The sequence below is a fragment of the Rutilus rutilus genome (assembly GCF_951802725.1).
Source record: "Rutilus rutilus genome assembly, chromosome: 17".
Classification (NCBI taxonomy): domain Eukaryota; kingdom Metazoa; phylum Chordata; class Actinopteri; order Cypriniformes; family Leuciscidae; genus Rutilus; species Rutilus rutilus.
In genome coordinates, this window is record NC_140230.1 from 2,242,191 (window position 1) to 2,314,279 (window position 72,089).

General features: G+C 40.1%; 4 protein-coding genes and 1 long non-coding RNA gene across 7 annotated transcripts in view; 3 read left to right on the top strand and 2 right to left on the bottom strand.

The window, feature by feature from the left end:
* Nucleotides 1–5,196, top strand: part of stx12l (syntaxin 12, like) — an 11,329-nt gene extending 6,133 nt beyond the window's left edge. The window contains exons 8-10 of the mRNA XM_084435687.1: nt 4,003–4,075; nt 4,169–4,251; nt 4,341–5,196. Of these exons, the coding sequence (XP_084291813.1) occupies nt 4,003–4,075; nt 4,169–4,251; nt 4,341–4,433 (249 nt within the window). The 3' untranslated portion in view covers nt 4,434–5,196. The remainder of the gene's footprint in view (nt 1–4,002; nt 4,076–4,168; nt 4,252–4,340) is intronic.
* A 13,032-nt stretch (nt 5,197–18,228) lies between these two features.
* Nucleotides 18,229–21,539, bottom strand: LOC311275550. Its single transcript, XR_014624951.1, has 6 exons — nt 21,247–21,539; nt 20,386–20,438; nt 19,888–19,966; nt 19,595–19,750; nt 18,947–19,039; nt 18,229–18,833 (listed from the first exon to the last, which is right to left on the bottom strand). It is a non-coding gene; the product is annotated as an uncharacterized lncRNA (long non-coding RNA).
* Nucleotides 21,540–23,442: 1,903 nt separating this feature from the next.
* Nucleotides 23,443–29,963, top strand: popdc3 (popeye domain cAMP effector 3). The gene is made up of 3 exons (XM_084435265.1): nt 23,443–24,024; nt 28,817–28,925; nt 29,001–29,963. Exons 1-3 carry the CDS (start codon nt 23,525–23,527, stop codon nt 29,244–29,246), a joined length of 855 nt encoding a protein of 284 aa, XP_084291391.1. The 5' UTR covers nt 23,443–23,524; the 3' UTR covers nt 29,247–29,963.
* Nucleotides 29,964–30,057: 94 nt separating this feature from the next.
* On the top strand, nt 30,058–47,586 carry popdc1 (popeye domain cAMP effector 1). Of its 2 annotated transcripts, XM_084435263.1 has the most exons (9): nt 30,058–30,170; nt 31,056–31,272; nt 36,630–36,754; nt 37,278–37,465; nt 37,555–37,663; nt 38,819–38,986; nt 40,189–40,330; nt 42,642–42,670; nt 46,120–47,586. In XM_084435263.1, exons 2-8 carry the CDS (start codon nt 31,065–31,067, stop codon nt 42,662–42,664), a joined length of 963 nt encoding a protein of 320 aa, XP_084291389.1. In that variant the 5' UTR covers nt 30,058–30,170; nt 31,056–31,064; the 3' UTR covers nt 42,665–42,670; nt 46,120–47,586. The 2 variants fall into 2 exon arrangements, with proteins under 2 accessions (XP_084291389.1, XP_084291390.1); XM_084435264.1 differs by lacking the exon at nt 42,642–42,670 and having other exon boundaries at nt 30,066–30,170; nt 46,120–47,583.
* A 14,584-nt stretch (nt 47,587–62,170) lies between these two features.
* The window catches only part of yrdc (yrdC N(6)-threonylcarbamoyltransferase domain containing), a 30,802-nt gene continuing 20,883 nt past the window's right edge, over nt 62,171–72,089 (bottom strand). The window contains exons 3-7 of one of the 2 annotated variants that reach the window (XR_014624967.1): nt 69,189–69,303; nt 64,467–64,586; nt 64,254–64,384; nt 62,547–62,715; nt 62,171–62,391 (exon numbers count right to left, since the gene is read on the bottom strand). Coding sequence is in view for 1 of the 2 variants with exons in the window: in XM_084385002.1 (XP_084241128.1) it covers nt 62,646–62,715; nt 64,254–64,384; nt 64,467–64,586; nt 69,189–69,303 (436 nt within the window). In the remaining variant the exon portion in view is untranslated. Of the gene's footprint in view, nt 62,716–64,253; nt 64,385–64,466; nt 64,587–69,188; nt 69,304–72,089 lie in introns of both variants that reach the window. The other variant, XM_084385002.1, reaches the window with a different exon arrangement.

The following is a 72,089-nucleotide window of genomic DNA, read 5'->3' on the forward strand; positions in this document are numbered from 1 at the left end:
TGCCAGGCCAGAGTCTTCAGCCATCATGGATGCCAGACTAGAGTTCTCAACTGTCATAGATGCCAGGCCAGAGTCTTCAGCCGTCATGGATGCCAGGCTAGAGTTCTCAACCGTCATGGATGCCAGACCAGAGTTCTCAACTGTCATGGATGCCAGGCCAGAGTCTTCAGCCGTCATGGATGCCAGACTAGAGTTCTCAGCTGTCATGGATGCCAGGCCAGAGTCTTCAGCCATCATGGATGCCAGACTAGAGTTCTCAACTGTCATGGATGCCAGGCCAGAGTCTTCAGCCATCATGGATGCCAGGCCAGAGTTCTCAACTGTCATGGATGCCAGGCCAGAGTCTTCAGCCGTCATGGATGCCAGGCTAGAGTTCTCAACCGTTATGGATGCCAGGCCAGAGTTCTCAGCCATCATGGATGCCAGGCCAGAGTCTTCAGCCATCATGGATTTCAGACTAGAGTTCTCAACCTTCATGGATGCCAGACTAGAGTTCTCAACCTTCATGGACACCAGGCCAGAGTCCTCAGCCATCATGGATGCCAGGCCAGAGTTCTCAACTGTCATGGATGCCACGCCAGAGTCTTCAGCCATCATGGATGCCAGACTAGAGTTCTCAACTGTCATAGATGCCAGGCCAGAGTCTTCAGCCATCATGGATGTCAGACTAGAGTTCTCAACCGTCATGGGTGCCAGGCCAGAGTCTTCAGCCGTCATGGATGCCAGGCTAGAGTTCTCAACCGTCATGGATGCCAGGCCAAAGTTCTCAACTGTCATGGATGCCAGGCCAGAGTCTTCAGCCATCATGGATGCCAGACTAAAGTTCTCAACCTTCATGGATGCCAGGCGAGAGTCTTCAGCCGTCATGGATGCCAGGCCAGAGTTCTCAACTGTCATGGATGCCAGGCCAGAGTCTTCAGCCGTCATGGATGCCAGACTAGAGTTCTCAGCTGTCATGGATGCCAGGCCAGAGTCTTCAGCCATCATGGATGCCAGACTAGAGTTCTCAACTGTCATGGATGCCAGGCCAGAGTTCTCAACTGTCATGGATGCCAGGCCAGAGTCTTCAGCCATCATGGATGCCAGGCCAGAGTTCTCAACTGTCATGGATGCCAGGCCAGAGTCTTCAGCCATCATGGATGCCAGACTAGAGTTCTCAACTGTCATGGATGCCAGGCCAGAGTTCTCAACTGTCATGGATGCCAGGCCAGAGTCTTCAGCCATCATGGATGCCAGGCCAGAGTTCTCAACTGTCATGGATGCAAGGCTAGAGTTCTCAACCGTTATGGATGCCAGGCCAGAGTTCTCAGCCATCATGGATGCCAGGCCAGAGTCTTCAGCCGTCATGAATTCCAGACTAGAGTTCTCAACCTTCATGGATGCCAGACTAGAGTTCTCAACCTTCATGGACACCAGGCCAGAGTCTTCAGCCATCATGGATGCCAGGCCAGAGTCCTCTACTGTCATGGATGCCAGGCCAGAGTCTTCAGCCATCATGGATGCCAGACTAGAGTTCTCAACTGTCATGGATGCCAGGCCAGAGTCTTCAGCCATCATGGATGCCAGGCCAGAGTTCTCAACTGTCATGGATGCCAGGCTAGAGTCTTCAGCCATCATGGATGCCAGGCCAGAGTTCTCAACTGTCATGGATGCCAGGCCAGAGTCTTCAGCCGTCATGGATGCCAGGCCAGATTTCTCAACCGTTATGGATGCCAGGCCAGAGTTCTCAGACATCATGGATGCCAGGCCAGAGTCTTCAGCCGTCATGAATTCCAGACTAGAGTTCTCAACCTTCATGGATGCCAGACTAGAGTTCTCAACCTTCATGGACACCAGGCCAGAGTCTTCAGCCATCATGGATGCCAGGCCAGAGTTCTCAACTGTCATGGATGCCAGGCCAGAGTCTTCAGCCATCATGGATGCCAGACTAGAGTTCTCAACTGTCATGGATGCCAGGCCAGAGTCTTCAGCCATCATGGATGCCAGGCCAGAGTTCTCAACTGTCATGGATGCCAGGCTAGAGTCTTCAGCCATCATGGATGCCAGGCCAGAGTTCTCAACTGTCATGGATGCCAGGCCAGAGTCTTCAGCCGTCATGGATGCCAGGCCAGATTTCTCAACCGTTATGGATGCCAGGCCAGAGTTCTCAGACATCATGGATGCCAGGCCAGAGTCTTCAGCCGTCATGGATTCCAGACTAGAGTTCTCAACCTTCATGGATGCCAGACTAGAGTTCTCAACCTTCATGGACACCAGGCCAGAGTCTTCAGCCATCATGGACACCAGGCCAGAGTTCTCAACTGTCATGGATGCCAGACTAGAGTTCTCAACCTTCATGGATGCCAGGCCAGAGTTCTCAACCATCATGGATGCCAGGCCAGAGCTCTCAACTGTCATGGATACCAGGCCAGAGTCTTCAGCCGTCATGGATGCCAGGCTAGAGTTCTGAACCATCATGGATTCCAGGCCAGAGTCTTCAGCCATCATGGACACCAGGCCAGTGTTCTCAACTGTCATGGATGCCAGGCCAGAGTCTTCAGCCATCATGGATACCAGGCTAGAGTTCTCAACCGCCAGCTCTGCTGTAGTGGTCGCCACCTCCACCTGCTCCGCCATGGTGGTCGTCTACTCTGCTGTGCTGGTGTCCTGCTCTGCTGTTGGAATCTGCAGTCCCATCTACTCTGCTATGGTGGTCATCTGCTCCACCTTGGTAGTCACCAGTCCCATGAACCTGGCCCTCCGCTCCACCTCCCTCTTGGATTTCTGTCAATGTTTGAGGAGCGTCTGGAATACTCTCATTAAGGTGTGGCTATGTCTCATCCACCGGTTGGAGTGTCCATAATATCCACCATAGGGCACTCCTCTCAACTCCTGGGCTATCTCATCATGAACTTCAATTCCCATTACCCATTGCTTGGACTTATGTTGTGATTAAGTTCAGCTGTGTCTCATTATATTGTTCAGCTCTGCCTATGTATCCTCATGTTTTCTCTCACATCTTGTTAGGGTCACTGCATTTCTGGTTTCCCGTGTCATAGTTTTTGATCTTCTGTCTGGTTTTCTGGATTTTCCTGTTTGCCTGTGTTTTCTACCCTGTTGTTATCTGGATTGTTTTCCTTATGGTTTTGAAAATGTGCCTGTGTTTTGGATTATGATTCTGGATTGCCCCAATAAACAGCGGCATTTGGATCCTCAACCTGTGTGTCTCTGAGCAGTTTGTGACAGGTATATAAACCACCAACTTAACAACTTTTCAGACCCTTTTAATGAATTAAAAAAATATAGTTTTTTAAAATGACTACCCAGACAGCAACATAGTGTCGGCCCAGATCCGGTACATGTGGATTCCACGCGTGCCGGATGTGGGCCGGATGTGGGCCGACACTGTTCTGGTTAACATGTAGTCAGTCACTATATCATATTTGTTCCATTGTCTGACAGAAAATATGCAAATGAGAACAGCTTTATTGTAGATTCGGCTATAATGTTAAAATACAGTATGTGAGCACGGATTAGCAGAGAAAACAGTTGCTGCACTGGATCATCTAGAGACATTTAACGACTTTTTGAGCAGGCTTTAGCTACTCTCCATTGAAAATAGTTGGCAACACTGATAAGCCAATCAGCATAGAGACGTTATTTACGTGATAATAGATTGAACTGCTCTCGCTGATAATCTAGAAACTACCGTACAACTACTGTAAAAAAAAAAAAAGTCAATTAGTCAATTTACCAAGCAGCAGCTACAAATTAAAAATAAGTGAAGACCCCACCCAGACAGCAACATAGCAACACATCTGGTACGCGTGGAATCCACATGTTCCAGATGTGGCCCGGATCTGGGCCGTCACTATGTATGTTGCTGTCTGGGCAAGCTTAAGTTAGATATAACCTGGTGTTATTTTAACGCACACTTTATTACATTGTCATCACTTATTGATAATGGTAATTGGGTGATGAGTTATTGTACAGTGTCTCAACCGCCTTCTGCTCTTGATTCAGTCAGACATCATGGATGTGAACCAGATCTTCAAGGATCTCGCAGTCATGATCCATGACCAAGGTGACATGATAGGTGGGTCAGACTAGTTCTCTCTCTTCATTTTTCTGCACAGGTTCAGTCATTCACACATGTTAAAGCCTGCTTTCCTTATGTCATCATGCACAGATAGCATTGAAGCTAACGTGGAGAGCGCAGAGGTGCATGTGGAGCGAGGGACCGAGCAGATCCAACACGCCGCTTACTATCAGGTATGACCATCACACCTGCACACCTGTGACAGATGCTAACGTCTCAGTGCTGGTCTGTTCATGATTGTGTGTTTTTTGTTTTTTTTAAGAGAAAATCCCGCAAGAGGATGTGTATTCTGGCTCTTGTCATGTCGCTAGTGGCAACCATCTTTGCTATAATCATTTGGCAAGCAATCAGATAAGATGAGAGCTGAAGCTGACAGAAGTACTGGATCCTGCTCCGGTGTTGTGTGTGTGTGTGTGTGTGTGTGTGTGTGTGTGTGTGTGTGTCAGTGAGTGTGTGTGTGTGTGTGTGTGTGTGTGTGTGTGTGTGTGTATCTGTGTGTGTGAGAGTATGTGTATCTGTGAGTGTGTGTCTCTGTGTATGTGTGTGTGTGTGTGTGTGTGTGTGTGTGTGTGTGTGTGTGTGAGTGAGTGTGTGTGTGTGTGTGTGTGTGTGTGTGTGTGTGTGTGTGTGTCAGTGAGTGTGTGTCAGTGAATGTGAGTGTGTGTGTGTGTGTGTGTGTGTGTGTGTGTGTGTGTGTGTGTGTGTGTGTGTGTGTGTGTGTGTGTGTGTGTGTGTGTGTGAAATGTAAATTGTGTGTAAATCTGCACTTACGTGTTAAACACTGATAGTAAGAGAATAGTTTCTATATAATATGTTTGTCTGAATTATCTGGAGCAAATACAGTACAGCATTAATACAAGAATTCAGTTTGCATGAATGTAATTCCTTTTACAACTTGTATTTTGTTGCAGGTCTTGGTACATTTTTCTCTGAAATTATGCAAAATACATACTCTTAAGAAATATTTATTTCTTTAAATTAACTAAAAGAAACTGTTGTAATGTTGTGTATGATTTGATGCACAGTGCTTTGATTCTCACAAGTAAATGTATTTCTTGGTAGTATAATAAAGATCAAATAAGTTATAATACATTGTTCTTCAGCTCTTCTTATCTACTTATTTGTATTTCAGTAGATCAGAGAAAGAAATGTTGATGAAAGTAGAAACGAAATAAATAAAATGTTAATTATACAAAAGACCATTCATAAGTTTGGGGTTAGAAATATATATATATATATATATATAATATTCACCAAGATTCTGTTCTTTTGAACTTTCTGTTCATCAAAGCATCCTGAAAAATAAAATGTATGACGTTTTCCACAAAAAATCTGAAGCAGCACAACTGTTTTCAACACTGATAATAATCATAAATGTTTCTTGATCATCAAATCATCATATTAGAGTGATTCCTGAAGGATCATGTGACACTGAAGACTGGAGTAATGATGCTGAACATTCAGCTTTGATCACAGGAATAAATTACACTTTACTGTATATTCACATAGAAAACTGCTGATTTACACTTGAATAATATTTCATTATTTTTACAGTATTTGTGATTAAATAAATGCAGCGTTGGTGAGCAGAAGAGACTCTTTCAAACATCTCACTTCTGAAAAGTAGTGCAGGTTATATCCTTCAAATATAGGTTTTACTTGTGATGGTTTTATTTCCAAGGCCTCCATCAGCTTTACAAATCATTAAAAAAAAAAATATATATTTACATGATATATAATAATAAATCATGTCTTGGTCCTATATTCTTAGGAGTAACCTGATTTAAGTAGGACAGCAAAGCACCATATAACTGTTCGGCCACCAGGTGGCGCACAATAAGCATCAGTGAGCGGCTCCTCAGGGGTCAAAGGTCACGATGCGGAATACTCAAGGTTGTGCTCTGTGTCTCAGGTCTGTCTCAGCATCACACATTATAATAATGACTGGAGGTAATGCTGAGTTGAAGAGCCTGTTGAAGAATGTTCGAGTGGTTCTTGCGCGTCATTAATAATATGCATGATCAGAAGTCCGAACACCCCCGCTGATTAACACCACTGACCCTCACACACCTCACACTGCATTCTGGGACAGTCTTGATGATGATTGCAGCGGCTGAAGTGTGTGTAGAGCGAGTGTGTAGGAGTTGGAGACTCTGCGTTGTTTCTTAGCTCAAGCCTCAGTTTGATGCATCACAAGTGCACAAATGTCCTTCATTTTATGTAAAATTATTTTCATTTGATCACTGACCGTAGTTTCACCGAGAAGGATCCTTGCTGGTCCTGGAGCAACATTTATATCAGCCATCAGATTCCAGGAATAGGGAGTTGGTTTGGCTTAGGCTCTTCTGTGTCTCATTTTACACAGTTATAAAATAACATCATTGTGTCAAAGATATTCTGCTGTTTTGTTTGTCATATTCCTTTTCATATGAGACTATACTGTTCCCTTCAATCTTTTTCATTTCCTGCTCCAGAGATTATTTTTGCAGAAAACATGAGAACAAAGGGTGTGTGTGTAGGTGTGTGTGTGTGTGTGTGTGTGTGTGTGTGTGTGTGTGTGTGTGTTTAATTAGGTTATTGAGATTTTTAAATCGATGTTACATTAAATGAGACAAATAAAAATGAATACGCAGTATTTATTCTAGGCTTATCATACTATTCCCCCCTCAATTTCATGCTAGTAAAAAAACATTAATTTGTTACTATATTGTTAGCCATTTTATAATGTGTATCACTGTATGAATACGCAGGATTCACTCATTAGTAACGGCCGTCTGAAGTGTGTTTCTCATCAGCCTGAGATCATGTGTCATGAAGAGCCGTAGCGTGGGTTTCACACACACACACACACACACACACACACACACACACACACACACAGATGGTGTTGTGGTGTATTTTAATCACACACTCGAGTCTAAACTCAACACATGTGTCTCCGACTCTGACACAAAACTTCGCGACTGGAAATATGACAGAGCAAACATTACAATATTATAAATAAATATATAATATATATAATATATTATAAAAATAAATAAAGCTAAATTACGCTATTATGTATTACCAGTGTGCATGATCACAGTATATCTCTAATTGAATGTCATTATGTGTGTATATCAGGGTTATTATCGTTAGGCATAAGTAAAAAGATAAAAATAACTTTCATTATTTTCGTCTTTAATTGAAATAAAACACGAAAAAAACGTAAATATTTCTCATTTTCAGTTCTTTAACTTGATGTACTAAAATACCTAAAAGTAAAACTGAAACAAAAATAATAATAAAACTATAGACATATTTTAAAAAAGACATAAAAAAATATCTAAATATGAATAATATATACAGAAACTAATAGTATCTCAATGACACTGAAATAACACTGTTGTAAACACATATACCATACACACATATACCATTTTCATTTAGACACATCCAGGCGTGTGTTAAAGCATTATCTGAGACTCCACTCGCGCTGTCACACACTCTGAGGATCACACAGGTTTCAGCGTGTTTGTTTCTCTCTCAGCGAAGGTGTGCTCGGTCCCGAGACTCAGAGCTGTTCTGGAGATTAATGACCAAACAGGTGCCTCATCTGTCACTGAAACACACACACACACACACACACACACACACACACACACACACACACACACACACACACACACTCATGCTGTCATAGTGTTTCATTAAAATGGAAGTTCTGGATACATTTTGCAGACCTCACACCACAATCGCTATGCTCTAATTCCCTGTTTCTCTCTCTCTCTTTCCCACACACACACACACACACACACTTCTTCTTCTTCTGGGTAGTCCATCGTCGTCCAATGATGACTTCTCCTATAATTTGATGACTGTATAGTCTGATGACACACACTGTCTTTCACAGACAGGGCATACACACACTTGCACACAAGCATGGCACACACACACTCGCACACAAGCATGGCACACACACACTCGCACACAAGCATGGCACACACACACACTTGCACACAAGCATGGCACACACACACTCGCACACAAGCATGGCACACACACACTCGCACACAAGCATGGCACACACACACACTCACACACAAGCATGGCACACACACACCCGCACACAAGCATGGCACACACACTCTCGCACACAAGCATGGCACACACACACACACACACACACACACACACTCGCACACAAGCATGGCACACACACACAAACACGCACACAAGCATGGCACACACACACACACACACACATGCACACAAGCATGGCACACACACTCTCGCACACAAGCATGGCACACACACACTTGCACACAAGCATGGCACACACACACACACACACACACACGCACACAAACATGGCACACACACACACACACGCACACAAGCATGGCGCACACACACCCGCACACAAGCATGGCACACACACACACACACACACACACACACACACACACACGCACACAAGCATGGCACACACACACTCGCACACAAGCATGGCACACACACACTCGCACACAAGCATGGCACACACACACTCGCACACACACACACACACACACACACTCGCACACAAGCATGGCACACACACACTCGCACACAAGCATGGCACACACACACTCGCACACAAGCATGGCACACACACACTCGCACACACACACACACACACACACACACACACACTCGCACACAAGCATGGCACACACACACACACACACTCGCACACAAGCATGGCACACACACACTCGCACACACACACACACACACACACACTCGCACACAAGCATGGCACACACACACACACACACTCGCACACAAGCATGGCACACACACACTCGCACACAAGCATGGCACACACACACTCGCACACACACACACACACACTCGCACACAAGCATGGCACACACACACTCGCACACAAGCATGGCACACACACACTCGCACACAAGCATGGCACACACACACACACACACACACACACACTTGCACACAAGCATGGCACACACACACACACACACACTCGCACACAAGCATGGCACACACACACTCGCACACACACACACACACACACACACACACACACACTCGCACACAAGCATGGCACACACACACACACACACTCGCACACAAGCATGGCACACACACACTCGCACACAAGCATGGCACACACACACTCGCACACAAGCATGGCACACACACACTCGCACACAAGCATGGCACACACACACACACACACACACACACACACACTTGCACACAAGCATGGCACACACACACACACACACACTCGCACACAAGCATGGCACACACACACTCGCACACACACACACACACACACACACACACACACACACACACACACACACTCGCACACAAGCATGGCACACACACACACACACACACTCGCACACAAGCATGGCACACACACACACACACACTCGCACACAAGCATGGCACACACACACACACACGCACACAAGCATGGCCTGCGTTCTCTGATGTCTTTTAGTCAGGTGATGTTCAGTAACGCTGTACTGCATTCTGCCAGAGTTGCTGCAGGAGTGTGTGATTGGCTGCACTGGTTTCCAGGGATGTGGGCTTCATCACACACTTCTTAAGGAAGCCTTTTAGTTGATCTTTCAGCCTCTTTTTTTGGCCTCTTGCAAATCGGAGATGTACATTGGAGATCACATCCAAGACGTAATTGCCCATAGAGTATCTTACGTGGCATTCTCACACATGACCAAGCTGAGCTGGTGGAGCGTCAGGGCTGCTTCTGCACTCCAGCAGCTGTTGTTTTCAGGATCTCAATATGTGGCTCTCGATCTTGTCGTGTCACTTTGAGGATGCGCTGCGTGATCTAATGTGGAAAGATTCCAATATTTTCTGATGTCTAGCGTAGATGGTCCATGTTTCACAGCCATAGAGTGGTGAGGCAGATTGCATTGATCACACAGCAATCTTTGTGTGTAGATGTAAATCAGGATTGCTGAACACTGTTTTCCTCAGTCTCCCGGATGAAGATGCAGCCTGCTTGATCCTGTGTTCACTAGATCACTCTCTAGATACACACAATCACTAGATAAATAACTGCCAAGATATCTGAAGTGTGGCACTGTGGCGAGTGGGGAATCATGAATAGTAAATACTGGAGGTTTTTGTAGGGGATCCAATGACCATTGGCAGAGGACTTCTGCTCTCTTGATATTCACATCTGAGCCCATCCTGCTGTATCAGCGGCTTTAAGAGTGGACTGTAGATCTGCTGGAGTATGCGACACTAGGGCACAATCATCCGCACACTGCAATTCCACACACACACATTCTTGTACATCTATCTTTATGAGGACATTCATTGACACAATGCAATCTCTAGTCGCTTACCCTAACCTTCCCCATCATACAAGTGCCTAACCCGACCCCTGACCCTAAACCGACCCTTAACCTCATTATAACCTTATCCCTAAAACCAAGTCTTGACCCTCAAACAGGCCTTTAAAGGCTCTCAGAGAGTGAGGCCCGGCCAACATGTCCTCACTTTACTCTCTTTGTCCTCACTCCAATGCTCTAAAACTCAAACTGGTCCTCACAAAGATAGTTGTACAAGTACACACACACACGCACACACACACACACACACACACACACACACACACACACACACACTCTCTCTCTCTCTCTCTCTCTCTCTCACACACACACACACAAACACACACACAGGGATCCGGGGTCTGGGGTGTGGATCTATATATAGATGTGCTGGTGTCTGATAGCCAGTTCATGTCTGACCCTCCAACACACTCTCTCAACAACACACTCAGCTCTGAACAACACACTCTACTACGATCTCCATGTTTATACAGAGGAAAAACACAGAGATTCAAAGGATGACATATTTATTAGCACTTCCACTGATCCCTGAGTCCGTAGAGACGGTTTGTCCTCAATTTCCTCCTCGGGTGAAGTGTGTTTTACCCCAGAATGTGAAAGGCACCTTCAGCTGCCTGACTGTGGAGTGTGGGGTGTGTGCGTGCGCGCGTGTGTGTGTGTGTGTGTGCGCGCGCGTGTGTGTGTGTGTGTCAGTTTGGCTGTTAACCAGGAGTTATTTTCAACCAGAACAAAACTGAAACACCCTGATTTCCATCCCAAGGAGAAACGTAGCGTCCCGGTGTCCTGATCTCAAGCCTCATTACTGAGATGTTTCAGCCAAAAACACTGCCTGACATTCTCCTTTACACCTGAAGCAAAGTCCTTGAAAAACGTTGGATTGTACATGCAACCTTTATTAACATAACAAATATGTTTATATGTTTTGTATGTAATTTTGGAGGTATAAAGCACTCGATTTACTTCATTACTATTCTCAAGTATAGCCTATTTGGGGAATGTGATGTAAATTCCATTCCAAATCGATGAATTGTTGAATACTTTTTTAGTCAGTTGAGAAGGTTTTAAATGAAGTTTTATGTAACAAAGTTCGAGAGGAGCACGTTCAGGTAATCAACCAATCAGCACGAGGAAGCCGGTATAAATATAGCCTTCCCTCACCTCTGTCCCTCGACAGTTTCACAGCACCTCTCCACCACCCCGTCACCTCACTCTCGGCTGGTTTTCTATCCCAGTCAAAAGGGTTCGGGCCAGATTCCGAGCTCGGAGCCTTCTCCCGGACAGCACGCCAATACGCATAAATTACTACATTCGATTTCATGTACGTGTGAACTCATGAAATTGAATATGGGGTTTTAAGCACTACAACTTTAAGCAGTTTTTGTTGTATTCTCAGAATATCTCATGGATCTTTCTTATATAGACACCAAAAGAAATGTAAATAACCACGGGCATGAAATATTCCATTATTTTTAATAGAGTAAGGAATTTATTAAAGTCACATAAATTAAAGTCCCCCTATAGTCAATCATTTTAAATCGCTTGAATGTAACTCGACACCCTTGCCTCATTTAGTATGCGCGGTTCTATGAATATGCAAATGAGCCCCGCCTCCACTCACTCACTCAGCTCAGAGATCCACTGGTTGACGATCACACGTTGATCTGATTGGTTACAAGGTAGTTTGTGACGTCAGAAACACCAGCGATTTCAAAGCGTGTTTCTGAGACTGTCTTTGGTTCACTGCAGTTTTAAGGAGAAAATACTCAGCAATGCTGTCGACTTATGAACTTACACATGCTTTGTCTTAAAGCAGATTAAAAACACCACATAGAAACAATATTAAAAGCTGGATTTTCACCACAAGGGGACTTTAAGAATGAATAAACCCATGCTGTTGGCTATCAATAAGTCATTTTGTTTATTTTAAATTAGATTAACCATAAGCATGACTTTTTGATGCACTTTGTTAAACAACAACAAACAAAGTGTCCAAGGGTTTCGCATGTCTGATTGACGCTATGCGAACGCCTCTCCGCGAGCCGGTGTCTGAAGCATGTGTGCAACACACCAATGAAACTGGCCTTTAAAGTGGTCATGTGATGACAGGTCAGCGAGTTTGCGAGACTAGAAACAGACACACGAACAGACACAATCAGATTCTAATTGTCTGAAGGAAGACACACAGGTGTGTGTGTGGTATGGCAAAGCAATGCAGCGTTGAGTTCCCTTCTCAGGGAACCGGGGTTACATACAGTCAAACCAAAATGTATTCAGACACCTTCAACATTTCTCACATTATCAGTTTATTCGCTATAGTTCAGAAAATATGACAAGAACAGAAAGGAAAGGATATCCGAGAAGGGCCTTCCCTTGTTCCTTCACTGTAGGGAATTTAAAGAGAATAGGGTCCGTTGTGACTAGGGCTGCCATTTTAGCCAGGACGTCCCGTATTTTGGGCCTAATTGATTTGTCCTGTACGTGACCTCCCTTGTCCCGTTTTTTTACTTCTGCGCTTATATAACCACTGACTGATACAACAGCAGCAGTGCTGATCTTGACACTTGACACCTGTCATCATCCAATCCGGTGAGCCTGTGTTTTACTCGGTTGCCACCGATGCCTCAAACAAGGGATATAGAAAACTGTTTCCAGTGTGCGTGAGATATTTTTCTGGTCTGATGGAGTGCGGTGCAAGTTACTTGACTTTAAGAAGATAATGATGAAACTGCAAATGGTATTTATCGAGCTCTGATGAACTGCCTGAAAATGTACGAACTGGATATAAAACACATCACAGCCTAAGCGGCAGATAATGGCAATGTTAACTTTGAAAAAAACACCACTCTGTTTGCCAGTTATTGAGCAGTGCCAACAGTCGTATTTTGAAAGCTAATTGCCCGGCTCACATAGCTCATAACACCTGCAAGCACGCCTGTGATCAGCTCTCAGTGGATATTGAGTCTCTGGCTTTAAAGATCTACAGTCACTTCTCAGTTTCTGCTTCCAGAAGAGAAGAACTGCGTGCATTTTTTGCCTTTGTTGAAATTCTGCGTCATGTTTGCACGCGATGGTTGTCTCTTCATCCAGCTGTTGATCTCTCACCTCATACTTCAGGTCCCTTGGGGAGACCTGTCCTGTGGCACTGAGGATTTTTGAGGACGAAGAAAAAACTGCAGCTGCTGAGATTTATCTGTGCTTTTTCCACAACGTGGGGTGTGTTTTTGACACGAGATGTTTACGGGGAGGTGGGAAAATTCAAAGTGAAGATGCTTCAGCGGAAAGAAGACAGCTTTTTTGGATACCAGACCAAGCAGCTGATGGACAAACAAGTGTCAGCACAGAGATCAAATCAGAAAAAGGACTTTCTGAAGTTCTATGACTGTCATTGCATACATTGACAAATGGTTTGATTTCTCATCAGAAAATGTGACGATGAAGCTGAAGCCAGTGGGCCTACATGAGGAGCTCTCCTTCACTGACCTGGAGCAGGTGGTGATTCCCTCAAAATGACAGAGACAGTGAGTATGGACCAACTCTATGAAGAGTTTTGTGCTAGCAAGGAAGAAATTAAGAAATCCACACAGGATCCCACAAAATCCACCAGTGAGAAGTGGGTCGCAGTTTTCCAAAATGTAGGGAAAGCCATCTTGATCAACATGTTCAGGATTGTCTCATCTGTCCTCAGTGTGCCAGGCTCAAATGCCTTTGTAGAGAGAATTTTCTCTCTGATGACCATTAAATGGTTAGACTCAGAAACAGATGCAGCACAGAGCTTATCAAAAATGAACCTCAAATACCTGTGAACTGTGACCTGTCATGTAAGGACTTTTCTCTGGTTGCACAAAAGGACAAAGGACTTCTTGAATCGGTCAAGAGCAGCCAAAAATATCCATGGAAAAAGTAGACTTGGTGAGCAGAGTCACGCCTCTATTTTCTTCTTTTGCATTTAAATGTTTTATTTTGTCAAGTTTTGTTTTCCAACTTATATATAGTTTGAGTGAATAAGAATGTGAAGCATGTATTCCCCACCACTGTTTGTGTGCACAGAGGCTGCACGTTCTGAGTCTGCTATTTGATTCCTCTGCAAAACTACAGCATACAGAAGCTGTGTTATTTTTAGTTTGTCACATGTGAGATTAACATGAAGGGGATAACTTTTTCTAACCTACAGTGCAGGAGTCACACGTGTTTTGTCTTAGTCAAATAGTAAAGGTAATAGGTAATGGTTCAATTAAAGGACTGTGTTAAAGCTGCTGTAAATTATAAAAACTATTATTAAACCTACTGTACATTGCCAAGGCATGAGAGTTATGTATTCATATTTTATTAAGTTAGCTATCATTATGACAAATGGCTTAAAACAATACACTGTATATTCACACAAAACCAGGCCACCTTTTGTCCCTTGTTTCATAGTGACAAAGTTGGCAACCCTAGTCGCGACCATCCTCAGACTAAGCTTAGTTATCAACACCTGCAGCAGAGAGAAAGATAAATCTCGGCCCATTAAAGGATTAATTTTACCTTAAATTGACCTATCGGTTAGCCCCGCCTCCCTTAGTTACTGTAGTAACTCGGACAAACAAACGGAGTTGCTAACTGTCTTACAATGACAGCCGTCAGTGTGAAAACCTCGTCCCAAGATGTTTTTGATACATTTTGGACAGAGAAGGACCAGCTCTCGTCGAGGAGCATCAAGTGGGACATAAATATGCCATGGAGGGATATATAAAAGATTTTAAAATAAATATGGTGGGTAAAACAAGATTTATTTGGAAGTGAGGGTTTACAGATCAAGTGGGAGAAGCTCATGTTATACTCGTCACAATCTCAGATGAACAGCATCCAGGATCAACACTGTTCATGTACCGCAGGGTTAGATTAAATTAATTTACATTTAACCAGTTTATATGAAGAGGCACTGAAATGTAGACCTTCGTTTATGTGTTTTTGCCCTACACTGTACATGACGTGAGAACAGTTAGCTATTTAGGTTTGTACGTTAGCATGGACTCACTAACTTAAATTGTAACTTAATGAGAGTGTGACAACCAGAAAATTAAGGTTTTCGTCTTCATTGGGATTGGGGTTGAATCCTTAGGGAACCAGGTTACTGCGCCCACATCAGTGATATTATAAATAAACCGGGCTTCAGTCGTAATGCGCAGATAATTGGTCCGTTCGCTCAAATCTTATCACAATTTTGAAACGCGCTGGTGAACGCACGAACAGTACGGTGATTCAATACATGCATACCCTCTCAGGATCCTGGAATCAGTGTTACAAGAACCCAACGCACACCGTTTTACCATTTTTGTAGCATAAACACCATCAAACCGACGAGAGCGTCAGATCTTCCAATGTTTCTCTATGGCACTGAAACCTAAAGATGTCCAAGTTCCCGTGCAACTGATACTCAGCTGCCATTGGCTGATCTGCGTTCGAGGGGAGGGGCTTACCGCACTGTAAAAAGTGAACAGTTGGATCAACTTAAAAAAATTACTTCAATTGGTAACACCTAAAGAAATTAAGTTTTCTCAACTTAAATTATCACGTTTTATCAACTTCATTTCACTAGGTTAATCACACTTATATTATTTGAGTTCAATCAATCCTATTATTTACATTAGTCTAACTTAATTTCTAATACAGTTGGATCAACTTAAAAAAATTACTTCAATTGGTAACACCTAAAAAAATTATGTTTCCTCAACTTAAATAATTATATTTTCTCAACTTAATTTCACTAGGTCAATCACACAAGACTCAAATTGCTTTAGAGATATTTATTACCATTACAGGGTGTCTACAGATATGAACAAGTTAAATTTAAGACTTTTTAAGACCTTTTTAATGCCACTTTGAATGAAATTTAAGACCAAACCTGTGATGGAAATACAAATTATATTACATGCGTATATATTAGGGGTGTAACGGTTCACAAAATTCACGGTTCAGTTCGATACGATACACTTGTGTCATGGTTCGGTTCGGTACGTTTTTGATACAGCATAAAGAAATAAATGCCAGAGAAATTTCCTTGATTTAAATTTTTTATTCTTTTTTATATTAAAACTAACATCATAAAGTATGATATTTTTTTTACTTTGAGCAATTCTATAGCTATAATTGACTCTTCTTAGGAGCATATAAAACAAAACAGCTCCTTGGAAAAAATGAAATGTCATATTGTAGTAGTTATAAACAAAGGTTTATTTTAGTTCAGATTAACATTTGAGGGCAGCAATTATATTCATAATGTCAAAATAAAACCGACGTAATGTTACTTGAAGGCATTATAGCCTACTATTCCTGCCAAACTTCTATGGTTGCAGTTAGTGTTACTACAGTAAATCCATGGTGAATGTTGCTGATCTGTGGACACTGATAGTTCATTCATGGCACAATGTTTCTTCCTGGTTTCCACGCGCTGTTTGATCCGTTAATAACGGAGAAATATGAATGCTACTCACTAGATCTCGCAGCGATGATATTACTTCTGTCAGTTCTGTGGCGAATTCAAATGCTTTCTTTACTGTATCTCTTATTAGCGCTGTGTAGTAACAGTGTCGCATGATCACGATCGGCTCGCGCTGCACTGGTCCAAACTGATAAACGGTCCTTCAACCACACAATAACGAGCAGTTTCGTTCCGCTTGCATTTTACGTTTGCCATTTGATGTCGGACAATGTTGTGGTCGCGCCGGCGTCTCTCTTACATTATGAGCGCGCTTGCCACGCGCCTACATTTGAAATAACAAAACAGCGTTACAAGAAAAAGCCTACATTATCATTATCAATAGCTGTTTATGTAATAAAATCTGAATCATACTCGCGATTCGATGCTTCACTGGTTATTTGACGGACATTAGGTCCGTCAGACTGGAGAAATTTTAGCGGTAACGTGACCAGAAATATTTAAGACCTATCGAATCTGAATTTAAGACATTTTAATACTTTTTAAGGCCTTTTATTAGGAAAACTTTATTTAAGACATTTTAAGACTTTTTAAGGACCCGCGGCCACCCTGCATTAATTCATTTATACGCTAACAGTGTTTTCCATATTACAAATTTTGGCACAACAAATATGAACAGTTTGTAATGATTTCTCAATGAAATTTCATTTACTGACACACTTTACATCCATAACAGTCTTTTTGCAAAGTTGTCTTTGCAATGCATATATTTATAAAAAGATATATAATATAAAATAAAAATATAAAAAGTGGTTATGCCCTTTATAATAGGATTAGTTCACCCCAAAATGAAAATTTCCTAATAATTTACTCACCCCAATGCCATCCAAGATATCCATGTCTTTCTTTCCTCAGTGGGAGAGAAATTATGTTTTTTGAGGAAAACATTTCTGGATTTTTCTTCTAACAACGGACTTCATTGGTGACCATCGTATTTAAGTCCAAATCAATGCAGTTTCAAAAGTCTTTGAAGTGTTTAAACGGGCTGTACGCGATCACAGCTGAAGAAGAGTTTGTTATCTAGGAAATTTTCATTTTGGGGTGAACCAATCCTTTAAATGAGCCACCTAAAAACAATTAAAGGGATAGTTCACTCAAAAATGGTTCAAGTTGTTCCAAACCTGTATGAGTTTCTTTCTTCTGCTGAACACAAAAGAAGATGTGTTGAAAAATGTTGGTAACCAGACAGTTGACCATACCCATTGACTTCCAGCAGGAAAAAAAACAGACTGAAAGTCAATGGGTACGGTCAACTGTCTGGTTACCAACATTTTTCAACACATCTTCTTTTGTGTTCAGCAGAAGAAAGAAACTCATACAGGTTTGGAACAACTTGAACCATTAAGTGTATTTAGAAGTGCTTTAGAACAGCTTACAGGTAATGCACTAAACTGAGCCATGTTTTTATACCCTTTCACCAATGTAAAGGGAACCAATCACCTACAGATTCGAACAACTACACATTCATACTAGACATATGACTGAACAAATGGATAGTCTCACAAACATAAGAACACATGAAACAAACTAAAACAGAGACATTCTTTCAAACACATATGCACATTCAAACATTACTGCGAGTTCACTGTAGTCTCCTGAAAAGACTTTGAACTTTGGGTGACATCTTGTGCTGATCGAGCTGCAAGAGAACTTTCTGGAATACCTCGAATGTAAAGCGAAGTGGTTTTGGATAAGCCAGATTGATGATGTATATCATCCCGAGAAGCAAGGCACAAGCTGATGTGAACGAAGGCAGTTCATTCAAAACTTTAACACCCTCGATGACGACACCTATGTCAGCCGGTGGTTAGTGATGTTCTCCACCCTCCTTCCGAATAACATACACCGCCATGGTGAGCTGCTCCATCTCACCCTCGCAATCATCTTGTTGGTTCTCCTAAAGTAGTGTACATAATTTTTTTTTTACATTTTTCGTTCATAACTACAAAACACAAATTTGTACTTTCTGAAAAATTAAATAAAAATAGAATATGCGGACTTTCAACTCACAAGGCACTCCTTGATAAGATCTTGCGGATTTTCCCCCAGGAAAACGATTAGGGCCTTCAGGACACACTCTCTTTTCACGTGAATGTTTTCAGTCTGTGAAAAAGCAATTGATAAAAAAATTATTTTTCTTATTTTAAAAATTCAGAGTAATCTGTAATAGAGAATAGAGAAAAGTCCTCTGTGATTCATATTATGCAAGTCAATGGCTACAGTCACTTTGAGAGTCAAAAATAATAATTCTTGCATAGACCGATCGTTTCGCTTCATAAAACCTCAATGAATTGTCAGGACCCACAGGTATTAATTTTGTTTTGCCTCTGTTTTACTTTTTTTTATTTTTTTTACTCTTTTTGACTTACATTAAATGAATCACAATGGACCACAGTTTCAGGTAAAAAAAAAAAAAAACTTCTTTACGGTTCTACTGAAGAAAAAAAAGTCACCTACATCTTGGATAGTAAATTAACAGCATTTGTTTATTTTATGAGTGAACTATCACTTTTAAATTGTCCATTTTGATTGGGTGGTGATGACAATTTCAAATTTCTATGCTATAAAACAAGTATTTAACAATTAAATGTTACTGTTAAACATACTGTGACTAAAATAAGATTGTGTAGTTGATATTAATTTAAAACACAGACGTACCCGATCCAAAATGTGAAAAATTGCAACAGTCTTCTCACGGGTTGCTCCTCCTTTGGAACGTATTACTCCGATTAGTTGACTCATGTATACATCTAACTGTGCAAAGAACGTGTCTTCCAGTGGAACCGCCGTAAGTCTATGGAACTCTGCACTGATCTGAAATCAGAAAAAAACAACAACAAAAAAACACTGTCAACAACAGTCTCAAACTGCACATGCAAAATTGTATTATATCAACTCAAATAATGTATTTAGCCAGTAAAACTAGAACTTTAACTTATTTTTTCAATTACCTCGTAATGTCTGAAAAGCGCAGGCCACCTCGCCCTGAAATCCCTGACACTGAGCTCCTGGTTCACTACCTCCTGCCATCTGTAAGCAAACGTAAATATTTTATAACACAAACTCCTTTCAATGCAAGTCTGACACAAGAAAAACTGACACAAACACTGTTTAAATTTGGTATTGTTCATATTAAATCAGCTAGTACTTGTGCACCTTTTACATGCACAATACTGTATGTCACGTCATGTACCGTAATCATTTTGAGCTTCAAAATTGGTTTACACTGTATGTACTAACAAAAGAGATATTTTTCTGAAAACCAAATAAGGCACATGCATTCAGAATGTCATAAGGGTGAGTTAATGCAAATTTTAGTTGGAAAATTCTTAATGAGGATAAAATGCAAGTCAATAACATTAGATGTAATTTACTCAAACATATCCAACATTAGTAATTAATATTATCTATTATAGAATAAATTACTTAAAATAATAGAAATTACTTACCATGTAACGTTATAGCAAAGTGTCCTCCTTAAATATTAAAAAAGCTTTCGGTTCTAAGGGGAGTAAAATTTTGTAAGTTAGTATTTAAGTGGTAGAAAATGGTTTGCTACAAGTCAAGTAATTAATTAATTAATTGTGAAAATACTAACGTTACTATTTCTACAAATAGAAATCATAATTTTCTACTAAAGAAAACCCTGACATTTTTTCCTGGATGAAGCTAGCACAGAAGCACAATGAGTGCGTCTCAATCCGCTCCCTAGTTCAGTAACTTAGTCAGGGCACTGATCAGGGAATCAGGCAATGGGCTGACTCCCTGATCAGTGCCCTGATTGCTTAACTAGGGAGCTGATTGAGACGCACTCAATGACTTTAATCATCATCATATTTCTGGGCGAAAAAATTTATCGATGAATAAATCAGAGCTAGCAAACGTTTTCAAAGACAAATAAAAGAACAGACAAACATTACTTTAAAAGCATACTCAATATTTTACTGCAGGAAATCAAATTCAAGCATTTTATCCCACTCCCCGAGCACTTCCCGCCCAAAGCATTTCCAATATCTCGCGCGGCACAGACGGTTAAGGAGGCATCAATTTAAAAAAATAATTTTATACACACACTACCAAGATCCAAACTGAACACATTTTTATAAAACAAACGAGTAAATGCAACATATTGTATACATAGAACATGTTCAGTAACGCTATATCGCAAACGTACGTTCAAAAATTCGGTTAATTACGATTTCGTTAGTATTCATGTTCACAAACAACATTAATTAACTCATAAACAACTAAAACACACGTCCAAAAGTTGCATTTTCGAGTATATTAATTAAAATAAACTTCCAACCTACCTTTTTCATCCGAGTCCGGAGAGAAAGAAAATGGCGGTTGTCAGTTGAGGAACAGAAGTTGAAATCAGGCTCGTGCGTCATGACGTCAGAAAAAAACGTCTGACGCGGAGATCCCTTTAAAGGGAAATTATACTTTGGGTGAAAGTGAGATATTTGAGTGTCTGTGAATTTCTCTGTGCTCAAGTTGAATGAATGTACAATAATCAATTACGATTAGGAAAGCAGAAATACTAAATAAATAGACTCAAATAGTTCTAGTAATCCAACTTAGACCCATGTTCACTTTTTACAGTGCGATAGGTCAATTGCGTCTGCCGGCAACTTCTGTCCACTTCTTACTTCATCGCCATACCTGTTACATGAAAGCATGTAGTTCATACTCTCACCTTCAGCTAAAATGCAGAAAGAGGAGGCAACAAAGGAGATAAGCGACGAGCAGAGTCAACCAGGGAGGGCATCGGCCGACGACTCTCAACCGAAAGAGCTACTGTACCGCTACCATCTCCAGGTCTCGGCTTTAAATAAGTATGATTATCTCAACTCTGTCACCACTACTACATGGAAGCATCTACATCTGGTGTGTTTGTTTGGGTTGATTGTTTGGATTGTTTCTCAGAAATCACGTACTGCACCTTTAAAGCTGCAAAAGTGATTCAGTCAAGAGCAGTGAGCGATTTTCTCTTTGTCTTTTGTTCTTTAACTATAATGACACAGATGGTACGGATCCACTTTTGCGACACAACTGAAGCGTGGTGTCGCGACACCTCCCGTACGTTGATGGGCATTCCTCAGGTTTACCGCTATGGACGTGGTTTTGAGCCAGCGCTCATGATTCGCCCAGTCTCCATGTGCTCTACTTCTATTGGATAGTCGCGTCGCGTTCAACGGATTCATTCGCATAAAGATGGGCATCGGCCAGCTTTTTGACTCACAGAGAGCCGCTTCATATTGAGCTGCATTGAGTTTTTGCGTCTTATCGCATTGTAAAGCCCTATTTATACTTCTGCGTCGAACTTACGCTGTAGCTATACGTCGTAGGCTGTGTTTAGCGCGCGTACCCTTCGGCGTACCCTGACGTGCACCTCTCCAAAAATGTAACAACGCGTCAATTCTACGCGGACGCACGCGCTGTGATTGGTCTGCTAGAACCCCTCACATGGTCCCTCTTCATGAGTAATTGCGCGTCAACGCGGACAACGACGCAGAAGTATAAATTAAAACCAACACGTTGCCTACAGCGTAGAGGCTCCGGCGTAGGTCCGACGCAGAAGTATAAATAGGGCTTAAAGGCCTCATTATACTTCTGCGTCGGACATACGCCGGAGCCTATACGCCGTAGGCAACGTGTTGGTTTTAATTTATACTTCTGTGTCGTTGTCCGCGTTGACGCGCACCTGGGGAGCATGAAACCCCGAGGGAGGGGTTCTGGCAGACCAATCACAGCGCTTGTGTCCGCGTAGAATTGACGCGTTGTTACATTTTTGGAGAGGTGCACGTCAGGGTACGCCGAAGGGTACGCGCGCTACATACAGCCTACGACGTAGCTACGGCGGCAGTTCGACGCAGAAGTATAAAACAGGCTTAAGGATGAAAACTAAGCACTTGAATGAATGATTGTCTGATCAGGACAGGCCATGCAGAACATCTTCGCTCTCTTGCTTGCCTAGTTCATGTTAGCTCAGGTCCATTACGATTGTTTAATGTGTTAGTAAATGTTAAAAGTAATATTAGCTATAGTCTGCTAAGATGAACAAATGCTTTAGAATATTTTTTCATGTTCATGTTGACTAATGTTAACAAATTGAACCTTTTGTTACCAATATTTTTAACGTGATAAACTGAAAATATTAATTGCAAAGAAAAAACAAGTTATTTTTGACAGCCCTATAACTTCATTCACTGCTACATAATAATAGAAATAGACAGTGATTTAACATATACTTCAGATTATTTAAATCATGCCATCATACTAAAATTAGATCTAATATTCCAAAAGTATTCACAATTTAGCCTAGATCTCAAGCAGGGATTTTAGGAGAAACACATCCCAGACAAAGTCACATACACACTCGAACTAATGACAACTGAGAACTTGAAGTCCATTACGTTTCCAAATCTGTGCGCAGTAAAATTGTCCTGTGTGTGTCTGCAGGCTCGGGTTTCTATGTGTGTGTGTGTGTGTGTGTGTGTGTGTTCACAGCAGATCACATCTCTGAGAGAGAGAGAGAGAGAGAGAGAGGGGAATATACAGCGCGCGTGTTGATTCTTCTTTCCCATCATGGATCCTTTGACTAATTTCCCTGATAATAACGCGACCAAGTCTCTGGAATATCCAGTGTGCTCAGAATGGAAGGAAAATCCCGAAGGATCAATGTTTCATCTCGCTCATATCCTGCTGGTTTTAGGGTTCATGGGAGGCAGTGGCTTTTATGGATTACTGTACATGTTCTGCTTCTTGTCGCTGGGGTTTTTGTGCTACTCGATCTGGTCGTGGTCCGACCCGTGCACGAGCGACTCGTTCTCGTGGGCCTTCGCGCTCTTCGCCCTCAGTCTCGCGCAGCTCGTGCACGTGTCCTACCGACTGAGAAAAGTCACTTTCGAGAAGGAGTTCCAGGATCTCTACGATTACATGTTCAAAAAGCTGGGGGTGTCCTTAACTCACTATGGGAAGATCGTTGAGTGTTGTGACGGCGATATCCACACTATAGATAAAGAGCAATGCTTCGCCATCGAGGGCAAAACCCCGATCGACAAACTCTCAGTTCTGCTCTCAGGCAGGTGAGTATTAAAGGAGTAAGTTAGTTCACTTTAAAATGAAAATTAGCCCATGTTTTACTCACCCTCAAGTCATCCTGGGTATATGACTTTCTTCTTTCACACGAATATAATCAGAGTTATATTAATAAACACCCTGACGCTTCCGAGCTTTATAATGGCAGTGGATTGCAACCATTGCAACCATCAGATTGAAGCTCAAAAAAGTGCATCTGTCCATCATAAAAGTACATCTATCCATCATAAAAGTGCATCTATCCATGATAAAAGTGCATCTATCCATGATAAAAGTGCATCTCTCATCATAATAGTGCATTTATCCATGATAAAAGTGCATCTCTCCATCATAAAAGTGCATCTATCATCATAAAAGTGCATCTATCCATCATAAAAGTGCATCTATCCATGATAAAAGTGCATCTATCATCATAATAGTGCATCTATCCATGATAAAAGTGCATCTCTCCATCATAAAAGTGCATCTATCATCATAAAAGTGCATCTCTCCATCATAAAAGCGCATCTGTCCATCATAAAAGCACATCTGTCCATCATAATAGTGCATCTATCCATGATAAAAGTGCATCTCGCCATCATAAAAGTGCATCTCTCCATCATAAAAGTGCATATATCCATGATAAAAGTGCATCTATCCACGATAAAAGTCCATCTATCATCATAAAAGTGCATCTATCCATCATAAAAGTGCATCTATCCATGATAAAAGTCCATCTATCATCATAAAAGTGCATCTATCATCATAAAAGTGCATCTCTCCATCATAAAAGCGCATCTGTCCATCATAAAAGCACATCTGTCCATCATAATAGTGCATCTATCCATGATAAAAGTGCATCTCGCCATCATAAAAGTGCATCTCTCCATCATAAAAGTGCATATATCCATGATAAAAGTGCATCTATCCATGATAAAAGTCCATCTATCATCATAAAAGTGCATCTCTCCATCATAAAAGTGCATCTATCATCATAAAAGTGCATCTATCCATCATAAAAGTGCATCTATCCATGATAAAAGTGCATCTATCATCATAATAGTGCATCTATCCATGATAAAAATGCATCTCTCCATCATAAAAGTGCATCTATCATCATAAAAGTGCATCTCTCCATCATAAAAGCGCATCTGTCCATCATAAAAGCACATCTGTCCATCATAATAGTGCATCTATCCATGATAAAAGTGCATCTCGCCATCATAAAAGTGCATCTCTCCATCATAAAAGTGCATATATCCATGATAAAAGTGCATCTATCCATGATAAAAGTCCATCTATCATCATAAAAGTGCATCTATCCATCATAAAAGTGCATCTATCCATGATAAAAGTCCATCTATCATCATAAAAGTGCATCTATCATCATAAAAGTGCATCTCTCCATCATAAAAGCGCATCTGTCCATCATAAAAGCACATCTGTCCATCATAATAGTGCATCTATCCATGATAAAAGTGCATCTCGCCATCATAAAAGTGCATCTCTCCATCATAAAAGTGCATATATCCATGATAAAAGTGCATCTATCCATGATAAAAGTCCATCTATCATCATAAAAGTGCATCTCTCCATCATAAAAGTGCATCTATCCATGATAAAAGTCCATCTATCATCATAAAAGTGCATCTCTCAATCATAAAAGCGCATCTATCCATGATAAAAGTGCATCTCTCCATCATAAAAGCACATCTATCCATCATAAAAGTGCATCATATCCATCATAAAAGTGCATCATATCCATCATAAAAGTGCATCTATCCATCATAAAAGTGCATCTGTCCATCATAAAAGTGCATATATCCATGATAAAAGTGCATCTATCCATCATAAAAGTGCATCTCTCCATCATAAAAGTGCATCTATCATCATAAAAGTGCATCTCTCCATCATAAAAGTGCATCTCGCCATCATAAAAGTGCATCTATCCATGATAAAAGTGCATCTATCCATGATAAAAGTGCATCTCTCCATCATAAAAGTGCATCTATCATCATAAAAGTGCATCTCTCCATCATAAAAGTGCATCTCGCCATCATAAAAGTGCATCTCTCCATCATAAAAGTGCATATATCCATGATAAAAGTGCATCTATCCATGATAAAAGTGCATCTATCCATCATAAAAGTGCATCTATCATCATAAAAGTGCATCTATCCATCATAAAAGTGCATCTCTCAATCATAAAAGCGCATCTATCATGATAAAAGTGCATCTCTCCATCATAAAAGCGCATCTATCCATCATAAAAGTGCATCATATCCATCATAAAAGTGCATCTGTCCATCATAAAAGTGCATCTCTCCATCATAAAAGCGCATCTATCCATCATAAAAGTGCATCATATCCATCATAAAAGTGCATCTGTCCATCATAAAAGTGCATCTATCCATCATAAAAGTGCATCTGTCCATCATTAAAGTGCATCTGTCCATCATTAAAGTGCTCCACAGGCTCTGGGGGTTAATAAAGGCCTTCTGAAGCGAAGTCATGCGTTTGTGTAAGAAAAATATCCATATCTAACACGTTACAAAGTAAAATTCTAGCTTCCAGCCAAATTAACATACACAGTCTACTTTACGCTTAAAGTGCAACTTACACAACTCATGACATCAGAAGTATCTATTGCGTCATGGCGTAGCGTAAATATCAGCAGTGTGTCGCATTACTCGCATAAGTTGCGCTTTAGACTTAAGTGGAATCCGTATGTTCGTTTGGCCAGAAGCTAGTTATTTTACTTTATAAAGTTTTAAATATGCATATTTTTCTTACACAAACGCATGGACTTCAAAACAGAAACAGCCATTCACTGCCATTATAAAGCTTGGAAAAACCAGGACATGTTTTTATATAACTCTGTGTTCGTCTGAAAGAAGGATGTGAAATACACCCAGGATGACTTAAAGGTGAGTAAACCATGGGCTAATTTTGAAGTGAACTACTCCTTTAAGATGCTTCTGACTGTATGTAGGGGTGTTTGATATTGACAACAAATTATATCTTCATATTTTCTGGGATTTTATCAATAACAATAATTAGACTATATTTTGCTGAGTGTGTTTATTGTATTGCTACTTTGGCAGGTTTAGGACTGCTGTGAACAGTTTTTGATATTCTTCATATGCGGTGGTCAGGTCGGAGCAGTGACAGAAATGATCTTTTCCAACAAGTTTAAATCGCTTTTTTACCTTTTATAGGATTTAAAAAAAAAAACTTTTTAAAGCCATTTATTTTAACTTATTTAAAAGTATGCATCATATTTTGTGTCAAATTCTTACATTTAATCAGTTAAGACACAATAGGACTGTTACCAGTCAACCCAGACAGCAACATAGTGTCGGCCCAGATGTGGCCCGGATCTGGGCCGTGTGGATTCTACATGTACCAGAGGATCTGGGCCAACACTATGTTGCTGTCAAGGAAATTAAATCAGTATCAACAAAATTCATCTTTGCAATGCACAGAAGCATTTCCATAGACTGTTTAATGCCCCTCAGAGGAACATGCAGGCATTTCACCTGCAGTCACACATGCATAAATAATGTTTTGATGTTTTAAAGGTGCTCTAAGTGATGTTGGGTGACGTCACTTCTTGTTGACGTTCGAAGTATTGTCAAACAAAACGGAGGCTAGCTCGACCCTCTCTCCCCCTCATCCCGTCCCCTCCCCTCCCCCTCCCCCTCCCCCTCCCCCTCCCTCCCCCCTCCCCCTCCCTCCCGCCCTCCCGTGCTTCCTGAAACAGTCATGAACCATTTAGAAAAACCAAACTGGATTTACACACCTGTCCAGCAGAAACAGAGCCTCCTGAATGTTGGATTGGAAGCCATTCTGCCGGCGGAGTAAATTCGGGACTTCGCGTTCCTTCTCCTTTTCCCTCTTCTTTGTTATTTGTTCATCAGAACGTCATCTCTTTGCTCGTGTGTCGGCCATATCAAAATTCTCAAGAATATACAATTTTAACGTTAGTCGTTGTTAGGACATCTCTCCTCTAGCTAACTCCCCTCTTCATGCTTCTCTCTCCTCCACACCCCCCTTCATGTGCTCGCGCACTAACCCCCCCACCCCCACCCCCACCTCCAAATCATTCTTGTCTGTGATTGGCTGGAACACTGTTTGTTATGTTTCGTGGTCCAGGCTGGGCCAGTTTGTTTTTCTTGCCTGGGCTGTCTACAGAAACTAAAGTGAAATTAAACCCGCCAGTAGATGGCAGCAATTCACTGTTAATGAGTGAGTCATTAAGTTTCAAACCACGGCTGATTCATTCAGGAATGAAGCATTTGTCTTAATGAGTGAGTCATTGAATCGTTCATTCAGTAATGAAACAGAGACCCCAAACAGTCCTGTGTCTTTGTTTGGAGGAGCAAAAACAGGCGATATTGTGTCTAGAATGTAAATCACTTAATATTAACTTCTTGTTTATTGACCTGTTGGACAAAATTAATATCACATTAATCATGCTGATACTATGTGGAGAAAAACCGGCTCTCTTTTTGTGATGTTGATTAACTATATAAAATACAGAGCTATTTTTGCCCCTTTATCTTGAATATTGGGTGCATTTAAATGCATTTTAATAGACTAAATCGCGCAGTGAAAGCGTGCACTCTAAATGCGCAAGCACAAAACTATACTAGACTACATCATGTAGTGTATGCGTGCGCGCTCTAGGTGTGTTTCTGTAAAGTATACATACTCTATAATGTCACATCGCTCATTGTTAAAACAACTATCAGCATATTATAGTAGACGACATATATCGCATATCTCTCTCTACAATAGGATGCGGGTGACGGTGAACGGGGAGTTTTTGCACTTCATCCATCCATTTCAGTTCCTAGACTCTCCAGAGTGGGATTCCCTCAGACCCTCAGAAGAAGGATTTTTCCAGGTGAATGATTATTAAATAGCTCATATCATGCGTTCCCACTGTGTGGTTTGTAACGGGCCGTGTTGTGTTGTTCAGGTGACGTTGCGCGCGGACACGCGCTCCAGGTTCGTGGCGTGGAGAAGGAAGAAGCTCTACCTGCTGTTCGCGCGCCACCGCTACATCGCCAAGATCTTCGCGCTGCTCGTGCGCAACGACATCACGGAGAAACTCTTCTCTCTGAACGACAGGGCTTTCGACGAGCGCGGGTTCCGCTATGATCTGCGGTTACCGAGCTTCTGTCACGCGCCAGAGCCGGGAGGAGAAAACACCAGTGAAGAGTGAAGCCAAACCGGCGGAGAGAGACTCATGAGAAGAGTCATGTTTTTTAATCTTGAATGTACTTGGGATGTTTTCCCCAAAAAATCTTGTCCTTGTTGTTTACTGTTTAGATTGTTTCTCAGAAATCATTTACTGCACCTTTAAAGCTACAAAAGTGATTTAGTCAAGAGCAGTGAGTGATTTTCTCTTTGTCTTTTGTACTTTAATTAACATTAATGACACAGACAGCAGCAAGTTAATTAGGCTGCTGTCACTTTAAGACCTGACACCCATCCGATTATCTATTTTAAGGCATGAAGAATTGTTTTTCAAGGAAAAAAAAATTAAATATGTCATTCTGGTGATCAAAGATGAGTTTTGTGGGATGCACAAAAAATATTGTCCTTGTTTTATTTAATTGTACGATCAGAAATCAAAGTTAGAACCATCACGAGAATCAACTGTTCTGAAGGAGAAGTGGTTGCGCATTGTGTGTCTGTGTTTGTGGAAACACTGAGTTTGGATGGATGAGAGATTCACTTTCAGCATTTAGCTGCATAATATATTATAAGCTCTCTTATTAATTTCCTCTGTATTATCACTACATCATCTAACGTCCGTCATATGAAACAGAAAACTGTTATTGACCTGAGATTGTTCTGTTTCTGGGGGAGTGTGTGGGGGTTAGTAGTATGTATGTGTGTGTAAATTAGATTAGATAAACCTATTAAATAATAGTCTATTGAGGAAAAACAGACGCCCTCTAGCGGTGGAGTCGCGTGCACGCGCAGAGGAGTGGCCGCTTGGTTTGTGCCCATTTTAAGTCAATGCCTGTCATTGCGCTCCTCTCACACACACACACACACACACACACACACACACAGTCTGTTATCTTCTGCTGGACATTCCTCCAGACTGCGCACATTACAGCTTCAACCGACAACTCCGGTAAGTAGACAATACTGTAATTAATATCTATAATAACGTATTTTAAAGTGCCATCGATATATTGTTTAACTGGAGCTGTGTGAGATCACACGGAGTACAGCAGATACACGTGTGTGTCCGTAGAAAGTTGACTGGAGGTCACTGACTGACTGCAAATCTCCTGGATAGTTCTGTGCGCGTTCTCGGTTTGTGACTTTTCAGTGTTTTCACGTCATTAACTATTGCGGAGCGCAGACTGACATTAGCATACGTGTGTGTGTGTTCACGTAAGATAAATGTTGGCGAAGTTGAATCAATTTAGATCAAACAATGAGAACAATTTAACATGAAACGCACACTCTTGTATAATATTCATTACGTCAATGAGCTCATTGTTTCTGCCTTAAAGTATTACATTGTTTAAATTAATAAATTTTTAGCTAACTGTGATTTTGTACATTTCTGAAATAGCCTACATAACTTTTTAGTTTTTCAGTTTCCTCTGATAACAGATCACTGTAAATTGTTAAGTGGACTCATTTTCTGTAAAGCTGCTTTGACATGATGTGTATTGTGAAAAGCGAGATACAAATAAATGTGAATTGAGTTGAATAAAAGTAGCACCTTAGATGCAACAAAACCTCTTCTGTCAGGAACCCTTCAGTGGTGTTTTTTGCTTTATGAATGTGTGTCAGTTGTAAATTTGAGTATATATGTTATTCATGTAAGATAAATGTTTGTGAAATTGAATCAATTTAGATCAAGCCACGAGAACGATTTGACATGAAACACACACTCTTGTGTAATAAAATGCACCATAAAGCCTCTTCTGTCAGGAACCATTCTGCGTGTTTCTGGCTGTATGTGTGTGTGAGTTGTAACAGTTTTCCTGCATCTCCTCTTCAGCTCGAGAGAATGTCCGTGTCTCTGTCCTACACTTCATCTCCACTGCTCTCCAGCGTGCCCGTGCTCCCCGGTGACACGAACGCCACGTCATGCCAGGACTGGGACCAGTCTCATCACCTGCTGTTCCACCTGGCCCACCTGAGCCTCGGAGTGGGTCTGCTGATCCCCACCACCCTCACACTGCACATGATCCTGCTCAGACTGCTGCTGATCACGGGTACAGCGCACGCTCGTGCACACACACTACAACACTGCAGTTTCAACTGCGTGCATCTAACCTTCATAAAAGTGCATCAATCCATCATAAAAGTGCATATATCCATCATAAAAGTGCATCTATCCATCATAAAAGTGCATCTGTTCATCATAAAAGTGCATCTATCCATCATAAAAGTGCATCCATCCATCATAAAAGTGCATCTGTTCATCATAAAAGTGCATCCATCCATCATAAAAGTGCATCCATCCATGATAAAAGTGCATCTATCCATCATAAAAGTGCATCCATCCATCATAAAAGTGCATCCATCCATCATAAAAGTGCATCTATCCATCATAAAAGTGCATCTGTTCATCATAAAAGCGTATCTATCCATCATAAAAGTGCATCCATCCATGATAAAAGTGCATCTATCCATCATAAAAGTGCATCCATCCATCATAAAAGTGCATCCATCCATCATAAAAGTGCATCTGTTCATCATAAAAGCGCATCTATCCATCATAAAAGTGCATCCATCCATGATAAAAGTGCATCTATCCATCATAAAAGTGCATCCATCCATCATAAAAGTGCATCCATCCATCATAAAAGCGCATCTATCCATCATAAAAGTGCATCTATCCATCATAAAAGTGCATCTATCCATCATAAAAGTGCATCTGTTCATCATTAAAGTGCATCCGTCCATCATAAAAGTGCATCTATCCATCATAAAAGTGCATCTATCCATCATAAAGTGCATCTATCCATCATAAAAGTGCATCTATCCATCATAAAAGTGCATCTGTTCATCATAAAAGTGCATCTGTTCATCATAAAAGTGCATCCGTCCATCATAAAAGTGCATCTATCCATCATAAAAGTGCATCTGTTCATCATAAAAGTGCATCTATCCATCATAAAAGTGCATCTGTTCATCATAAAAGTGCATCTATCCATCATAAAAGTGCATCTATCCATCATAAAAGTGCATCTATCCATGATAAAAGTGCATCTATCCATCATAAAAGTGCATCCGTCCATCATAAAAGAGCATCCGTCCATCATAAAAGTGCATCTGTTCATCATAAAAGTGCATCCGTCCATCATAAAAGTGCATCCGTCCATCATAAAAGTGCATCTGTTCATCATAAAAGTGCATCCATCCATCATAAAAGTGCATCTATCCATCATAAAAGTGCATCTATCCATCATAAAGTGCATCTATCCATGATAAAAGTGCATCTATCCATCATAAAAGTGCATCCATCCATCATAAAAGTGCATCTGTTCATCATAAAAGTGCATCCATCCATCATAAAAGTGCATCCGTCCATCATAAAAGTGCATCTATCCATCATAAAAGTGCATCTATCATCATAAGTGCATCTATCCATCATAAAAGTGCATCCATCCATGATAAAAGTGCATCTGTTCATCATAAAAGTGCATCTATCCATCATAAAAGTGCATCCGTCCATCATAAAAGTGCATCTATCCATCATAAAAGTGCATCCGTCCATCATAAAAGTGCATCTATTCATCATAAAAGTGCATCTATCCATCATAAAAGTGCATCTATCATCATAAAGTGCATCTATCCATCATAAAGTGCATCTATCCATCATAAAGTGCATCTATCCATCATAAAAGTGCATCTATCCATCATAAAGTGCATCTATCCATCATAAAGTGCATCTATCCATCATAAAGTGCATCTATCCATCATAAAGTGCATCTATCCATCATAAAGTGCATCTATCCATCATAAAAGTGCATCTATCCATCATAAAAGTGCATCTATCCATGATAAAAGTGCATCTGTCCATGATAAAAGTGCATCCGTCCATCATAAAAGTGCATCCGTCCATCATAAAAGTGAATCCGTCCATCATAAAAGTGCATCCGTCCATCATAAAAGTGCATCCATCCATCATAAAAGTGCATCCATCCATCATAAAAGTGCATCCATCCATCATAAAAGTGCATCCATCCATCATAAAAGTGCATCCGTCCATCATAAAAGTGCATCTGTTCATCATAAAAGTGCATCTATCCATCATAAAAGTGCATCTATCATCATAAGTGCATCTATCCATCATAAAAGTGCATCCATCCATGATAAAAGTGCATCTGTTCATCATAAAAGTGCATCTATCCATCATAAAAGTGCATCCGTCCATCATAAAAGTGCATCTATCCATCATAAAAGTGCATCCGTCCATCATAAAAGTGCATCTATCCATCATAAAAGTGCATCCGTCCCTCATAAAAGTGCATCCGTCCATCATAAAAGTGCATCTATCCATCATAAAAGTGCATCCGTCCATCATAAAAGTGCATCCGTCCATCATAAAAGTGCATCTGTTCATCATAAAAGTGCATCTATCCATCATAAAAGTGCATCCGTCCATCATAAAAGTGCATCCATCCATCATAAAAGTGCATCCGTCCATCATAAAAGTGCATCTATCCATCATAAAAGTGCATCCGTCCATCATAAAAGTGCATCTGTTCATCATAAAAGTGCATCTATCCATCATAAAAGTGCATCTATCCATCATAAAAGTGCATCTATCCATCATAAAAGTGCATCCGTCCATCATAAAAGTGCATCCGTCCATCATAAAAGTGCATCTATCCATCATAAAAGTGCATCCGTCCATCATAAAAGTGCATCCGTCCATCATAAAAGTGCATCTATCCATCATAAAAGTGCATCCGTCCATCATAAAAGTGCATCCATCCATCATAAAAGTGCATCTATCCATCATAAAAGTGCATCCGTCCATCATAAAAGTGCATCTATCCATCATAAAAGTGCATCCGTCCATCATAAAAGTGCATCTGTTCATCATAAAAGTGCATCTATCCATCATAAAAGTGCATCTATCATCATAAGTGCATCTATCCATCATAAAAGTGCATCCGTCCATCATAAAAGTGCATCTGTTCATCATAAAAGTGCATCTATCCATCATAAAAGTGCATCCGTCCATCATAAAAGTGCATCTATCCATCATAAAAGTGCATCCGTCCATCATAAAAGTGCATCTATCCATCATAAAAGTGCATCCGTCCATCATAAAAGTGCATCTATTCATCATAAAAGTCAAGTCAAGTCAAGTCATCTTCATTTATATAGCGCTTTTAACAACGTAGATTGTTTCAAAGCAGCTTCACAGAGATAAGCGTATAATTTAAGGTAACAGATATTGTTTTGGCTTTATAGCAGAGTTAAGTTATTTTCCATCTAAAGTTAGTTTTGATTGATTCGCTTCCGTCGCAATGATCATTTGTTATTAAATTAGGGGCCGCTAAGACGACACCATTCCCTCTACACAGACTTTAAACGCGAGCCTGTGAGAAACGCTGATGGCGTTCACATGCGCATTTAGAATGGGTTCTATAGTTATGTGCGTTTGAAAATACGCAGGTTTGGAATTCCCTACAAGCCAAGCCTAAACAAAGTACTTGTCTTTCCTTATAAATTTTGATAAAGAATTTTATTTTATTTTGTTGCTTTGGGGTAGGAACGCGAAACAAATTTTCCCGACAACGCCTTATCTGTATAGTGGTAGAGGGATCCTCCATAGGGAGAGACTAGTTGGCACTTCAGCACTGCGTTGTCATCGGTCCAGGCGAAGGTCCTTCGTCAGATCTGGATATGGCCTGGATCCGGCAGGCTGCGGGAAAACCTCGGGATAAACACAGACACTAAAATTAGCGTAGATGCCATTCTTCTCATGATGTAACGAGTACATCAGGAGTTATGGGAAGTGTTCCCGGTTCCGGCTGACCTAATCTATGCAGCCTAACATTAAATTATAGAAGTCTATAATGTATTATGTGAAAGCTAGGTCAAAGAGATGTGTCTTTAGTCTAGCTTTGAACTGACAGAGTGTGTCTGCTTCCCGGACAATGGTAGGAAGACTGTTCCAGAGTTTTGGTGCTAAATAGGAAAAGGATCTACCGCCAGCAGTTGATTTTGATATTCTAGGTATAATCAACTGGCCGGAATTTTGAGATCGTAATAGACGTGACGGACTATAATGCGTTAAGAGTTCGCTCAAGTACTGCGGAGCTAAACCATTTAGTGCTTTGTAAGTAATCAGCAATATTTTAAAATTGATGCGATGTTTAATAGGGAGCCAGTGCAGTGTTGCCAGAACAGGGCTAATATGCTCATACTTCCTGGTTCTGGTAAGAACTCGAGCTGCTGCGTTTTGAACTAGCTGTAGTTTGTTTATTAAGCGTGCAGGGCAACCACCCAGTAGAGCATTACAATAATCTAGCCTTGAGGTCATGAACGCATGAACTAATTGTTCCGCATTTGTCAATGAGAGCATATGACGTAATTTAGATATATTTTTAAGATGGAAAAATGCGGTTTTACAGATACTAGACACGTGACTTTCAAATGAAAGATTGGTATCAAAGAGCACACCCAGGTTCCTAACCGACGACGAAGACTTAACAGAGCAGCCATCAAGTGTTAGACAGTATTCTAGGTTATTACGTGAGGAAGTTTTTTCATCCGTCCATCATAAAAGTGAATCCATCCATCATAAAAGTGCATCCGTCCATCATAAAAGTGCATCTGTTCATCATAAAAGTGCATCTATCCATCATAAAGTGCATCTATCCATCATAAAGTGCTCCACAGGTTCTGGGGGGGTTAATAAATGATGTTTTATTAACAAAGTTCGGGAGGAGCAGGTTCAGATAATTAACCAAATTATGCATAGCTCGAGATTAATCAGTAATTAACTCAATGACAGAGTATAAATTCACAGCAGACCTGTCTCTATTCATTGAAAGTTTGTCAGCATCCCTCCTCCACCCCATCTCCTCACTTCCAGTTCCATCTACACTTATCAACTGGGGGGAGTACTCTGGGTTTGGGCCTAACTCCGAGCTCGGAGCCCTCTCCCCGGACAGCACGCCAAATACGCATAAACTTATTGTACTAATTATATGTAGATGTGAACTCGTGAAATGCCTTCTGAAGCAAAGCGATGGGTTTTTGTACGAAAAATATCAACACGTTACAAAGTAAAATTCTAGGCCAAACGAACATACGCAGTCCACTGAAACAATTGTATTATTTAGAAATAAAATGTTGTAAAGGCCCGAGCACAGCAAGGACGATTAAGATATAGTTCTAAAAATCGAAAAATTCTCAGGGTTCTCAGAGCACATGTGGCGATGTTGAGATGTTCTCTGATCATGTGATCTGTGATCTCAGGTTTCTCAGAGCACATGTGGCGATGTTGAGATGTTCTCTGATCATGTGATCTGTGATCTCAGGTTTCTCAGAGCACATGTGGCGATGTTGAGATGTTCTCTGATCATGTGATCTGTGACCTCAGGCTGTTCTCTGCTCATCGCCTGGGCCGCGCTGTACAGATGCACACTGGATGTGATGGTGTGGAACGTGGTTTTCCTGCTGGTCAACTTCATGCACTTCTTCTTTCTGCTTTATAAACGCAGACCGGTGAGTTCAGGCTGGATATCACTGATACACTCGCGCCTCTGTATCCTCTCACATTATATCTATTAATAAATGAGGTGTTATTCGAAAGCTTAAACCCTCAGTATTCATCCTGTTAACACTGTTTTGACATCGGACATTGAGAGTGCATGCGTTCACTGTTAGAATTCATTAATTGTGCTAAACTCAATATAGATGTTTGTAGATGTAGATGATGCAAACTCTGATTCAACATGCACCAATACTACATTTTTCTAAATGTCATAATCATTTGTTAAACAACTATTAATTAAGCTCATTGTTACTACATTAAATGATTACATTGTTTAAATTAATTCCTTTTTAGCTAACTGTGATTTGTACATTTCTGAAATGCATAACTTAGTCTCCTCTGATAACAGATCACTGTAAACTGTAATGTGGACTCATGCATTTTCTGTAAAGCTGTCTTGAAACGATGTGTATTGTGGAAAGCGCGATACAGATAAATGTGAGTTGAGTGTTTGTCTGTGCTGTTTAACTCCAGATTAAGATCGACAGGGAGCTGAAGTCGGTGTACAAGCGCATGTTCGAGCCTCTACACGTACGAGAAGCTCTGTTCCAGAGACTCACGGGCCAGTTCTGCACCATCCAGACCCTGAAGAAGAGCCAGATCTACGCGGCGGAGGACAAGACGTCTGTGGACGAGCGCCTCAGCATTCTCCTCAAGGGAAAGTACGTGCTTTACTTCCCCACGAGTGGAGATCTCCTGTAATACTGTGTGTCGCATGACTCATGACCACGTTTATGCCCTCGACACACAGGATGAAGGTTTCGTACCGCGGTCATTTCTTGCATAACATTTACACCAATGCCTTCATCGACTCTCCTGAGTTCAGGTCCACGCAGTTGAACAGGGGTGAGAGGTTTCAGGTAAGAGTGATATTTAATATTCATTGAATATGTGCTTGTTATTACCACAGCATTTGGCATAGTTACAGTAAAACCAAAAAATATTGATAATTTGTTATATTTGTTTTACTAGTGTGATCAGGACACTATAGTTCAGTTATGTAAGTGAGGAGAGGAAAATACAGTAAACTGTGACATATTATACCCAAATATTCTTCATACAGAGACTACCAGTTACATTTATACACATTTGGGGCCAGAAATGATTCAGACACTTTGAGCTGATCATGTTTTGCTGAAGTGTTTTATCTTTAATAACTAATGCTCTTTTTACACACAGACTGAACACAATGAAGCATTGCTTGGTGATTGGTTGAGCTAAACTGGTATTATCTAATTGTGTAGTTAAATTTAACAGCTGACAGATATTCAACATAATTCATGTGTGAGACAGTCTAACAGAAGGACGGACAAAACCAGTCAAATATCAACTGAGTTCTGCTCATATTTTATTACCATTTTCTAACTATAGCGAATAAACTGAGATAATGTGAGAAATGTGACACTATATATATGTGACGATATCACATTCCTGACATTTCTGGTCATTTTGAGGAAGAGTAAACTAATACCAGTGTTCGTACAGATGCTGTAAAATACAATTCCAGAACTTTCAAGGACTTTTCAAGAACTACTTTTGGGGTTTTGCAGGACTACAATCAGTGATGTCACTTATTAAATAATATCTTTATTATCTTTCAAATTCTGAAAAAAGGTAAATGGATAAATAAAAATAAACTAATAAAACAAAATAGTACAAATAAAGTGCAACAGATGCATTTTTTCCGCATGAATATATGATTGACCTGAAGAATGAAAGCTGAATCATATACTTGGATATTTAAGAGCAATATCACACTCACAGCCATGCGAAACGGCTCTATATCTATATCAGACGGGCTCCAGCGTTAATTTAGCGTGAAAAGATTGTTTTATTGATAAAATTAAACACTAATTTCACATATATTGTCTTTAAATAATTCAAGCACTTTTTTCACTGTTTTCAAGGGTTTTCCAGGACTTCAATTTCAAAAAGTCAAATTCAAGCACTTAAAGCACTTTGTACGACCCCTGTAATACACACTCTCTATAATGATCTGTCGCGTGACTATCCAGGTGACGATCAGTGCTGAGGAAAACTGCAAGATCCTGTGCTGGTCGAGGGAGCGTCTGACGTACTTCCTGGAGTCCGAGTCGTTTCTGAACGAGGTTTTCCGGTACCTCATCGGCAAAGACATCACCAATAAGCTCTACTCGCTCAATGATCCAACCCTGAGCGACAAGGTCAGGATTCAGCGACTCTCCACTGGTCAAACCTTTGGCATAATACAGATGGTTTTAAAAAAACTTTTTTTTTAAAAAAGGATTTATTTGATAAAAAATACAGTAAAAATGTTAAAGTATATACATGTACAAAAGTAAAACAGCTGTTTTCTATGTCATATCAGCTACATACACTTATAATGAGAACATTATATATAATTGTGTGTTTGGGTCATGGCTTTAAATGGTGAGACTTTTGTTTTTGTAATCAGGCGCTCAAAAATTACATAAAAATCTGGATTTAGATTTATCAGCCAATATATCGGTTATCGGCCTTTAAATATAAAGAATTAGCGGTGGTTATCGGTATCGGACAAAATGTTCATATCGGTCCCTAGCATCCCTAGGTCCCTTCTTTTCAAAGAACTGGTTTTCAGAGAACATTCAGAAATAGCGTTTTCATAAAATGTTTTCAATGCATACTTGTTACCCAGACAGCATCATAGTGTCGGCCCAGATCCGGCACGCATGCCATCCACATGTACCAGATGTGGGCCGGATCTGGGCCGACACTATAGCCGCGTTTCCACCGAAATTACCCGGAACAGTTTGTCCCAGGAACTGTTTTTCCCCCAGACCTGTCACTGTCTGCGTTTCCACCGCGGTCTAAAGTACCGGGAAGATTAGGCAAATTAGTCCGGTGACGTAGGACTGTTACTTTACAGTTCCCACTGGATTTATACTCTGAATTTAAGCTTAATAAAGTCTGAACCTCGTCGTCGGTCCATCAGTGTTATTTTTTAAACTCCATTGTTATTTCGAATAGCACACGACTGGTACTGCACGCGCCGCAACAGATTAAAAAAAAAATGGTGGTTGAAATTAAATGCTGCGTGTAGTCAACCAATCAAAATGCGGCATGAGCTCAACCAATCAGCATGTTCAGCGCCCAAGCCCCATCCCTGAACGTTCCTGAACTTTGAAAAAGTACTTCCTCACAGGGGGAAATATTTACCCAGAACTTCATTTAGACCCTGTGGTGTACACACACCGAGAACCAGCCCGAAGTCCCTGGTTCCTGGGAAAGTTCCTGCGGTGGAAACGCGCGTGTCTTATGTTGCTGTCTGGGTTGGTGTGTGTGTCAGCTAGGTTGGTGTGTGTGTCAGCTGGGTTGGTGTGTGTGTCAGCTGGGTTTAACTGAAGTGATGCTGACTGTACCGCAGGCTGTGAAGAAGATGGACCGCCAGCCGAGCCTGTGCTCTCAGCTCTCCATGATGCAGATGAGGAACAGTATGGCGAGCACCAGCGACACCGACGACGTGCTCAACCAGATCCTGCGAGGCGGGTCCACCGGATCCTCACTGCGTAAGTCTCTCGCGCTACAGGATCATCACTAACCGCCGGGTTTCAAGCACTAACCACGAGGGTTGGGAATCGAAAATCGATTACAATCCTGGAATCGGATACTTGTTATACAATTAAAATTTTGATTCCTTGGTGAGCATTTCAATATGACTTTAAACAATTCAAGCGTGAGACGACTCGCTGTTTTCTGTGCTCTTAAAGTGACAGCAGTCTAATATTCCTGCTCTATAATAACACTAATCAAACAACACAAGACAAAATTCACTCGTTCTTCACTGAACAACTTTTGTAACTATATTTGTAATTTATATTTTACTTATAAACTGCAGTGTTATTTTACATTTGATTCCAGTTTCTACCTGAAAATCTTAAAACACTGTTTATTTCAATCATATCTTTGTTCAGTTGTATCTATTTGTTGTGATTGCTAATTTTTTACTTACTTTAATTACTGAGTGTTTACCGTATTTTCCAGTAGTATAAGTCGCGTCAGTTAAAAAATGCGTCATGAAGAGGAAAAAAACATATACAAGTGGCACTGGACTATAAGTCGCATTTATTCATAAATTTATTTCACAAAATCCAAGAACAGACATTTAATCTGGAACGGCAAGTTATTCCACTACACAACAGCACACAGAACAACAGGCTGAGTGGGTGTCCGGTATGTTAACGTAACACATTAACAGTTGTTCAGCTACACAATAGCATAAAGAACATACCTGTGAGGCTGAATAGCCTAAATTAGCATAAGCCAGCGAGTCCAACAAGCACAAGTTCCCCAAGCTCCCGATCTCACTCCACATCACTGAATCCACTGAATTCTCCATCCTCGGGGTCGCTTCTGAACAAGGATGGGATTTTCTGGGGGCATTTTGTTTGTTTTCAGTCTTTCTCAGTTGTCTTTAAGTTAATGTTTCAGTGAACAGTTTTTCAGTTTTCAGTAACACTGTTCAGGGCTAGGCTACAGGAGAGCATAGAGCGCCCTCTGGCGGCTGTAGACGGCAATGTTTTCTCTGGGTTCATGTCAGTATGAATTCATTTTGATATATAAGTCGCACCGCACTATAAGTCGCAGAACCTGCCAAACTATGAAAAAAAGTGCAACTTATAGTCCGGAAAATACGGTACTTGTCTTAATGCTAATAATGCTTGACATTATATTAGTTCGGCTAGTTGTTCTTCTATGGTATTTTTAAATCCTTGTGTAAGTGTTCTTTAGCCTGTTGATTTGTGTTCATGATAATCAGCTACAATTAAAAGTTTTGCAAAAAGACTAAATGTGAATGATATCGAAGTTGTTGTTTTTTTACCTTATTGGAATCGGAATCGTTAAAATTGAAGCGATACCCAACCCTACTAACCACTGTGTGCCGACATTAGACCCTTCATGCCCACAAACGCTGATATAACACAACACACGTCTCTGTCATAAACCTCTCTAACGTTAGTTCCTCATCTGTGCCAGTGTGAGCTCATAGAGACGACACTGGTGGAACGGGCTACTTGCACTGAGCTTTTGATATAATACATCTCAATTATTTACGGTTATGTATATTTTCAGTGTACCTGTAGTCATCGAGTTCAATAAACGCAAACTAAAAGGAGTGTCTGCAAGAAGATTTAAGAAATGTTGACATTTTCAGAGACAAGAAAAGCGATATTTTGATGATCATTGTGTGCAGAATTTTCCCAACTCAACGAAACATGAGGTTTTAATCCCACAAAGTCAATCGTCTAAACTAGTGTGAACATTTATTTATTTGTATTAAGTATTACAAATAACGAATATGACTATTCTGTCATTTTTTTTGTTTAAATGTTTTTTATGTTTTATGTCATTTTTTACGAATTAATTCATTCAACTGTTTTAAAAGACTGGAATAAAAGCACCAGCGCACACAAGCAATCCTTTTGTATTAGTCAAATTCATTTAAAAATGTAAACTCAACAGGTATGAAATATGATCAGTAAGTCAGATCAGTTATTCAGACTGCACAATTGTAAAGAAAATATATATTTAAGGAACATTTCAGCAGGCTCCAGATAATTCATGTTAAGGCAGAGAACGTGATTATTTATTTTATTCAATTGGCAGCCATAAAACATATTCAATTCACATTCAGCTTTTCACAAACACATCATTTCAAAGCAGCTTTACAGAAAAGCGCTGAACGCTGTTACCGGAAACCCCCGAGATGTAACGAGTATAACGCAGAAGTAGTTGTGCAAGTAGTCCACTGGTGTGATGAGTGTGTGAGTCTGTGCTGTGGGCGAACCCCTGACCTTTCTCCTCCTGTTCCTCCTCTAGCTGTGACCTCAGATCGGGCCTGACGGGCTGTAAGATGCTTTCTCTTCTATCTCACTGTCTTTCTCTTCCTCAACCCCAACAAAAAATTACCCAGTTGTCATTTTGAAACATAACCAGAAAGTAGATTAACTCCCTCTAGTGCTCAGAACACTTCTGATAACCAGAGCTGTGATGAAGTTAACCTTTAACACTCGGCAAACTGCATCTGATTTTCCCAATAACATCATGCCACAGTTTCACCTAATGAGCACTGCACACACACTCACTGCAACAGTGGCCAGTGAGTGTGTTATATGTAAATAGGTAGTTTCATGTCTTTTCTATCGCTCTCTTTTTTCAGTTCACATCAGTCTTTCATGTCCATATCTTTATTTATGAGTGTGATGAGTTATAATGTACAGTCAGCTGCTCCTGTTCACTGTCAGGCTTCCACCAGCTGACTGTACGTGTTCTTACACATATATAGAGTTGAGGTTTGCACACCCCTTTTGTTTTCTACGTTTATAAAGCCCTTGCAGATTTAATTTAGCTTATTGGTATAGATTTACACTAAACTTTTGCATGCAAAGACAAAGTTTCCTGACAAACACAAAAGCTTTGAAAAATAATACAATATATATTTCCCTCCATTTTTCCCAACACCATGTCCCATTACAGTTTGATACAGTGTAATAGATATGACAATGTTCATATATTTTGTCATGGCAGACTAGATATACAAGATATACATATTATCCACCAACAAAACAGAGGACAAACAAACATGAGCACAATACAAAACACACAGAACACACAGATCACGCACTGCTAAAACACACAGAACACACAGATCACGCACTGCTAAAACACACAGAACACACAGATCACGCACTGCTAAAACACACAGAACACACAGATCACGCACTGCTAAAACACACAGAACACACAGATCACGCACTGCTAAAACACACAGAACACACAGATCACGCACTGCTAAAACACACAGAACACACAGATCACGCACTGCTAAAACACACAGAACACACAGATCACGCACTGCTAAAACACACAGATCACGCACTGCTAAAACACACAGAACACACAGATCACGCACTGCTAAAACACACAGAACACACAGATCACACACTGCTAAAACACACAGATCACACACTGCTAAAACACACAGAACACACAGATCACGCACTGCTAAAACACACAGATCACGCACTGCTAAAACACACAGATCACACACTGCTAAAACACACAGAACACACAGATCACGCACTGCTAAAACACACAGATCACGCACTGCTAAAACACACAGATCACGCACTGCTAAAACACACAGAACACACAGATCACGCACTGCTAAAACACACAGAACACACAGATCACGCACTGCTAAAACACACAGATCACACACTGCTAAAACACACAGAACACACAGATCACGCACTGCTAAAACACACAGATCACGCACTGCTAAAACACACAGAACACACAGATCACGCACTGCTAAAACACACAGAACACACAGATCACGCACTGCTAAAACACACAGATCACACACTGCTAAAACACACAGAACACACAGATCACGCACTGCTAAAACACACAGATCACGCACTGCTAAAACACACAGAACACACAGATCACGCACTGCTAAAACACACAGAACACACAGATCACACACTGCTAAAACACACAGAACACACAGATCACGCACTGCTAGAACACACAGATCACGCACTGCTAAAACACACAGAACACACAGATCACGCACTGCTAGAACACACAGATCACGCACTGCTAAAACACACAGAACACACAGATCACGCACTGCTAAAACACACAGAACACACAGATCACGCACTGCTAAAACACACAGAACACACAGATCACGCACTGCTAAAACACACAGAACACACAGCCTGATCCAGTCCAAAACTAGTTTTGTTGGGAATACATATACATGCACAAATCTACTAATTGTAAACAAATGCATGAATTAGATCGCAATATTTAGGGTTCATTGGATTGGATTCATTCCAATTGACGAAAATTTGTGTACCTGAGCTGAAATGTGTGGCATGATGGGATATGATGGCAGAATACGACCTCCTACCAGAAAAAAAAATCTTCCAGAGGCCATGAATATAAAACTGCACTGAGCTTTGTGCACAGGCTCTTCCTCACGTTTAACCATTAAATAGACACTGGGTTCAGGGTTTCTCCAGTTCAGCATTGGCTAGTGACAAACAATCCAACCGATTTCTTGAATATATGACATAAAAACGCCTTGTTTGCTGAACTCGTGTGATTTAACCAGGCGTGCGTTTCCCAAACCAGCGTTCACACAGATGCTGTAAAACCAAAATCCAGGACTTTCAGGGAAAGGGACTACTTTTTTTCCAAGGACTTCAATCAGAGATCTCATTTATCAAACAATCTCTTTCTTTATTATCTTTCAAATTCTATAAAAGGTAAATAGATAAATAAAAATAAACTAATAAAACAAAATGGTACAAATAAAGTGCAGCACATTTCCCCTTGAATATATGATTGAGTTGACGAATAAAAGCTGTATCATATATTTGGATATTTATATGAGCAATATCACACTCATAGCCATGCGAAATGCCTCTATATCTATATCAGACGGGCTCCAGCGTTAATTTAGTGTGAAAATATTGTTTTATTAATACAATTTTAAATACATTTCCCAATATATTGTCTTTCAATAATTCCAGTACTTTTCAAGTACTTACTCATAAAAATGGCTGTTTTCAAGGGTTTTCCAGGACTTCAGTTGCCAAAAGTCAAGCACTTTAAGCACTTTGTACGACCCCTGCCGAAAGCATCGTTAGCCAACTATAGTTGCAAGCTCTGTCGTTACTGCTGTAGTTTAATGTCTCCTGAAGACACAGTTCCAACGAACATCTGCAAAAAACATCTCAAAGTCTAAGAGTGTGAAAGGGGTGTGTAAACTAATGCACTCTTAAAGCATGCGTTTCAGACATTATTAATCAATGTCACTTTAAAAATACTGCCACGGTCACACTAGACTTTCTTCAGACACTCCAACCATAAATTCAACATATAATAAATAATAATTTAAATAAAAAAATACAATCTTCTCCACTTGCCTGCAATGCAATGCTATGAATGAGCAGGTCAGCGTTCTCCGATCTCCCGCGTTCACATGCGTATGAATGGAAGTCAGCAGAACGAGAAGTGTAGTGTGATATATAACATGCACAGTGTATTTAACAGAGTGGTAACTTTATTGTTTGAGTGATTTTTATTCACATTACTGTGATGATATTGTTGCGCTGTGGAAACTGTTAATACCCTTAAGAGAATGATACAACGTTTTGCCTCCATATGACTTTATAATAAAACATTACACTTCAATCTTAATATGTAACCAGATGCTGTTATTATGAAATAACGTTGAACATTGACAGCTAGTGTTGTGTTTCTCTCTCTCTCTCTCCAGAGAAAAATCCTCTGCCAAAAACATCCACGACTATGAAGCCAATAGAAGAAGGACTGGAAGATGATGTGTTCGAGTCTGAATCCCACAACACTCGCCCGAGAGAAGACGTGTGAAGCGCTTCATCACCTATATATTCAATAATTGAGGCTCACGCTCAGATTACACTCTTCTGGATAGAGATCCTGATCAAATGTTCTAATATTACAGAATTGACATTGGATACTAACACGTTTAATATAATATAGTCCTGAGCATTTTAAATGAAACTGCTGTCAGATATATTTTGACAACATTTTGGAGAACAGAAATATCTTTACAATTTTTAAAGCAGACCTATTCTGCCCTTTAACAAAGTCTTGATGTTGTTTCAGGCTCTACTAGAACAGGTTCTCCTGCTTGAATGTTGATTATTCTCCTCATATTCTCCATTGTTGCGGCTCCTCTCTTCCCAGTCTGTCAGTAACGCTCTGTTTACTTCCTGTCTCTATGAAGCTCCTCCTTCTGAAAAGCACACTGTGCTCTGATTGGTCGGCTGGAGCAGTATGTTGTGATTGGTCGAGCGCTTCGAGTGTGTTTGGGAAATGTCCCGCCCCTTTCCATAACCGCCAGTTTAACACACTACTAACTAACTCAACCAGGCCCCGCCCCTTTATTCTGTGTATGAATTATTATAATGAGGAATATTGTGACGTGTTCGTTCCCGGAAGAAACTCAAGACTACAGTGGAGGCGTTTCAGGAGTTCAGGAACACTGACTCTGATATAGAGAAGAACTGGAGCTTCTTCATGATCACACAGCAACATTACACACTGAACACAGATGAACATGGGAAACAGCAGAACAGTGCTCTATTAAATTATTCTGAACAGGATTTAGGAATCTTTTTTTAATGATGTTTTTATTTGCTGAGACAATGAGTTAACTACAATATGCTAATTGTGTGATTAAATGTAGAATCACAAGCTTTTCCTCTTAATAAAAGCATCAAGTTTTCTTACGAGAGCTTATTCAGTGAAATAATGACTCAGATGCAGCTTTACAGGGGTAAAAACTAGAGAACCAGGGGGGAAAACTAATATTTCAAAGCTTTCATAGCTGTACTAATGCACAACAGTGTTGACTCCTTCCATAGATTTCCATTTCTCTGATAGTTTTCATGCACCATGTCATGTTTTCTTGTGTGACGCGTTAACAGTCAATATTATGTTAAATTGAATTGTATTAAGACACTTACGTGGTTTTTCTCACAGCAGTTTAAATTAGTGCATTTGAATGTATTGTATAATGAAGTAAATCAAGAGTAGGTCACATAGAGTTAAGCAATGATGAAGTGTCACAGGGTTTATTGAATGTCTGGTTAGAAGCTATATGTTTTTCTCTCTGTGATAATTGTAATGTGACTTGTGTTGTTAAAGTCATACAGATTCTTGAAAACACTTTTTTAAATTAAAGTTTGACACTATGGACATGTTTCGTTATTTCTAGGAACAGAAAAAAATAATTCATACCTGTATTTACATCCTGTTTTCGGTCGAAGTCCACTGTAGTCGATTGTCAAGTTCACGCGCGTGATCATAGGTACTAAACCTATGCGCGTGAACTCGACAATCGACTACTGTGGACTTCGACCGAAAACAGGATGTAAACACAGGTATGTGCGCTGGCTGAATAAACATCATTTTTATTAATATCTTTAACATCTACTGCAGTCAAAGTCACCCGCGTTCACTCAGAAGGAATCACTCACATGACCTGTGCACATGTAATGACACATCAAGGATGTTAAGAGGCTAAAAGCAGGTTTAAAACTTGCCCCATTGAAGTCAACAGGGTGCAAATTTTAAAAAGAGGATAACACGGTGTAGGCAACACCGATTTTTGTCGTTGTTCTCTGTACTGACAGCACTCCAAATGTACAAAAAAATTAGTTCAATGTTAAAATTGACCGGAGTTCTCCTTTAAGTTGATTGAGCCATCTCTACCACCTGGTTGATGTATGTTATGCCAAAAAAATCCACTAGATGTCACAGTGTCCATCAACAGCACTCGTCACAACACGTGGATGTCAGAATCACTCCTGCCATAGGAACTGGTTTTTGGTGAAATTTTGCAAGGTAACCATATTTTTTTGACATATTAGACTATAAGAGCCCTAACTTTACAAAATTATGTTACTTGGTGCCATGAAAAAACTTTAGTATGTTTTTAATATTTTTTTCAAAACCGTGCTCATCCAAAAGGTTGATAGAAAAGCTAAGCTAATGTTTTCAGATCATCCATTTCTGCATTCAGAATGGATTATTTGCTGAGAAATATAAACTTCAGGGGCCGTATTCACAAAGAATTTTAAGGCTAAAAGTAGCTCCTAACTGGCGAATTTAGGAGCAACTCCTAAAATTAACGGGCGTGTCACTCGTAACTTTAGGACTCCTAATTTTTTTGACTAAGAGTAATTCACGAAGCATTTTAGCCCTAAAAGTAGCACCTAAGCCTAGGACAGCTTAAAAGAAGTCGAGAGGACTCCTAACTCACTAAGACCTGTTCACAAACCGCTTTTTGTGGCATTTCACGTTGCGATGTTTTGAAATGCGTATGCGGCGGCTACAGGAGCTTCCAATCGCGAGGGAACAATCTTGCATTGTAGGCATAATGCAATAACGCCACCAACAACAAGCAAAACTAGGCTACTCATTGCATGTAAACTAATTGTAACATTTCATTGTGAATCAAATTAAAATGTTCTTCTCTTTGCAAACGTAGGCAGAGGCATATAGTGACAGATTAATTCAATAATGTTGCAAAGATATTGCATCAATCCATATGTTTCATTAGGCTACTAGGCTATTTGTTTTTCCTTACTCTTTATTCATTTAGGCTATTTATTCAGTTATTCATCATCTTCCGTCCTTCGCACTACTTGTGTAGCGCACGCATTCTCAGACCTGTCACCTGTCAATCATCATCGTAGGGGAGGGGTTTGGAATCATTCCCGCGTTACAATCATCAGCCAATCAAGGTGGTCACTTCAGTCAAGCTCGTGCATGAGTAATGACGTCATCCATAGCAACGAAGACTCACTTGTCATTCTTCTTTACTAAGAGTAGGTCTGAAAGGCGTTGTGAATAACTTTTAAGAGAAAACTCCTAGCTAAAATCTTTTAGTGCGATTTAGGAGTGCTATGAATATGACACAGCTGTTGTTATTTCTTTATGATTGTGTTTCCACTTCTCATGTTGTTACAAAATGGAACGCATTAGTGGAAAATATTTCATGGAAGAAGGTTTGGACTCTGCCTAACAAGTACCTATTGGTAAATAAGGTCAAAGAGATTTCTTTTAAGCTTATTCATCGATATTATCCTGTCAAAACGTTCATGGTGTCAAAATTTAAATTAAGTATAGATGCAAATTGGACTTTTTGTGATTCACAACCAGAGACTATATTACATCTGTTCTGGCATTGCGATCATACAAGAAAACTTTGGCAAGACATCTGCCAGTTCATTGTAAACTATTTATATATATATAAAGACTTTGAGCTTTATTTCAAGGATGATTTATTTGGGTTTTTCATTTTTGAGAAGCAATATGAGAATATATATTTTTTCTTTGCAACTTAATTATTTTGCTTGCACAATTTTTTATCCACAAGTGTAAAATTATGAAAGTAACCCCCAATTTTTCTCACTTTCAAAAAGATGTTAAGATTTATATCAAATCCTTATCTACCTCTTGTAACAAAAAGGTAACTAAAACTTTTTTTGTATAAATCTTTTATTATTTTTATTATTATTATTATTCTATTATTATTATTTTATGTTTTGTGGGGAGAATATTTATTTTATTTTATTTAACTGATACTTTCTCATTTTGTAATTTAATTTTCTATTTATTTTCTTTAACTTAATTTTATTTATTTATTTATTTTTATTATGTGATGTAATATTTATCAGTCCCTGAACCTCTGTATCCAGTCCATAGGAGGTGCATCTTGGGATTGGTATGCCAAGACGATGGCATCCACTATCAAGTGGGTCAACCTCTGCTGGGAGACAGCCTTTACCTTCTGCTAGCCTACAGCGAGGCGTCTCACGCTTGAAGTATTTAAAGTCATATTGAAATGCTCACAAAGGAATCAATAAGAGGAATCGAAATTTTTATTTTATTACAAGTATCCGATTCCTGGCCTCAAGTATTCGATTTTCGATTCCCAACCCTACTCGAGACTGGATACATCTGAGACAGACATTAACTTCAGGAGGGATTCACCGGAGAACGATGACGTTTCAGAATTGTATGGATCTGCATTAATCGGCAGCTCGACTCCAGATGGACACGGATCGACTGATGACGCCCAGTCAAACCCGGATAAATCCAGGGTTTTCAGGCCCTGCCACTCATCCTGGATTGCAGCCCAGTTGCCCCCCGATCTGCAGGTTTGAACAGAGCAAGTGAGTTTGCAAATATGCAAACATAACATTGCCATAGAGACAAATTGTGTCAAATAAATTCTTACCTCTCTAGAGGCTCCTTGAGATGCCTCACCAGGTCTGCCACATCATCATCACCAAAGCTGAGACGGCTGGCCTGGTCTTCTGGCCATGTGTCGGGGTTTAGCCCTCTGACAGACTCACTCATCCTTCAGCAAACCACCAAACCTGGCTTTGAGGTCTCCCACGCCGATGTTGATGGCCGTCTCCATGTGCTGCCTCCGCTGGGCATTAGTGAGGTCTGTGAAGCCCAGATTCCCCTTCAGTGTTATTCCCTAAAACAGAAATAACACATGTCACACACACACAGAGAGAGGCAGACAGACAGACACACACCAACACACAATGAAGTGTCTGGCCATTTGTCAGCCTCTATTTTCTTTAAAGACTTCTCCAATCTTCACTGCATTTCCTTCCTTGTCCTCTAATTGTTTGTATTGTATTGTGCAACGAAAAAAATGAGAATCTGTCTTAATCATCGAGTTCTCTTACATCCTAACAAACTCTCATCCTAACACACCTGGAATCTCCTCTCATCACCCTTCTGCTGAGCGAGCATGGTCTGGATCTTCTCCAGCATGCCTCCTGCCTTTGCCCTAAACTTCAGTGCTTCCAGTCTGGCCACTGTCGTCCTCAACACTGATGTAGATCAGGGGAGGATCGGGTCATTCCTTTGCAAGGCTAAGTGAGGATAGCTCCTCAAACATGGCAGAGAGAAAATGGCAGAATACACAAAAGAGTGCATTCTCCATTTCCCTCTTTATCTGTTAAAAAGTGAGTAAACAAGTACACAGTAAACGTGTTAGTATATTTAAGTTAATTTATTTTTCTCCTCAGACATCTGTCAATTACTTGATTCTAAAAGTTCATTGGAGTTTTTAACCTATTTTTGTAAACTAGGGGGTATTACATTTACTGAGTAAAACTGACCTTTTTTGAGCTTCCGCTGTTGTTGACGCTACGGCCAGGAGCTCCATGTGCTGCAGAACAACTGAGGACTGGCCTTGGTCAGTGGACGTGGGGGATCCAGCGAGTGGTGTACACAACTGTCCAATCAAATGACATCTGAGTAATGCAGTCGCACGTGGTGGATTGCCAACAACCATTATCAGAATCCCATAAAATAAAGAGCGATGTCGGATCCAACGAGAGAAGCTACTGAAATTTTGCGAAGTGTGCTTTGATCGCCTTCGCTAATACAGTCAATCTCGAATTCCGCTGAATCCAACGTGACTGACCATCTAACGTCATATCGCCCACCGCCTCAGGACCACGGTTCCACACACGCCAGCAATATGGCCAGTGGCAGTCCAGATCAAGAAAAAGGTAAGGAGAAATTACAGAATACTTTTCAACTTTTTTTTTTATTTTTTAACAAACTTTGTCTAAAAATGAGTTTAAACTATGTTATTAAAGATATAACGGTATTAATTGATATACTATTTTACTTTATGCAATATTTAGCAAATTCTGCACAATTTACAGATGCAAATTCATGCAAATAATGCAAATTCATTCACGGCTGACTTAATGGTTGAGCTGTTTGACATTCGCTGGTCAGAGAGCGGAAGCAACAAAAGGGCGGATGAGAACAGAGTAATTGCTTTCTGGAGGGACTACACCTACAGGATGCAGAAGGTAACAATGTAATAAGTTATTCTTATAAATTGACTGCATAGTCATTAGGGAAGTCAGTGGTCTGTGCCCGGTTGCATGAAAGCTTTAAAGCAGGGGTCTCCAACCCTACTCCTGGAGAGCTACCGTCCTGCAGACTTCACTTTCAACCTTGCTCCAACACGCCAGTCTGTAATCAAGCAACCCAGAGCACCTTGATTATGGAACAGATGCGTTTGATTGGGGTTGGAGCTGAAATCTGCAGGATGGTAGCTGTCCTGGAGTAGGGTTGGAGACCTCTGCTTTAAAGAAAACCCCAAGTTATAAGGTTAAGGGTACCCTTAATGAAACTGGTTGTAAGTAACAAAAACCACTAAAGGAACCTGAAGGCTGTCATTAAGTATTTTATAAAATGTATGTGTTTTTTTTATTGATCATTGCTCATTGCTCAGGTGTAAATAAAATCTTGAATTAAATCTGTTCATTTAAAGGGTATCTCTCACAAGTCTTGGACTCATTTTATGACGTCTTTGACATATTTAGATCTTCTAAGTTTTGGTTTCCTGACCTTTCAGTCAGATTTCTTCAAAAATATATTTGTGTTTTGAAGACTAACATGAGGGTAAATTACATAATTTGCATTTTTAGGTGAACTATCCCTTTTAATAATAGTTCAGTGATAAATCTTAGAAATGTTTTACTTCATTTTTATTAAGCATGTTTGCTATTTTGCTATTTCGTTTTATTGTTAAAAAAACTGTTTAAAATTCTGTATGAAATGTTTGTATACAGTTTAGTAAGCAATGTTCCGAACTATCTGTACACGTCAAGCAATGTTTTTATACAACCTGTTGTTTTAAGAACCTGTATGACTTGCTTTCTTCTGCAGAATGCAAAAAATGACATTAGGGACGGACAGCCTCAGTCACCATTCATGTCCAACGTATAAGGAAAATAAAATGGTGAAAATGGCTGCCAGTTCCTAGCATCATTGTTTGCATTCTGCAGAAGAAAGTCATGCAGGTTTAGAACTACATCTGAGTGAGTAAAACTTATGAACTTTTCATCACTTTGAAATTTTAGAACATTGAAAACTTCAAGACGCATTGAAAATGTTCTTAACAGCCCTTTTTGTATTATTTAAAAAATATGAATGTAGCAACAGTGTCTTCGAAAATTCCAGTTATAACTGACAGTGTTAATTAAAATATGTACACTAAGATGATGTGGCTTGTTGTCTTTCCATAAATTGGACAAGCGCTAAAAACAAGTCAATTCCATGATTTCCATCCTCATGTAATGGACTGAATGTTTGTTGAATAGTTACCAGTGTGGTGTCACTTGGTTGGTATCTGTTGTTAGGAACTACAACATTGTTTCCGGTCTCTAGTTCTGGTATTACATTCTCATCCATGTAAAAATGGTCATCAGTTTCAAACACACTCGATACAGCTGTGGTGTTGTGTCCGATATGACTAACAATACCCCTGTGCCATAACTGCAGAGGTGTTTGTCCCCCTTCAGTTGATAATCCATGGTTGTTCCACATGTTCCTGAACTCTCTAACTGCCCTCTGGATCCGGGGTAGGTAAATATAATGGAGACAAAATAAATGGAGCTCACAAAGAGAATTAAGTATGCCTTGATCCTCCATGAAAGAGAACAAGTTAGAATAATAGTATGATACGACTCTATTTAACTCTGCCCATAATCTTTCTATCCGTTGATTGTGGACACTGCGTCCAGCAATAATAGATCCTCGTCTATTTATCATGTAACGTGCAACCTCAACATTTTCCAGGCCATGGTCACACCTGACCCTTGATGGCAATCTAAAGTTTTGTACCCCTTCTTGGAACAAAGATAGAACACTTAATGCTCTGTTATTATCTAAACAATCAAGATAAATAATGGTACGCCTGTATCCATCAACACACCCGTGGAACACCAGTCTCCACCTCACCAGCTTATGGTTCCCATCTATATGCCTGTAATAAGAGGATTAAGCTTACGTCGCGTAAGCTTGGCTGAAGCTTACGTCGCGACACCCCTCCCCCACTTGGGACAGTCAGATCACCTTTCTTTGTTCCTCACCCCCAAATATGCACCTCTGATCAATCGCGTGAAGCCATCAGTGAAGACCATCAAGGTGTGGCCTGCGGGGGCAGATTTCTCACTCCAGGAAAGGTTTCTACACACAGACTGGAGTATGTTTGCTTCTCAAGCCACCAGTGGCTCTCACACGGACATTGACTGCTACACCTCCTCTGTACTGGATTATATTAATACCACCATTGACAGTGTTACAACCCAGAAGCAGATCACCACATACCCAAATCAGAAGCCATGGATGAACAGGGAAGTGCGACTCCTTTTGAAGACACGCAATACTGCCTTCAGATCAGGAGATGCACAAGCCTATAGCACATCCAGAGCAAATCTGAAAAGGGGCATCAAAGAGGCCAAGCACTGCTACAAGCTTAAGATAGAGGGACACTTTTCCAACGCTGACCCTCGGCGCATGTGGCAGGGCATTCAGGCCATCAGTGACTACAAACCCTCTCACTCCACCCCCGCAGCCACTGATGTCAACTTCCTGAACGAGCTAAATGACTTTTATGCTCGCTTTGAAAGAGACAACAGAGAAACTGCCACCAAGCTCAAATCCTCAGCTGACCACCCACCGATCACACTCTCCTCCACAGATGTCTGCAATGCACTGAGCAGGATCAGCGCGCACAAGGCTGCTGGACCAGACAACATCCCTGGACGCGTACTCAGGGCATGTGCGGAGCAGCTCGCTGGGGTTTTTACAGACATTTTCAACCTGTCTCTTGCCCAAGCAACTGTACCAACATGCTTTAAATGCACTTCCATTGTGCCAGTGCCAAAACACTCCAGCCCGAAGTGCCTTAATGACTACCGCCCTGTAGCACTCACACCCATCGTAATGAAGTGCTTTGAGCGGCTGGTCCTGGCACACCTAAAAGACTCTCTACCATCCACATTGGACTCACACCAGTTTGCCTACCGTAGCAATAGGAGCACAGAGGATGCAGTCTCCATGGCACTGCACTCTGTGCTCACACATCTGGACAATAAGAACACTTATGCACGCATGCTGTTTGTTGACTTCAGCTCAGCATTCAACACTGTCATCCCAACTAAGTTAATAGCCAAACTTGGAGACCTGGGCTTCAACACCTCCATGTGCAACTGGATTTTGGACTTCTTGACCAACAGACCCCAGAATGTTCGATCAGGCTCCAACTGCTCCACATCCATCACACTCAACACTGGTGTACCACAGGGCTGTGTGCTAAGCCCGTTCCTCTACTCCCTCTTCACCTCCGACTGCAAGCCTGTGTACGGATCTAATTCCATCGTCAAGTTTGCGGACGACACTACGGTGATTGGTCTCATCAGCAACAACGATGAGACTGCCTATAGGGAGGAGATCAAGCACCTGGCCACATGGTGCACCGAAAATAACCAGCTCCTCAACACCACCAAAACGAAGGAGCTCATCGTGGACTTCAGGAAAGTGTCAAGAGGCACACACGACACCATCCACATCAATGGAATGGCTGTTGAGCGTGTCTCCAGTTTCAAGTTCCTGGGGACCCACATCTCGGCGGACATGACCTGGACAACCAACACCTCCAGCCTGGTCAAGAAGGCTCACCAGCGCCTCTTCTTCCTGAGGACACTGAGGAAGAATCAGCTTTCCTCCACTATCCTGGTGAACTTCTATCGCTGTGCAATAGAAAGCATCCTGACCAACTGTGCTACAGTGTGGTATGGGAGCTGTTCTGTTGCAGAGCGCAAGGCACTGCAGCGGGTGGTGAAAACCGCCCAGCGCATCACTGGGACTCCACTACCTGCCATCGAGCACATCCAGAGGAAACGCTGTCTGCATCGAGCTCGCAGCATCCTTAAGGACTCCTCTCACCCAGCCCACAGACTGTTTTCTCTCCTGCCTTCCGGCAGGCGTTTCAGGTGCCTCCGGACCAGGACCAGCAGACTAAAGAACAGTTTTTTCCCCAGAGCTGTCTCTTTATTAAACTCTAACCCTCATTGATCCCACTCCCCTTATATACTGATTGACTCTCCTCTCCCTCCTCACACCTGCCTCCATTTTGTTATTTGCAAAACTATAATGTTCATTTGCACTGCTGACTGTTATTACAGTAACAACTGTTTACATATGCATCTTGCACTACTACCTTGACTGGAATATGCTCATTTGCACTGCCGACTGTTTATTTACAGTACCGACTGTTATATATACATTGCAATATCGTACCTTTAATATGCAATTACTTTCCACTGCACTCACTCGGATAGCTTCTGTCCAAACTTTATTTGCACTACTTTAAATCCATTGTTATACTGCTCATTAGCCTAACTTATACATATATCTATTTGTAAAATTCTGTTTATAGTAATATCCATCTGTATATTATGCTCACATTCTGTTTATAGTAACAGCCATCTGTATATATATTCATAGTACATATCTATCTGTAAAATTATGTTTATAGTAACAGCCATCTGTATATTATATTCAGTACATATCTATCTGTAAACATTCTGTTTATAGTAATAGCCATCTGTATATTATTATATTCAGTACATATCTAGCTGTAAATTCTGTTCACAGTAATAGTTATCTGTATATTATATTCATAGGACAATCTATCTGTAAATTTTTGTTTATAATAGTATTCAACTCTATATTTATTCAGTACATATCCATGTTCTGCACTTATGAACCACTGTATATCCTGCACTTGCTGCTATTGCACTTCTGGTTAGACCTAAACTGCATTTCGTTGCCTTGTACCTGTACTTGTGTAATGACAATAAAGTTGAATCTAATCTAATCTAATCTAATTAGTTATTAGGTTCTGACACTGATGCAATTTAAACTGATTCAATATAAATTCAGATTGCATATGATTAATACTTTCCGAATAAACCCTTCTCCGAATAGCTCGTCTGCGTCTGAATGATCGGCCAACTGGATCAATTTCTTGCAAACTTTTGTCGGACCCTCCAACGCCGGATGCGGATGCGGATGCCACGAGACCGGAGACTGCCCAAGATGAAGGTCTCGCCAGAATTTGGTGTTCTTTACAAAATCTGTCTTACGAGTGTGTTAAGCTCAGCGTTAGGCAATGATGTAAATTCCAACGATCCTATTCCAAGACGTTGTCTGTGCCTAAATAAAGTGCGGCGGTCTATTCCCAATAAAGATGCAATTCCTTGCCAATTCAACCCAAGACTTAGACTGTGGGAAATCTGGTCATGTGAAATGCTTAGTATAAGTATAGTATAAATTTACTTAGTATAAACTTAGTATATGTGTATGCAAGCGTTTCATATGTGCGTGAATGAAGTTTGATTTAAGCCCTAGACGGCGCCTCATAGAGAACAGCCTGTCACTCGCGCACTGTGCTTGTAAATTATTTTTCAAGTTCGCACATATCTATTTTTAGGCGCAAATGCAAGTGAAATCCTCGCACTGTTGAGCCCTGTTTCCAGCCTTCCCTATTCTCCGTAAGAAAGCACGGATGCCTTTCTTCTTCCTTTTCTTAGGTTTTTCTAAGTTTTTGGATATACTGTATCACTGTCAAACTTTCACTTTTCAAACATGTTAACTTATTGATCATATTATTATTTTTTTTATTTTTTTACAGTGAACGCCCCTTAGTTGTTATAAATTCACTGTAAACCAGTTTCGTGGGGCTTATGGCTTTATTAAATTTGATTTAAAGATTTTATTTTAAAGTTTAGTAAAATGCAAAAAGGAGCAAGGATCTTTGATATTACTGTAGCCTACTGAAATCGTAGCTAGCTAACGTTAGCTAGGCTATGTTTACTGCACCAGCTGGTGTTCACCCGGCATGGAGAGGTGGGGTAAAGTAATAATTACATGAGCTTCTCGGTTATTTTAGTCCCGTCCGAATGTGCTATCAGTAACGTTAATCATTACGGACAAAGTCAGTAAAGATTACGGCAACTTTTACCTTCTGTAAAAAGGTCCTGGAAAATTACCTCAGGTAACGTTTTAATAGAGGTGCGACTAGACCCACTGTAAATCAAGTAATTTTGTGTTTAAAAGTAGTTTCCTGTGGTTTTTCAAGTAACTTATTGAGACGCTTGAAAAGGCATTCAGTTGCGTTCTGGGAGAAGTGCGTTAGGTTAGGTAATTTAAGTGCCGATTACTAACACAATCCAATCATCTGAAGTTAATTCATACATTGTTCTACCGGACATAACTGTTTTACACAAATATCTTATATATATATATATATATATGTGTGTGTGTGTGTGTGTGTGTGTGTATATGTGACACGTGATATCAGGAAGCAATGTAATACACACGTTTCCTCAACTTATTAAAATATCTTACTTTACTGCAACTATCTGTTTCTGCTTCTTTATCATATTTATAGTGTGTGATTTATAAAATACCTTATATCCTACATCACATATTTGATTTGGACGTCTGGCCACTTTATATCTTATATCTGAATATTATATTACTGTTAAGCCTACTATGAATATTAAAATACGTCGAACCATGTGTCCTGTATCATAGCTACATGAATGACCTTTGCAGCAAAACACCCCGCGTGAAAATCAGTTCGGTATTTAGTGAGGTATGATTAATTAAATGCGCTGACAGCTCATTGCACCTGCCATTCAGATTACACTGAGTGGAGCGGGTGACCGTAAGATGGCGGCCCCACGGCTCGACCGCGCCAGTAGGCAGTAGCGGTCGATAGGGCGTCTATCTATATGATGTCTATCAGAGGTCAGGTGTCAAAAGTATTCACATTCATTACTCCGGTAGAAGTATAGATACTAGGGTTTAAAAAGACTTCTGTAGAAGTTGAAGTATCAACTCAAGCTTTTTACTCAAGTTAAAGTGTAAAAGTACTTGTTTCAAAACTACTTAAAGTATAAAAGTAATGTAAGGAAAAAAATGCAATTCTCTCTCTCTCTCTCTCTCTCTCTCTCTCTCTCTCTCTCTCTCTCTGTGAATCATTTGACGCGATTTGCCCCGATTTCTCCCTCGCTTACCGCATCTAGGTTTCCTTCCTTCGGAGTTTTGGCGCTGCGCACGACGGGTTGCTCACGTCATATCTACATCGTCAAGCTCAGTGTGAGTCTGCGCAGTACGCTCAGCCATCAGGAAGTGAGAGCTTCTAATTGACTTCACTTGTCTCCGTTGAATCCAATGGGGTCGCTGTGTCCAGTTTATATACTGTCTATGGGATTAATTTAAGATACTCCATCACTCATGGTCACTCAGACAAGAGGAAGACATCATTCAGCCATGTAAATGATAAAATGCTCAAGTAATGCTGAACAATAAATCTAAATAAAGTTGAAATCTGTGATTTGTGGATAACTGACAAGCGATAGTCTGGAGAAACAGCCGTTTATTTATTAATTCTGAGTGTTGAGAACCGTAGCCTACATGTTACATTATTGTGTTAATAACTGTGTATTTATTTGGTATGAAAACTAGTGCGTTTTACTTGGATTAAAAATGATCGTTGTTATGCAAAGACAGCACGTCACAAAACCCTTTTTCCCACTGTGAGATTTATATCATATTTGAATATTGAAATAGGCTAATAAAGTATTTTAAATGAATCATGTAGGCTACACACAGTGGGTCTCATTCACTAATAATTTCGTGGATTATTTCGTACTTGTATTTCTCACGAACAAATCTCCACCTATGCAAACGCAGTGTATAATCCAATATACAAAAGTATTGTTTGTAACCTATATTGTGGATAATTGTATATGGTGTATAACTGTTATAATATTTCTATGTTCCCCTTTTCAGGTAAGCCCCTTAAATATCCGAATATTTTATGTTAATATGAGTTTGTGTATAGGATGTTGGTATAATTGTTATACCCATTTATTGTGGAAAAAGAGATGAGATTGTCGCACATGGCGAACGAGATTAGTTCCCGATGCGATGCTATCATCAGCACGTCTCAATGCACTGTAGCCTATTGTTAGTACATGAAGTTTTATGGGTTTCTAACAATTCGTATAATAAAATAGTGTTATTTATGCTGTTAAGAAGAGTTTGTCTGTAATATTATCTTCTGTGTTTTATGTTTATTTGAGTTTGTATCGTACATGAGTGAGTGTTAATGGGTCACGTGTAACCGTCCATGTTCAGGAGTGAAGGCTTGCAGTTAGTTATCACACAAAGTGGATGACGTGTAAAGTGGTATTATTTTGTGACAACTAAAATGTTTTGAGATTAATGTGCACTATATATAGAGTACAGAGTATAAGTGTTACATTAATTCTGATTTATAATATGCATTTAATATATTTAATAGTTTCTTTACTAAATAAACTCCTGATGTTCTTACAAACTTTCCAATGCCTCGTTTAATGAGTACAGAACATATTTGTACTACTGTAGAAGTTTGGAGCCTTTCTTTGGCTCGAGGTCATGGTGCAAAGGACCCTAGGTTGATTTTACTCTGAACCATCCCTTTAAATGAAAGATGAAATATGATAGAGCAATATGAACAGTGAAACAGAAGTTCATACAAAGCATTTTAGCAGGCTTTATTAAGCATGAAAATAACTTAGCCAAATAATATAATTTATATACTTTTGGTTTCTCTACCAATACATTTAAAAATTACAGATGCAGTGAAAATACAGGTATCGGTACGGTATCGGTATCGGCGAGTACCAAAAATGACAGTATCGGACACGTTCTGGAAAAAGTGGTATCAGTGCATCCCTAATCGTTATTAGCCATAATTTATTTAGTCCCTATTGAATAAGTGCATAAAAGTGACCTAATCCAACATGGCTGCCAGTGGTGCAGGACATTAAGATTTTGAGATAAGTAAATATATGTTAAACTTACTTTTAAAATAATACTAACACTGCTAACATTAATTATGAACATTGTCTTAAGGGGCTGAAAAAGAAAATGTATAAAAATGTTGTTCATGTTATTTAGCATGTTTTGAAATATATGTTCCACCTGAGTCACATTGGGTATAAAAAGGGATTAACTCTACTTTTGACTATCTTTGTATTCTGAGTTTTTTTTTTTTTTTTACAAATTATAAAATGTACAGGTTAAACTGATACAGCCTGCCTGTCTTGAGTATGCTGGGCACATGATTTGAAAAACAACAACATTACAATCCTGTCATCCCCCTTTTTGAGAATATATGTAATATTGCACTATCCAAATTTAAATGGTTGTAATTTAAGAATGCTTTAGGAGCTGTACCAAAACTAGTTTTTTGTAACAAACAAATTTTTTTTTAGTCTCAACACAGTCTCAGACCTTTCCGACGAAATGCGTTTTGTCAAGATTAGAAAAGGTTTTTTTTATTATAAAGTAGTTAAAATAAATTTTGTAATAAGAAACCTGACACCACCCACTAGGTCAGGAACTCGCTAAAATAATTTAAAGTACCATTTTTATGGTAACACAAGGTCTGATTTCAAACCGGTTTTCACAGGCTGAATCTTGAGTTTGTAAGCTTTCCAATGATATATAATATGTCAACATATGAGCTGAAGTATAGGATATAATTGTTTTAAACATGCAATGGCAGTTACAGTTATAGATTTGGTCCTTATACCCTAAACAGGCAGTGTGATCTGGGACTCGCAACTCACAACAGCCAAAATACAGAACATTTTTCAAAAATTCTTTTGGATATGATTTACTCAAGTCCAGATTATATTAAAAAAAGACATGAAATTATTTGTTGCTTATCATTTTCTACTCTTGCCTGTTTAAGGGTTAAATGACTATGTATGCATTATTTATTGATCAAACAGCTTTAATGCAAGGCAACAAACACCTCCATGAACGCATAGGCATTATAAAAACAAAATGTATGAAATAAAATGAAACAAAGCCAGCAAGGACAAAATATTTTTAATTAATTTCAAAAACCAAATGCGAGGGACTATTGCAAAAATAAAATGAAAATAAAAAGATGGCAATAAGATGACTGACTTTGCTTTGGTCCACAATGCAAAAAAACGTACAGTAATAAAAGTTGATGTCAGACTCAGGTTCTGACTGTTGCTCTGCCAGAGAACAACGGACCCCGAAGAACTCCACAATCACTAGTTTAAAACTGCAATAAATAATAAAACAAAACAAAAAAACTAAAGTATTACTGTATTTCAACATATCAATCAACTCATTATAACATTCCCAACATAATACACAGTGTAACTGGAGAGCTGTATAGAATGACCCAGATGTGTGTGTGTGTGTGGATTCAAACGCCTGAGAGGAAGATTTAAGGCACCAAACTCAAAACTAAAGCATGAGCCCCAGTTCAGAGAAGCTCTTCTTCATGGGCCGCTTCAGCCTCCGCTCTGAAACTCACTGATCGACGGGATCCTCCAGGAGTCCATGCTTGCCCTCGAGGACTTTAACTGTAGCAGAGAGAGCGCTGGGACACAACACAGGAGAAGGTGTTTTTAAATCTCTACATAATAATATCACTGTCTCATCTTTCAGATGCAATTTCCATCCATAAACCAAACAGGTCGTTGAGATCCTGTAATCTTGATTAAAAATGCTTCCTCTCTGCCGAGTTTTAAGTGTCTGCTTAAACACCTTTCATCAATAGCTTTCAACCAGGTATAATGTTTATATTGTGGTGAGTTTTGTTCTTTTGTATTGTTGTATTGTATCAGATTGTAGTTGTATTGTACAGCACTTTTGTGTCAACCTTGAGTTGCATTGAAAGTGCTTAATAAACAAAACATTTAAAAAAGGTTGTTTTTGAAGTAAACACCACAACCACTAGAGGGACAAGAATATAGAAATTGTTAATATATTAATATTTCACGTTCTTGATTACGCTGTTTGTTAGGATGACAAAATGGTTTAAAAGTTTTATTTTTAGGCTGATGTGTCTCAGCGGTCTTAACGTGTTCGTCAACGACAAGATCATCGAGACAGCCAATCAGATCAAAGGAGGCGGGGCTTAATAATCACAGAAGACGCTTTAGTTTTAACAGTGACAGAGTGTGTGGTGAGATGAGAGCAGATAAACATTTAGTCCCCCTGTGGTGTAAATCCAGCTTTTAATGTAGTTTATATGTGGTGTTTTTAATATGCTTTAAGACAAACCATGTGTAAATTCATAATTCGACACCATTGCTGAGTATTTTCTGCTTAAATATAAATAAATCCTGTAAAATATGTTGAAATTCCGCTTTGGTAAGTATCCTCGTGCACACAGTCGGTTATGTCTTAAGTGAACATAAACGGTTGAGATAGGAAACGTGTGTGTATCAGTATGTTGGATCCGTGCAGCTCTTAAAGGGACGGCAGCCTAATAAATCTGCTTCAACAACGAGACAAAGATAAAATCACTCACTGCTGTAGATTAGCGATATTTCAATAATGTTAATATACCGTGCAGCCCTAAGACTAAACCTGCGTCCGGAAGCACATACTGTATAGTAGGTACTACATTTTGCTTTGAAACACTTCACAACCAATAAAAAGTATGTTATATAGAGTATGAATGACATTTAGATGTTCTACAGCCACTCCTGTGGCCACATGGGACAGGCAGTTCAGAGCCTCACCGGAAGCAGACGCTCGTCCGCAGACGTTCACCGAGTGTGTTTCACACTCCTCTGTTCTTGCCTCCTATATAGCAGCAAAGATGCAACTCAAGTCTCTAATGAACGTAAGAAAACCCATCTCGGATCCGCTGAATACGGATCCGCTGAATACGGATCCGCTGAAAACCCATCTCTTCCGTGAGCACTTAACCTCATAAAAAAAAAATGCCTGAACAACCTCTGAATAATGCCTGAACTTTGTATTCTGAGCACTTCTTGCGTTGTTGTTGTTTTTGCCTCTTCATGATGACTCGCTTTATTTAGTCCTAATTTGTAAGTCGCTTTGGATAAAAGCGTCTGCTAAATGACTAAATGTAAATGTGTTAATAAGGTGCTGAGAGTCACTCACCATCCCGGCCTGATGATCCGGTATCTGCCACTCACAGACAGATCCACGACTGTCGAACCCAAGCGGTTCTGATCTCCAATCGGGCCTCCGTCCACCACAACCGCCAGACTGGGCCACAGATCCTCAAACTCCTGCAGAACACCACACACACACGTCAAACTCAGACCAAAGCCCACTGAGAAAGCACTGGGAGTTGTGGAGTCGTGTGCTTACGCTAGCAGCAACCGTACTGGTGTGAGCGCTGACGTTAGCGCTGGTGAGCGCGAGTGGTTCGCCACACATCTGACAGAGGCGTCTCATGAACGGGTGATCTGGGATACGGACCCCGATGAGCTGCAGCAAACACAACATTAATGACACGGGTCTTAAACACACACAACAACAGGGACAACATTGACTAAAGTACACTCGTAGTGAACTTCACATCTTAAAGTCCCCCTGTGGTGTAAATCCAGCTTTTAATGTTGTTTATGTGTCTATGTGGTGTTTTTAATATGCTTTAAGACAAACCATGTGTAAATTCATAAGTCGACACCAAGTCAAGTCGAGTATTTTCTCCTTAAAACTGCAGTGAACCAAAGACAGTCTCAGAAACACGCTTTGAAATCGCTGGTGTTTCTGACGTCCATTTAGTTATCTAAGTCAGTCACACCTCGACTTTCTTCCAAATAACGCACATTTCATTCATAATATTATAAATACAGACCTCTATATTTCCTGCACATTTTAGATTTTCTGAATTGTCTGAATGGCTAATAAAAATAGGTAATACAAAACGATTACTTGGTCCCCACCACCAAGGTGAATTGGTTTAGTCTTGACTTCTGGTCGTGACTCGTCGTGAGTGACAGTTGGTATGGGGGGGGTCATGGGAAATCTGTTGATTGTCGATGTCGAGTGCCAAATAAGAAATGGACAAGGTCAAAGCCATCAGGTGCCTAATTTAGAAACGAGCGAAAGATAAAGGTATGCATGTCATGAATGAAGGGGCAATATTAATTGGTGGGTATAACTCTTATTTGTTAGCCTTTTTGCTATAATTCTTGCTATGCTTAACAATAATTCGGTTTTAACTCAAACACGAGATCTAATTTCACCATAATATTGTGCTTTGCAACAAAACTGTTACAAGTTCAGTTATTACACTGCAAAAAATGCTTTTCTTAGTATTTTTGTCTTGTTTCCAGTCCAAATATCAAACATTTCTTAAATAAAGATGCATAACGTTATTTTACTAAAGTAGTAAAATGACATAAGATATTAAGTCTTGTTTTCTGGGGGAATAAATAAGTGCTCGAAGGGGTCTCGCCCAGGGTGTAATTCAATGTAGAACCGCCACTGCGTCACAAACTACCTTGTAACCAATCAGATCAACGTGTGATTGTCAACCAGTGGATCTCTGAGCTGAGTGAGTGAGTGGAGGCGGGGCTCATTTGCATATTCATAGAACCGCGCATACTAAATGAGGCAAGGGTGTCGAGTTACATTCAAGATATTTAAAGGCATTAAGATATTTTTTTCCAAGGAAAAAACGCTTAATTATATTATTTTTGGAGTTTTAAGAGATACAATTATTGAGTACAGTTGGACTTTAAGTACATTTTAAAACTGTACTTGCAGAGAATATAACATTGATGAAATGAAAGGACACTTAAGTGTACTTAAAAAGCGACACTTTCAGGACTCTTTTGGTAACACTAATTTACAGTGTTACATGCATTTACTGTAGTAATAACTACAAATTATGCATAATTACATGCAACTCACCCTAAAACAAACCCTAACCCTACCCTACAGTAAGTGCACATAGTTTAATCATTATTTCTCATTACTGTACTGTATCATTGCACAGACACCTTAAAATAAAGTGTAACCCAATGTTTCTTAACTCACTTTATAATAGTGCCAACATTTTATCATCAAGTACATTTTAAATCTTTGTTTTAATAATCTTTTGTCATGCTTTACAGAAGGACACTGATTCTGATTTGTTAAAGCACATGTAAAGCATTTGATTATAAATTTTACGGTACATTTAAAGTTGATATTATCATTATCATAAATACTAAGATATTTAATAATTAATATTAAGATGATCATAAATACATTCAGCAGTAACTCACCATATTTTAAAAGACAATAGAAGTAATTATGGAATTACATAAGATGTTTTTAAGTGGGTCAAAAAGCACAACAAAGTTCAACTAACTGCATTTAATATACATTTAATCTACAGTAGTCGACATTTGAAGTGGATCAAAAGTTCAAAACATTTCATCAAAGTTATACATGAATTTTGAACAATCGTTCTCGTCTCAGGGCAACTTTGATGAACTTTTTTGATCCACTTCAATTGTTGATAGATTTGATTAAATTGCAAGTAACATGCAGTTAAATGTATGGAAACATTACATTCAGGCTTAAGTATATAAGCTGCAGTCCGTAGTTTTTCCTCTGTGTCGCCATCTCTGTTCCAAATCTGCAATTGCAGTTATTGGCGGAATGATCAGCTTTACGTGGGTTGTGTCTCGGCTCGGCACAGCGCAGATGAACACAATGTTTTGAGGAGAATGTGCGGCTGTCAGTCGCCGCCGGTGTGGATCACAGATTATACTTTTGGAAGTTTGACCAACATTAGAGTTTTCACCGGAAAATGTTCTGAACAAGTAACATCCACTTTTGTTCTGATCAACTAAGGGGAAAAAAGCATTGCAGTAAATCGCGCTGATTAAATCTAACGATCATATCACGTCAAAGTGCTAATTATACTTTGTTCTCAAATTGTTAATGTTAACAACATCAGCATTGCGTGACTACATTTAATGTGTGTTAGGGCCACCTGTAGTTCAGTTTCCATTTCTGTGCAATCTTTCTGATTATCATACCAGCAAATTAATGTTCCTTAGAACTGGCTCTCTGTGATACAAACACACGCATCTCTAATCAGATGCATATTTAAAACTGGAATATAATCTAATTTTTGCTTTTCAAATAACCTTTCGATATTTATCCTTGTTTTCTCATGGGCCGGTTGCAGTCTCTTTTTTTCTGTAGCCACTCCGAAGTCTTTCACGTAGAGATGCACCGATTGATCGGCTGGTGACCGGAATTGGCCGATTTTCACGTGATCGGCCATGACCGGCGACCGGCCGCTCAGTCTGACATATGCCGATTTTATGCCGGTCAAATGCACTCGGGCGCCGCATGATTAACCTTTTGAGCGGTCCGGTCTCATATATGGGATTGTTATCTCTGTGCCCCTGAGAGTACGAGTGCCACATTTAGATGTTCAGTGACGTCGCATCACTGCCAGATCCAAACTGTGCTTTCGCGCATTGGCTGGCGCTGAGCCAGAGTTGGACGCGTTCACCGCTGTCATCACAACTAAGCAGTGTTTTCAACCTCATAATGTTTATTTTAGGTTTCAGGTATTTAAATACACATAAGCACGAGTAAAACAATACATTCGGAGTTTGTAAAATACACACTGATGTCTGTGGAAGCAGCAATAACAATCTATTCAAATATAATTAGCCGACATGTTTTATTCATATCAGACAAACATAGTGGAAGTAACTATAAAGTTTACTCTATTCTTCTCAGTTCACTGGCCACTTTCTTGCATTTATTTCGGGAGAAACTGATGAATTCACGTGCTGTAAATCCGACTGACAGGACAACATTGCAGCGCCCATCTCATGTTATAGATCAAGATTATTTATAAAGGTTTTTAAACGACCAAATACACTCACTTACGCGCATTTGAGCATCGGAATATCAGATAGGCTAGTTGATGACATGGTAAGCAAGTTTGTGAATATTTTGAATAAAAAGGAAAAGCGAAATAAAAGCAACACATCTGTCATACAGTATTAGTGTGGCTGCGGTGTTCGTCAGTAAGGTAAACGTTTCTATGGTAACAGGGAGTTGGACCAATCAGCAGACGTTGCTGCTACGCTTAGGATTGTGGGTAGTGTAGTTTTTTTTCATAAGATCGCGGATAAAACATGTTTTTCTTAAAACAGGGTTGATTTCATACGAACGTATAGCTTCTACAGGAGCAAAAACATTCGTTTCACAACCTCATAGCTCGTGGTCAGTCTACCTCGGATGGTTTAGACATTATGGCTGATAATCTAAATCCTTATGGAGAAATACTGTTGACCGGAAGTTCTGAATCCCTACTCCGCGTTCCGGAACCAGGAAGTGTGACATAGGCCTATTAGTGTGGCTGCGGTGTATCGCGTGATGCATCACCATGGAAACATTAAAGGGAACGTTCACTCTGGGGGTGGGGGTGTCAGTTAGAATATTTTAAACTTACGCGTGAAAGGGTTAAAGAAAAGATCGAAAATAAATATTTGTGTGACTGTAAAGTGGTTAGAAAAAAATTAAATCGGAATCGGCTAAAATCTGTATCGGCAGGTCAAACTCAATGAAAAATCGGAAATCAGAATCGGCCTAGAAAATTGTAATCGGTGCATCTCTATTTTCGCGTTTTACAACGGGTGAGTCTCCAGTGGTCACTGGTGATTGCCATTTGAACCATTGTGAATTAATTATTGAATTATATCCAGTGCTGTGAGAAAAGCTATAAATCTCCAACATCCTCACACTCATAGCCGACTAGCCGAGACTCTTCTTTATGTGGACAGATGTGCTTTATGTGGACAGATGTGCTTTATGTGGACAGATGTGACGTAATGACGCAAAAACATGCTCGAAATTCCCATGGAAATCCACCAGTACCACTGGAGTTAAAAATATTATTACAAGTTTACCGGTTTGAACTGAGCTACGGCAAGCAGAGAGTGTTGAACACTGGCTGGTTATGGACTTGCTCATTTATTTTGGATCATTTTTAACCCAAAAAAGTTACGGACTGCAGCTTTAAAGTAAATGTTAAGTCTAGGGGTGTGTTTCCGAGAGCCTAACCTTAGTAAAGGGATTGAGATCAGCGTTCAGTGTGTCGGATCTCTCCAGAACGAGTGTGACGGGTCCCGGCAGCAGATCCGACAGCAGATCCTCCTTCACAGACACTTTACAGAACCTGCACACAGCAGAAGCAGGCCTTACACCACACGAACACCACAGCACATCCACATCAACTCCTCAATAGCAGTATTACTGCACTAGATCAAAAATCAAGTATATCACTGTTATGTCCCTCCACTACCTGTGTTTCTTTTTTTCTCTGTTTGGCTGCTCTGTTATTGTGTTTATTATTGTATGCAGGTGTGATCGGTAATGAGTGGGCGGAGAGACACCCTTTAAAACATCAGTCACTCCGTGGAGAGAGGGGAGATCTGTGTTCTGGCAACCACGCCAATGATTGACCTTCCTGCATCGGTTCTTCTGTTGTAGTTGATCTCCCATTTTCTGTTTTGTTGGCAATTTATTTATTCTTTGTTTAATAAATCCCTAGACAAAACGAGTCCAACTGACGTTGCAGTCATTTTATGTTGCGGTTAGTGTGCCTGATCGTAACATTTGGGCGCTCGTCCGTTTTTGAATTGAGTAGGAAGTAATGTTTTTGTGAGCGGCTTTTGTTGGTGAGTACCATATATTATTTTGGGTAGATGAGCGTGCACCTCAATAAGTAAGTCATCGGGCAGACACGGAGTTTGCCACTTTATTATTTTAGTTTCATTATTTTTGGTGGTATCCTTAGTCGGTACGTTTCGGGGGTTGTGGTAGACTGCGTAATCGGTCTGCTACGTCCTCACGAGCTTAACGTTTAATGTACACCGGGTAGGGGATCCACTGAAGACTAGTGAGGCTAAGTTTAGTTTTTTTTTGGTAGGTAAGTAGGGGTTGGGGTGCAGTGAATCTCCCAATTTTTTGGTACACGCTTGTTTTTGTATGTCGCTTTAGTGATTTAATAATGCACTGTATAATGTAGTGTTTAAACAGGCTGAGGTTGAGTTTAGACTTTTGTTGGCTGCAGAGATTTTTGGGGGTTTTAGCCCATTCGTATGTCTAATTTTTCCTCAGCTTGTCAGTATTGTGGCGTGGTTGGTTATGTTAAAATTTTGTGGTAATTTTTGGGATTTTTGATCACTTTGTTTTTTGTTTTCCCTGTAGTGGTGTAGCAGCCTGTAGTATTGTTTTGTTTATTTTGGATTACTATATTAATCATGTCTATAGCTCAGGAGTTTGCTGAAAACCCCTCGGTAGAGGCGTTTAATAATCTTAAAAAGGAGCAACTTTTGGAATTGGCTACTTATTATGAAGTTGAGTTGTCCGCTTCTGAAAAACGCCTCAACATTAAAACTGCTTTGTTACCAGTTTTGGTAGAGAAGAGGGTTTTGCCTCCTGTTGATATGAGAGATTCTATCCGGTTGAAAGAGCTTTCTATTCGGGAGAGAGGATTAGACAATGAAAGAGAAGTGTTGCGTTTAAGAGTCTCTGAGAACGAGTTGGAAATGAAACGTTTAGATTTAAAAGCTAGACAGAAAAATATTGATCTCATTCAGTCCGGGTCTTTTGATGTGGGCAAAAACATTAGGCTGGTACCACCGTTTATTGAGAAAGACGTGGAAAAATATTTTCCGCATTTTGAGAAAGTTGCGTCGACTTTAAGTTGGCCGAAAGAAGTATGGACTTTATTAATTCAGTCAGTGTTAACGGGTCGGGCACAAGAAGTGTATTCTTCACTTTCACTTGAGCAAAGTAAAGACTACGGTGTGGTTAAGGCAGCTATTCTTAGATGTTACCAACTAGTTCCGGAAGCTTATCGACAGCGCTTTCACCGATGTGAGAAAACTGAGCATCAGACTTATATCGAGTTTGCTCGTGAGAAAGAGGCTTTGTTTGATCGATGGTGTTTGTCAAGTGATGTAGACAGCCAGGCAAAGTTGCGAGCTTTAATTCTTGTGGAGGAATTAAAAAATTGCTTGTCTGATGTTGTAGCTACTTACCTTAATGAACAAAGTCGATTCTTTGCACGAAGCTGCTGTCCTGGCAGATGAATTTGTTTTGACCCACCGTGTCTTTAAAGATAGATATAAGTCTGTAAGTTCATCTCCAAAGCCCAGTTATGCTGCGGTCCATTCTTCCGGTAGTCCAGAGGAGGCTTGTTTTTATTGTAAGAAGCCTGGGCACTTGGTGGCAGATTGTCCAGTGTTGGAAAAAAAACAAGCTGCGAAAGGCTTTGGATTGATTAAAGTGTCTCCACATATTGCTTCGCCCTGTCTTGAATTTTCGAGCGAGGTGAAGACTGGATATGAACCTTTCCTTAGTGATGGTTTTGTGTCGTTGTCTGGTGATGATAATTTCATTTCCGTACGCATTTTGCGCGACACCGGTGCTGCACAATCATTCATTTTGAAAGGGGTTTTGCCTTTCTCTGAAACAACGAAAACGGGTACCAGCGTATTAGTTCGTGGCTTTGAGATGGGCTTCACTGTTGTTCCACTTCACCAAATCATTTTAAAATCTAGTGTAGTCACCGGTCGCGTTGCTCCGGTGCAACGCACCAATTCTTTCTTTGTGAATTTTGAGTCTGAGACGTCTCCTGAGTCAGCCGCTGTTGATTTGTCTGGGCCTGATAAGGAAACTAATAAAATTAGGACGGAGTCTGCATGCGTGTCACGCACAAAATTGATTGCTGCTCAAAAAGCAGATGGGTCATTAGTCTCTTTATTCTGCTCTGCCTCATCTGAGGTTGACCTGGATGAACAACCACCATGTTTTTTCTTTCAGGATGGTGTTCTAATGAGGAAATGGAGGCCTTACAATGTTCCAGACCATGGTAACTCTGTTCATCAAATTGTGATGCCAGTTGAATACAGAGATAAAATTTTGAGTGTAGCTCATGACAGTGTAGCTGGTCAT

Bases quoted from the DNA above. Each gene is read 5' to 3' on its own strand.
- popdc3 (XM_084435265.1), top strand. From the start codon at position 23,525: ATGGATCCTTTGACTAATTTCCCTGATAATAACGCGACCAAGTCTCTG. The intron at 24,025-28,816 runs GTGAGTATTAAA...TCTCTACAATAG, and splicing joins TCAGTTCTGCTCTCAGGCAG to GATGCGGGTGACGGTGAACG. The intron at 28,926-29,000 runs GTGAATGATTAT...TGTGTTGTTCAG, and splicing joins CAGAAGAAGGATTTTTCCAG to GTGACGTTGCGCGCGGACAC.
- popdc1 (XM_084435264.1), top strand. From the start codon at position 31,065: ATGTCCGTGTCTCTGTCCTACACTTCATCTCCACTGCTCTCCAGCGTG. The intron at 37,466-37,554 runs GTACGTGCTTTA...CTCGACACACAG, and splicing joins AGCATTCTCCTCAAGGGAAA to GATGAAGGTTTCGTACCGCG. The intron at 40,331-46,119 runs GTAAGTCTCTCG...CTCTCTCTCCAG, and splicing joins GTCCACCGGATCCTCACTGC to AGAAAAATCCTCTGCCAAAA.